At 44.9% G+C, this 72,089-nt stretch overlaps 2 protein-coding genes across 2 annotated transcripts; one reads left to right on the top strand and one right to left on the bottom strand.

The window, feature by feature from the left end:
* Positions 1 to 50,233: 50,233 nt before the first annotated feature.
* LOC140213311 (TNF receptor-associated factor 6-A-like) lies at positions 50,234 to 50,647 on the bottom strand. Its single transcript, XM_072284520.1, has one exon. The coding sequence runs from the start codon at positions 50,645 to 50,647 to the stop codon at positions 50,234 to 50,236; it is 414 nt and encodes a 137-aa protein (XP_072140621.1).
* A 12,003-nt stretch (positions 50,648 to 62,650) lies between these two features.
* On the top strand, positions 62,651 to 63,064 carry LOC140213310 (TNF receptor-associated factor 6-A-like). The gene has a single exon (XM_072284519.1). The coding sequence runs from the start codon at positions 62,651 to 62,653 to the stop codon at positions 63,062 to 63,064; it is 414 nt and encodes a 137-aa protein (XP_072140620.1).
* Positions 63,065 to 72,089: the final 9,025 nt, after the last annotated feature.

Raw genomic sequence — 72,089 nt, 5'->3', positions numbered from 1 at the left:
AGGCGACACTACGGTAGCGGTCGCACATCAAATCAACACTTCTGTGCCCGCAGCAGTAGCTTTGCGACTTTGGCATCGCTCGACAGAATCTTGCGGGTATTCGCGAGATTCTTTCACACTCGAAAATACACTTTTATATAACACGTGCTGAGCCACAGAAAGCTCTATCGGGAGTTTATGTTGCTCTACAATTTTCTCACTGACACTTTTCATCTGGTTATAGTGTTTGAGAAGTTGATTAAAGTAATAAGAAGAATGATCTATCTTGGCGTGATGTAAATGATAGTCTGAGTATCTCCAAGAGACGGAAAATAGAATTTCATTTTAGTTATCTTCAGTTTTATTTTCCAGAAAGATATGTACATTTCTTTTAGGGATACATGGGAAAAAAGCTGTACAGCTTGACTCGGCCCGGGCAGCTTGGAAACTTTTTAGCAGTGGCGACATTCAGAAGATGAAATAGATTAATTATTAAACATAGCCATTAATGAACATACTGGTGACATGCACATTCTTCCAGATATAGCCACATATATACTAACACAGTACATATCGTAAATACACAAACAAACCGATTTGACTTCAACAGCTCACAGACATACCAACAGTAAAAAATTATATCATATCCATTTCCAACAATAATATAAATTCGAAATTTATACGAGATTGAAAATAGTACCAATTGCTCAGTCTGCATTGCATCCTGATAGTTAACAGTATTATAAGACTATACATGTTTCGGAAATATTCTTTAAGCTGTTCCAAAGTAAAGCCCATGGTAAGGTTGTACCTGTTTAAGATACTAGGTAAAAAATGTTCAAGGGTTTGTAGCTTGTAGTTCGTGCGAAAACGCGGTGTAAACCACAAGTCCGTGTTTCGCGTGCATATGTTACTTAGTGCGGGTTTTTATGATGCTGTGTGTTTAAGGAAATCGTGAAAGGAGCTAGAAGAAAAATAGAACGAGAGCAGAATACGAAAGTTGTACATGTGATGAGAGGCCATAAGCTCATAGGTCTGGACCGCAACGCCAGTGTGTGCTAAGTACGGAATCTTTGCAATGCATCGAACTATTACCTTGGTTCGGTCCAGCTACATTTGCATATGTTTAATGTGTGGCTCAAGTTACGTTCAATACTATGTATCAGCGTCCGACGTGACTGGTGCCGCGTTTTAGTGGCAAAGAGAGAACATCGGCGTTTGTAGCTTGCTGTGTAAAGTCGGCTCCGCTCAGACCACTCTAGTACTGCGCTGTGTTGCGGCAAAGCGAGGCTTAGCTCTCCGCAGTGCGAATGCTTAATTGTGTGACTGCTATACGCTAAATAACGTATGCCCCAAATCGGCGATCTTTAATGTCAATGGCGTTGGTCTTTTTTGTTTTTTAATTTCTTTCGTCTTTTCTCTGGGCGTTGAATACACGGTCACAGTCACGTGCAGCTGACAGATGTTGCTTTCTGTGTCGCTCTGGGTGAACGGCCTTGGAATCTGACCTTTTCATACAGATATTTTTTTCCTTTTTTTGGGGCTGATATCGAATTCGACCGATGGCGAACAGCGACCGCACGTCTCGTTGGCAATCACTATATCAGAACACACGTCGCAGTGGTACACGTTTCTGCAGCTTTCTTTTTTTCTGCCACAACACATCCGGCCAATAAATGAGCCATTGCCCGATATTATTCTATCTTCTAGATCGAAAAAATAAAAGAAGCAGCAATATAAGGATGTCAATCTCAACCACAACGCGTGACAAAAATGGCTCAATCGTTGCATATATAATCGGTTTTTTCCTGCTTACGTGTAAGAACTTTCGTAACTAGATCCGTGGCTCACTTAGTTGCGGCAGCGCATCATAGATCCAAAACAAAGCAAAACAAGAACACGATTGTGCCCGTTTCTGAATCGTTGATCATTCTTTGCGTAACTGCATGGATCCACAACTAGCCTATGGCTAAAGATCCAGACGTTGTCGCATACCAGTCTTTGTACATTGATCTTAATAAAGTCATTATTATTATTATTATTATTATTATTATTATTATTATTATTATTATTATTATTATTATTATTATTATTATTATTATATAGCAGTATGAGTAGCCCGATGTCGCATCTCGTGCGTAGCCGAATGGCGGGTCGTGGCTGTTGTACTCCTGCTTCTGCGCACGACACGCATCGGCATAAATTAGCACGCAAATTACTCGTACGATTCTCGTACCGGCATTCTGCGCCAAGATGCGCGGATATCTCGGCGTGAAATAGGTTGTTTACAAGTCACCGTCACGTTAGGCGCGCAGCTGAAATGTGTCCTTGCTCTCGGGAAACTAACGCAGCAGGTTGGGCTAGTTGGTGTAGATGCATTTGGTGGGACATAGTTACTAGCGCTAACAAGCCTGAGGAAAAAAAAAAGTTGGGACAGGGACAGGACACAAGCGCTCTGTCCCGTCCCAACTTTTTTTTCCCCGTTAGTCTTGTTAGCACTACGAACGATGTCTCAGCTTGCGGGTGTATTTTGTTTTGTTTTTCTAACGCTTTCCTCTCTGTCCTCTTTCTAACCATTATATACCATCCCCACTTTAGGGTAGCAAACCGGAGACTGATATCTGGTTACGCTCCCTGCCTTTCCTCTTCATATCTCACTCTATATATATATATCGCAGTTGGTGACAATAAGCGCTTCGTGATCATTAGTAAAAAAACATAATAAGGAGAGAGGCACTAAGCGTCCGGTTTATCGCTGCCGTATAGTTATAGGCTCTTGCTGATATCAGGAACGAGCGAGTTAACAAATACATAGGCGCATTTACATTATCCATCTCCTGACATCATCGCAAGACAGAGAGAATGGCTACACAGACAAAAAGAAAGATTTTAAAAGTGTATCCTTGTGCGAACTATTTATTCCCACAACATAGCCTTCCAAACGAATACTGATTTGCCTTCTTTACTTTTTCTGCAGATTTAATATTGCTTTCACGAAACATGAGTGCAGAAATTCCACAGACAGATTTTCTCGCACTACCTAGTCGTGCACATCTATTGAAGCAAAAGTTATTGCGTGTACGCAATGGTCTTTTAGCGCTATTTCTGTGCAAACGACCTACATTGTGTTGTACGTTTAATAAAGAAATAATATTACTTTCGTGTACTGTATTTATTTTCTAGCAGCACCTTTGTGCATTAACGATAGTTATCTGCCAAATTCTTTTTTTATATCTTGTGCGTTGTATATTTAAACAGTAACAATGCTTAATACTCAAAATATATATCGTTACCATTGGTTAGTTGCCCGCATCGTTTTCACAACACCGCGTGACAGAAGCACCGTCCACAGGTTTTTTTTTTTTTTTTTCAAGTTCTTGAGTCCCAGAAGTGTAACATATTTATGCATTGTATTCAGCTGGTGACCAAATAAACGGTTATGTTTTCTTTTGTATTCAATATGTGGGACACCTAATTTTTCTCATTTCTACAGCACACCTATAACCGTCATAACACAGACTGCTGACAAATACTACTACTCCTACTACTACTACTACTACTACTACTACTACTACTACTACTACTACTACTACTACTACTACTACTACTACTACTACTACTACTACTACTACTAATAATAATATTAATAATAATAATAATAGAGAAAAGTATGGCGCCTTCGCTCAGGCAAGAGCTCGCCACATGGATCTGGAGGAAAACTGCAAAAACATGAACGCGATAGCGAGAAAAAAAAAATATCGCGCGGTTCACGTTGGCCGTGTGTCTTTTTGACCTTGGAGAGGCATAGTGAAAACCTTCCCGAACCAATAGCTATACCTGTCAAGCATATTTGCACGCCGACTTTAGAAACTGCTTCTTCGAGATTTCACTTCACAGCAAAGGGATGTACCTTTCTTTTACGATGCATCATGTTGTGGAACGGGCGGGAGATGTCCCGCTTATCTTTATTTTGCATATAATATGTCGTATGAAGCCGCTTCGTTGTGCTACAAGTTTACCTTCGTGCTTCCAGAATCTCATATTTTCGAGCTTGCGCCATCGTCGTAGTGGTCGTCTTATGAAAATGCTCTGTGGTGCACACCAAACAGCCAGACCAACCGGAGCAACCGTCAATACCACCTGCCCTCTTTGATGCATCGCTGTATGCCAACTAGACTCCGCCGAAGAGAGGCGACTCTGCTTTATCGCTTGTGGCTAGGGGTGGCTTTCACGCAATCTCACTCATTTCTCATTGGAATGGCCGACAACGCTCTCTGCAATGCCTGTCTTTGCGAGCAGACGGTGGAACACATTCTGTACGACTGTCCTGAATATAATGTTCAGCTACAGACCCTGGCATCCGTTCTAGCGCACCTTGACACTAGGCCATTGTCCCTCGAAACGGTTTTCACATGCCGCCGACAAAAGACATCGCAGCTGAAGGCGACGAAGGACCTACTTCGGTTTTTGAAAGAGACGGGATTGGACAAGCGGCTGTGACAGTGATATGACGTACCGCGCAAGAGTGATGGACTCTAACGGACGATGTGTGTGCTGTGCTACGTACTCTCTCTCTATCTGCCTTGCCCATCTTTCATACCCCCATCCCGCTCTCATGTGTAGGGTAGCAAACCGGTCAAGCTGAAATGGTCAACCTCCCTTCCTTTCCTTCTCCATTTTTTCCTTCCTTCCTTCCTTATGAAAATGCTTGCGCCGTGAAAGACTACAGCCGCGGAATAGGAAGCCTCTAAGCCTCTTGATAGCGCAAGAAAAATACCGTTAATGAAACTCGAACGGTAATATACGTTTCAGTAATTGGCAATCACGGCCCGACTGTAATCTGTGTTTACGGAAAATCAAATTATTTCCAGTATTATGTTCATAAATACAAACTAAAAACCTGAAGGATGCATATATGTGTGCAGCGAAAATACTCCCACGCATGCAGTTGGAGTATATACGAAGGGGAAATACCCTGCCTTAATCCCTGCGTCCCAGCCAGCAACACTATTGGTTCTGAATTGACTTTGATCCATGCATTTACCATTCACGTGCGAATTTCTTATGTAAGCAACCAAAGCCATTGCAGAGCAAAAGCTGGAAAGTAAATGAACACAACACCCAAATGAAATGAGATCGCACAAGTACTCGGTTGAAGGAGAGGGAAAGACCGATATATATGTAAGGAGGCTAGCAGAAGTCATTCCGGTTTACTACCCTACACGGAGCCCCTATAGACCTTTTCATTGGGCAAGGAGGAAAGGGTGCGTGGCGAGCCTTTCCTCCTCTCTGACTTGTGCGATCCGGCGCCGCGCTGCTTGAAAGTATTGCTGTCGCGTGCTGCGGAACGATTTGGAGATGCTTTAGATCGTACTTTGCGAAATTTACGCAATGTCCTTTCATATAAGATCGTCAGGGAAGCCTTTCGGTGCATCGGAAACTACAATACGCGGAAATCTCTCTCGGGGGCGCAAAGATGTCACCCGAATTATCAGCCGCGGTGTGTGTATGGGTTGCGAACTATTTTTCGTATATCGGTTTTAATTCAACGAAGACAACCGGTGTTTCTCAGCATTAAATGGTAAATCTGCTCACTATCTGATCGCTTGTCGTAGCCGACCGCCGGAAAGAGTGTGCCAATCTCGGTTTCAAGGAGCATGCGCGCTCCAAGCTGTAGCCGGACATCCGAACGTATTTTTTGTTTATTTCTCTTTTTGTGGATTTTAAATCGCGTGAAGTAGTTGTCTTCGTGCATCCGTCAAGCTTATCTCCGCTCACCCTTGCCACTCGCTCAGCGATATAAATATTCGGATGGCGCTTGGTCATCTGCTTCGGCTGTCGTCCCAAGTATGAAGATGGGTAAGATAAGGCAGGCAAGCTCGATCGGGCGTGCAACGAACGCAAGACGCAGCAAAGGTCAACCAAGCATTAGACGACGGCGGCTGAACGAGGCATCACATGTGTTCCGCGGTTGTGCGGTGTTCCAACACCGGGAATTGCTGTTCTGCAAAGATGTTCTGGTTTAATAACGACAGCTGGTAAGCACGAGTATTTCACTTTATTTTCTGAGCAGGTATTCATATTGCATGAGTAAACCAGTTCTGTGCAAGCCTCAGTGAACGGAGGATTGCGCTGAACGCACGCTTGAGAGCAACGCAATACCACTGTGCAAAGGCTCCGCCACGTGCTTTTTTTTTTTTTTTTTTTTCATATTTCGCTGGCTTTCTTTGCAACCCGGAAAAAAAAAGGACTACGTCAGACGTATGGTAGAGGAAACAACTCGATCGGCGGTTTCAGAAGGTGCTCTACAAATTTGCCTCTCTGCCGGCTTCGATGCGTCGTCGTGACCTCGACGTCCGAGTTGTGTTCTTGCTTTTTACGAAGTGTGTTCGCAACATATAAATCGCCATCTATATGTACGATGCGTCGCGGCTGTGCTAGGCGTTAAAAGTGTTCGTTTTACGCATAGTGCGTGTGCTCAGAAGTCTGCGTAAGTGTTGCCGATCGCGTTTTCTTATGTAGTACCCCGACAGGGAAAGCCACCATCACACCGGCCTCCTCTGCTTCGTACATGTACTGTTTGTTTCAAAAGCTGTTACTGCGCTTTTGAAGATGCTTCTGTCGGCGAGGGTAACTTAAGGAACGTCTTAAAAGTTACATACATCGAAATATGCAGCGCTGTCGTGAAATGCGGGCACGCCTGAGAGCGCTATTTTCATGAATCGAAATTTCGGGCATGTGGACATCTGAAATTAAATACACGCATTGCGGTGTACATATTCAGAAGGAGGTCCCATAGCACATCGCCGAAAGCGGACCTCCTCTTAAAAATGAAGCGCAGATAAGTACAAAAAAAAATGGCAAGAAACAGCATTGAATTAGTTCTAACAATGAAAAAACTACAAATATGCACGGATAATATACACCATCAGAATTTAAAGACAGTGAATAATGCAACTGCGCATGCAAACACGCCGCAGTAGCCAAGCAGTAGCTTTGCGACTATGGCGTCGCTCGGAGTCGCGGATTTGATAAGCATGGCTGGCAGCCGCATTTCGTCAGGAGCGAAATAGAAAACGCAGTTCCACTTAGATTCTAGAACAAGTTAAAGAATACCACGGTGTCAAAATTAATCGGCAGGCCGCCAGTAAATCGTGCCTTATAATCCGATGATCGTTTTCACACGTACAGCCGCGTAATGCAAATCAAATTTATTACTTCTGCCACGATGTGATGTGTCATGTCAGGCAATGACAATGCTGTATACCCTCTGAGGTTACGAAACATGGCGCACAACAATGCCTCAAGCAGACACCTCTCACTGTGCGTTCTGCACGCACACAAAAAGCAGTGGTACACGCAACGTAACGTTTAATATCAAATCACCCCTGTCGCGTTGTACTGAACGTTGAAGAAATTAAGCATTCCCCATCAACATCACCACTAATTATTCGCCAATCAAGGTAACCAGAACAGAAAACTTCGCTTACACCGATTCCCACAGTGCGTGGGATATACATAATTTTATTTTAGTCAGTTGAATTGTTCTTTTCTCTCAGCATTTTTTCGGCAGTGTTTGTGACACTGCCGTTCGACAGCGAGATTTAGTGGGCCCTCAACTCCTGCGTACTTTATTGGGCTGTTTCTACACGTGCTTTGTAGCGCACTTCAGAGTGGCGGAAGAAACTTAATCAAACCATGACCCGACGGACCAGCGCTTGCAGCAGTGCGTGCTACCTGCTTTCTGGCGTCTTGACTTCTCAGATGTAAGTGGCGAAAAGTACTTCGTCTCGCAAGGCAAACCATCGCACCAAGAAAGTCGGCGAAAAAAACAAAACATCCAGTAATTTCGTATGCAGCCTGGGTACCCAGCATGGCAATCAGATGTATTACCGCAGCGTTAACAAAACTGCCAACTTGCAATAGCTTCTGTGGTTGTCATAATAGGCACTGAGTGGGAACTTTTCAGATTTCTGTCGCATGATTTCTGTGGATTTCGGCGTTCCTCGAAGCAAATTCTTGTGCGCGTTACGTAAGTCGTACTCTAACCTTTATTGTAACATATTGAGCACAAACAGCCACTGCATGTTTCATTAGAAAAGCGCGTCCACACCTGGGTGCGCCACCTGAAAACCATAACAGTGAATTACCGTGCGTCTGTTCTCCATCAAGTTTGCACAGATCCCCTTCCATACAGCATAATGTATAGTTCATGTACACGATGCTTACAGCATCAATATCGCGTGTGGGTGTATTTTACTGGCGAGGGTGACAATGGTTTTAAGCGAAAAATTACCCACGTCTTAAACGACGCCGTATTTCACGCTGCCAACATTTAGGTTTAGATAGCAATTTGCCTAGGATTGTGATTAAAGCACTCTCCCGAGGAAGTGTCAATAACGAACTGCTCTGAGCGAAGATGCAAACGGTACGACTAAGGTCACTCACGCTGGTTTCCGAACGAAAGGTGCGGGTGACTTGAATAACACTGAGCGGAACATCGGAGAAGAGTTGCGCTTGTCTGCTTTGGGTCGTTCAGGATTTTGTTAATTTGTGTATTGCAGTTTCGACTTTTGACATCTTTGTAAATGTCAAATGCAGCAACGGATTCGGATTTGCGATAATCAGTTGGTTGCGATAATCACGGATTCGGTTGCGATAATCACGCGTTGTCATAGTATGGGGTCGGGGACGAAAAATGTGAATTGCGTTGTTATTATTCCTTAGCAAGTGCGCGTCAACGCCATAGAAGCACACGCGGCAGTTGTTACTGCAGTGACAAACACATCCCGTGTGAGCGGGGGCAACGAAACAGGCACGCTGCCCTACAGTATAGCCGGTGACGCGAGGGAAAACGATATTTAGCTGTTAATATTGATTATTAGCGAAGTATGTGAAGTCGAAACCTGGAAAATAGCAAAGAGAAACCTCCCACTTGCATCGATAAAGACAATGCCGAATACGTCGAACGTACCTGTGAAATGTTGGAGACAGTGTCGGACGTACCCTTAGCTACAGCTTTTCTTTAACGGAGAAAACACGTACGCTCACTGGCAGTGCTTATTAGGTCATCAAACTGGCTCGATGTAAGGCCAGTTATTGTTAGCTATACTATATGCTATTGTTCTACAATATACTGACAAGTATATACCCATCTAGGAACGCAGCCATGTGGCATAAAGCCTGCGTTCGGTAAACTCCTAGCCACTTTCTCTTGCAAATCCTAAATGCTTAAAAAGTAATGAAAGAAACACCTGGTCTATACCTAATCAACGTGATGCAGCTGTTCAGGCCGTTTCCAGCCGACCGCCGCATGGCACGCAAATAATCGAGCAATTCGGAAAATGAGAAACAAGAATATTTATTATGAATTTGAGCAGTACAGGTATATCTTCAAGGGCAGCTGCTTCGAACTTCAGTGCACATGGTCACAGGCTACGTAATTGCAGCGGTCTGTCGTGAGCGGCACTGTGCTGACTGATCCAGCGGTGATCCCAGGCCTAAGCGCCGGCGATGCTACCAACACCGAAGCACCAACACGAAGGTCTCGGTTCTGAAGAGGCATTGCCGCAGGTGACCCTGAAGTTTTCCAAGCTTTCCGACGAACGGGCAGCCCAAGCCGGCATGGAAACAGCGCACCGCAAGTTTCAGAAGATGCGGCAGTGGGAAGTCCAGAACCACGAGGTCGGTCTCCACAAAGGGTACACTGTCCAGGGGACACGAGCCGTCACGGGGCCTGTCTTCGAAACTGTCGCCCTCCCGCCGAGCCGCATTTGTCCCACAATCAGAAATGTCGTCAAGGCAGCTATCACACAAGGTGTGACCGCAGGGAAGCAGCACAGTATCGGCCGCAACCACCGTGCATCTCACGCAGACGCGCACCCAGGACAACGGCTTCAGGAAGGTGACGGGTCTCTCGTTCACGAATGCGCAGTTGAACCCTTCCAGGGTGTAAGTGGTATCCGGGCGACCCTCGGAAGACCCGGATGGCTGCAACGGAGAGCCAGGTTGCCCGTCTCCGTAGCCTGAGTGGTCGCTCTCTCGAGCTGTCGTCGGATGGCTCGTTCGGCGATGGAAAGCTTCTCTGTTCATCTCTGCTGGTTGTCGGTGTCTGGGCGCCTGCCTGGTGGTAGCGGAGTTTGAACAGCGCGCCTTTCACGATGCTGATGCTTGCAAGACGATCAGGGAATGATGGGCGTCTCACGGGCTTCGTCTTCGGCCAGGCGCAGGTCGTGAAGCTTGTTTGCGGCGAGGAAGTGCGTGACGTCACCAAGATCCGACTCAGACGCGCTGAGAGCTGAGAAGAATGTTGCCGACATGGACACTGTGCCTTTTATAGCCTGGCAGGTGCGGCTTCCATTCTTGGTCGTGATTGGTTGGAAATTGCTGGTGAGGCGGTTAAAGAATTCTCCAATCTCAGGACGTCTTTGTGGCAAGAGTGGGAGACATGCTGGCAGCAGAGAGAGAGAGAGAGCCTTCCCCTCTCAAGGTCAAACGAGGGGTGTATTTTTCCAAAGTAGGCAAACAGGAATTTATTCGTCAACTAACATCGCAAGTACACAAAGACGAAACAGAGACGCTCCCAGTTCACGAAGATATTCCAACTCGCTCAATTCTCGGTATTTGGAGAAAAAGGAATACGAGCTATAGTAAGTGGCCAGCCCGCGTCCGCATTCCTTTCTTCACACTGCTCCCGCCTGACAATAGAATAAGTCATTGACCATATGACCGTCAGCGCAACTAGACAAAGAAGAAAAAAAAAAAAGAGACGCTGACAGTTCACGGAGATATTCCAACTCGTTCAATTCTGGGTACTTGGGGAAAAAAAAGTACGAGCTATAGTAACTGGCCAACCATCGTCAGCATGCCATTATCGACGCTGCTTCTACCTGACCACACAAAAAGTCACTGGCATCCTTTCAACTACGGTGCTTTCAGCCAATGTGTTTAAAAGCATGGCTGCTCATTTTTTTATGTGGCTGCTGTTGCACTTTATAGTGTAAGGGCTAACAGGCAGCTTAAAGTCGGAAGGCAAGCAAACACAGCCCTATACAATTAATAATAATAATAAAAAAAAAACAAAGCGCGCCTCTCTGGAATTAGTCTTTATACATATGTATAATTTTAAGAGTTCAACGTGCTATCAAACATGAATATCCTATAGTAGCATGCAATAACACTGTCGTCTTTCTTTAATTCAAATGTGAAAAAGTGCAGTGCTGATTTTGTAATATGCTTTACGACAAATATTACATGCATGGGATCGATCTTATCATAACATTTGTATTCTTATCGGGTACATCAAGAAAAAACTGAAATGACGGGGTGAATTTCAGGAGTTGTAGTATCTATAGTCCTGTATTGATGCATTTATTTCGATATTGCTGCACTCAATGTTTTTCAGGGGGTGCAGGGTATGATGAGCGTAAAAGCGATGGCTGTAGAGCAGCAGCTATAATTTGTTTCGCATACCAGTTGTTCAAACGATTTGCGTTAGAAATTACATTTTTTCGCGCATGCTCACTGACATTCTCTGAAGTGCAGCAGAAAAAAAAAATTCTCCAACAGGAAAACTTTATACCCCGTTTGGTCTGCGATGCTTTCTCACGTTGATGCGCGAAAAGCTTGGTATGGCTATTGCTCACAGCAAGTAAATCCACACATAAAACTAAATAAGGACAAGTAATAAGTCAAACTGGATAACACAAAGCAATCGCTTGTAGTGGTCACCCTAGTATTACACACCTTTCTCAAGGCGCCACTCTTCGCAAGAACAATGATGTAACGTTGAGCGTCTTCCTAAAAATTCAATCTCATATTCCTTAAAAAATAAATAAAAAATATTCACTGAGGCATCTCTTTAGCACGATGTTAAATATTCACAATACGATCGTCATGTCGAGTTTGCAGGTTCTTTTCCCATCAAAAGCAACGCTCGGTCTGTTTTCACTGATATATCCCAGTGAATCTGAGGATTATCAGAAACATTCACGCTATTAACCCTATAGTAGAGAATATAATTAAATCCAGTTATTACGTCACTTCTTTTGTTACTTTAACTTTTGTTGGCTTCTATTGTTGTACACGTTGTTTTATTGGTGCACGGGGACGATTGCCTCTCCTGGTCACGTGGTAATGACTGTCGTGCAATAATAAGTATGAAATGTATATCGTGCCGCACTCATATAATCAATTTTTTATGGCAAATGCTTGTGACATCTGTTTAAGGTTGACGCGTCCTCTTTGAGAACATTTATTTCTCCCGGTTCAAATACGTACGTAATATTCGGTGTGAGACAGCGCTGTTCCTCAGTTTCTTGCATATTACTGAAGGACGTGGTAATTATTTGCGTGGTAAGTCGTAGCCTCCTGGTGGCGATGTTTAAATTGCAAAAATCTATTTTTATTTATTCACTGCTGGGTGCTCAAGTTGCTAATATTGCAAAAAATAATTTAAACCGAATGCTGGCATAACGCTGTATTGTCCCCATTCAGCAGTACCGCCTTAAACATCCCACAATGGTACACACCCAATTATTCTGAGAGCGCTTGTTACTACTAAAGGCTTTTCATTGATAACAATGCTTCGCTGGGTCAACAAGAGTAGGGCGTGGGGTACTTCATGAGCAGGAAATTGCCGGAGTAATTGAAAATACATTTGTGCGCATGCTTCCTCCTTGTTGGGAAGGGAAAGGGTAGGTGGACGGCATGCGATGCAGAAATGCCTGTAAACAGGAGGTTTTCGTTGAAAAACAGCCTTGCGTACTTTAACAAGTGAATATTGCTCGACGTGTGTCACTTTGAACAGTGAAACGGGTAGGGCTAGAATTTGCCACAGTCATGGAGGGAGGGGGGAGGGGGTCTTTTGAGTCGTGCCTACAGGATGCATTCCATAGACAACCACCTACCGCAAAAAATTTATAACAGTGGGAGCACAGTGCTGTGTTCTCCTCCGCTTCCCTGAAATGTCGAAGCATGATTTCCCGTGGCCGCCCGACTACGCGTGTAAAATTTACGGCGACAGTTTTCCACAAGTACCTTGTGTTGAAAGGCACCTACAGCATCCGATCTGGATCCAGCTAAAAGAATAATTTTCACCAATGAAACGCCGCAACAGCATAGCTAATATTGTATCGTTAAGTCAACGGCGCAGAAGAAAGCCATGAAAAAAAAAATGCTTATGTGAAGGAAATGCGCGTTTGTGACAAGCCTTACATATTAAATATCTCTAAGGCAAAGTATCTTTTCCTACAGTAATTTACCAGCTAAATAAATATTCGTTATGATGAGGTAACTTCTTTTATCCTTTTAAATGTATGAATGCGAGCTAGTTGGTACGAGAGGAAACACGACGAGATTGATAATGAAATTATTTCCATCGGTGCAGAAAATAACCGAGGACATTTCGACGAGTAACAGCCGATAACAAGATCGCCCGTGGCACCCATGTTTTGCCTGTGTCGCTGATGGCAACAGGTCATGGCGGAGCTGGTGGGCCGGTGCATTCATGAATGAGGATGTGGCGAAGGCATTTATTGCTTAGAAACATCTAGAATACTTTAGAACTTGATTCAAAGGGAAGCTTCCTTTGCCTCTTTGCTTTTTCTTCGCCACCACGTCGGGGTCGCCTCGGAGCGTTGCATACATGACATGGACGACGCCGAGAGGAAAGGCGACGCGAGAAACTTGGTTGCGACCCACCGCGTGGAATGTGCACAATGACCTCTGGAGCTGACTGGTTGTCAACGCGTCACCCTCTTGACAGCTGTAATTATCTGTGATCCCTCCACAATCATTGCAGAAAGGGAAGCGCTTACCTTATTACTAAAGTGCTAGTCGAGATAGGACTTTAACCACTTAGTGCAAACTGTTCTGATTTCTGCCGCACGATTTTTGTAGATTTTCGCGTTCCTATAAACGAATTCTTTATTGTAACCCACTGATCATAAAGAGCCACTGATTACAATCAAAGCGAGCTACTCAAGGTTTATTCTCAATCAAGTTGGCGCAGAACCCCTTCTATACAGCGTAATATACTTGATGCAGATGAATCTAGAAGCACCAATGTCGCAGTGTGTGTATTGCATTTGCGACTGCGAAAATGCTTTTTAACGTAGAGCAAAGCCACGTCTTATACGACGCCGTAACTTGGGCTACCACCATTTAAGTTTATATTAGTGATTTGCGTAAGGATGTCATTAGATCCGTCTCCCGAAGAAGTTTCAAGAACTGCTTTGAGCGAAAAAGCAAGCAGTACGACAAGGATCAGTCACGCCGGTTTGCGAACGAAAAGTGCAGGCGACTGAAAGAACAATCAGCGGCTCTTGCCATACGGTGTTGAGTAACGCTTCGATGGTTTGCTTAGTTACGGATTTTGTTAATTTGTGTATTGCAGTTGTGACTTTGACATCTTTGTAAATGTCAAGTGCTGCAAAGCGATCGCATGGCGTCCAATCACTCAGTGAATAGGTAGAGAAACGTCATTGCATCATTGTGCTCAAGTTGTAATAAGCACTCGCTGTCACAGTGCGGGATCGGGGAGGCACCATATGGATTTCGATGATAGCACTGGCGGCAGTTATTACTGTAGTGAAGATCATGCCCATTGAGGGGGCTGCCTCGAAAGAGGCACGCTGCACCAGAGAATAGAAGAAGTTGACGAGAGGGAAATCACAGTGTACCTCTTAAAATTACTTAATAACGAAGCATCTGAAATTGAATCTTGGAGAACATGAAAAAGAAACCTCGCAGTTTTATCCATAAAGGCAATGACGAATACTTGTAACGTACCTCAAAAATATTGGAAGGAGTGTAATACGTACTTTTAGCTACAGCTTTTTGTAACGCGGAAAACTCATACGCTCATTGCCACTACTTAGGACATCATCAGACTGGCTTGATATAAGGCCACTTATTGCTAGTTTTACTATATACTGACAAGTATATGCCCATCCAGGAACCCAGCCACGGGGAAGAAAGGCCATGTTCGCTACACACCTAGCCGCTTGCTTCTGTATATCCTCAATGAGAAAAAAAAAAGAATGAAAAAAAGATACCTGGTATGTAACTCATCAACGTGCTGCAGCTGTTCAGGCCGTTTCCAGCCGACCACTTCATGACACGCGAATAAAGGAGCAATTGGGAAAAGGAAAAACGATATTTATTACGCACTCGAGCGGTACAGGCATATCTTCAAAGGCCGCTGCTTCAAAGTTCAGCGCACGTGCTCACAGGCTACCTAATTGAAGTGATCTATGCAGCCCGTCGTAAGCGGCACAGGGCCAGATCTACCGGCGACACCAAGCGTAGGCGCCAGCGATGCTACAAACACCGAGTCGTCAACACGAATGCCCTGGTTCCGAATAGGCATTCCTGCACGTGATCCTGAAGATCTCCAAGCACTCCGTCGAACGTGCAGCCCAAACCGGCATGGAAACAGCGCACCGGCAGGGCCATAAGATGCTCCAGAGGGAAGTACACGTCGACGACCTCTTCGTCCACGAAGTATTCACCGTCGAGGGGACACCAGCCGGAAGGGTGCCCGTGTTCACTGCTGTGGCCATCACAAGCGTCTTTGAGGCACCGACCGCACAAGGTGTGACGGCACGGAAGCAGCGCAGCATCGGCCGCAAACACCTCGCAGTTCACGCAGACGCACACCGAGGGCAACGGCTGCTCGAAGGTGATGGGTCGCCCGTTCACGAATGGCCAGTCGTACGCTTGAAGGGTGTACGTGGTCGCTTCCATGGTGTAAGTGTTATCGCGGAGATGCTCGGAAGACCCGGATGGCTGCGACGGAGAACCAGGTTGCCGGTCTGCCCGGTCTGAGTCGTTGTCGTCGTCTGGAGCGGTAGTCCGGTCGCAGGGTCGGCGATGGACAGATTCTCCGTTCCTCTCTGGAAGTTGTGGCTCACTAGGTGGTTCGTGGCAGCCGAGTTTGAAGAGCGCGCCTTTGACGAAGCTAATGCTTGCAAGACGATGGGGCAATGATGGGTGCCTCACTGCATTCGTCTGCGGCCAGCCGCAGGTCGTCAAGGTTGTTCGCTGCGAGGATGTGCGTAACGTCACGTCGGTCTGACTCGGACGAGCTGAGAGACGAGAAGAGTGTCGCCTTTTATAGCCTGGTAGGTGGGGCCTCTCTTCGGGGTCGTGATTGGTCACAAGTTGTTGGAGGGAGGGTTTGAAAAATTATCGAATCTCCGGACGTGTTTGGGGCAACAATGGGAGAAATGCCGGCAGCAGAGAGAGAGGGTGAGAGAGATGGACGCCCACCGTCTTCGTCGAAAGAGGGGTGAACTTTTCCAGAGTAGGCAAACAGGAATTTATTCTTCATCTGTGAGCGCAACAACTAGACAAAGAAAAAAAGAGACGCTGAAAGTTCAGGAACATATTCCAACTCTTAGTTCTAGGTAATTGGGGAAAAAAAGAATGCAAGCTGTAGCATTTGGCCTACCCTGTCCGCATACCTCTCAACCAGCTGCTCTCACCTGACAATACACTAAGTTACTGACACCCTTTCAGCTATGGTGCTTTCAGCAAATGTCTTTAGAAGCATGGCTGCGCATTTGTTAGCTAGTTGCTTTTACACTATATGTTGTAAGTGCTAATAGTACAGCCTGCTTAAAGGCGCAAGGCACGTACAAACAGAAGCACCAGTCCAATATTTATAAAAAGAAGTAACCGGAACAAATAAGGTGCGCCTATATGAAGTTCGCCTATATATACATATATATATATATATACTGTCGCCGCCGACATCCTCGCTAATTTTCGTCAATCAAAACAACCGGTGCAGAAAGCATCGCTTACATCGATTCCGACAGTGCGTGGGAACTGCGTAACTTTTCATCTGAAAAAAAAAAAAAATTAACTTCCGTAGTTATTCCGATTTTTTCTATTTTTGGACGCCCTCCAGGCTCAAAATTCATCCCTTGAGATTTGAAAGGACAAACGCTGACTTCGAATGAACCTCCATTTGATGCACCTGTATGAATGTTTATATGTTTAGATCAAAGTACTGTGACCCCTTTGACTGGAGTGTTGTTCTCATTCGGTATCTTGGCCTTTATTATACCTGTGGACATCCCTCTATTCTGCAATGGTATGACATTCCTAAAAGCTGTTGAATGACATGGTACAATGCGTCTCTGTCGCCTAGTGTGGGGAACAATGAAGATAGTACATTTTGGTGTGATTCTCGGAACGGCTTAGTGCTCCCCCTTCCTTTCTGGTTGGGAAAGGGCAACGTGGGTCCGCACCTGGTGATGAGTGTGTCTCGTCGAGGAGCAGCCTTGCCTGGCAACCGTGATAAATTTTGATCGATATGCTTAACTTTCGTTGGCTTCTATTGTTGTGCGCGTGGTTATATTGGCGGGCAGGGACGCTTGCCCCTCCTGGTTACGTGGTAATGACTGTTGTGCAATAAAAAGTCTGAAATGTATATAGTGCCGCACTCATATAATCAAATTTTTATAGCAAATGCTTGTGCCAGCTTTTCAAGGTTGACGCGTCCTATTTGAAAACATTTGTTTCTGCCGGTTCAAGTACGTCTGTAATATCCGGTGTGATGCAAGGCTGTTCTTCAGTTTCTCGAATATTACTGAAGGACGTGGGAATCACTTGCGTGAGAAGTCGTAGCGTCCTGGTGGCGAATATAAAATTGCAGAAATGTATATTTATTTATTCACTGGAGGGGGCCTCACGTTGCCAATATTGCCACAAGAATTTCAACCACATGCTGGCATAACGCTGTATTGTACCCATTCAGCAGCACCGCCTTAACCATCGCACAATGGTACACACCTAATTTTTCTGAGAGGGCATGGTAATGCTAAAGTCTATTCATCGATAACAATGCTTCGCTGGGTCAACAAGAGTAGGGCGTGGGCTATTTCAAGAACGAGAAATTTGGAGTAATGCAAATACATTTGTGCTTCCTCCTTGGTGGGGAAGAGAAAGGGTAAATGGACCGCATTTGAGGCAGAAATGCCTGTAAACAGGACGTTTTTCGTTAAAAAACAGCTTTGCGTACTTTTTCAAGTTAATATTGCTCGACGTCCGTCACTGTGAAGAGTGAAACGGGACGGGGCTAGAGTGGGCCACAATAATGGAGGGGGGGAGGGGGGTCCTTTCAGTTGAGCTCAGGGGACGTATTCCATAGACAACCACCTACCGCAAAAAATTTACAACAGCGGGGGTGCAGCGCTGTGTCCTCTGTTTCGCTGAAATGTCGAAGCATGATTTGCTGTGGCCGCCAGACTACGTGTGTAAACTTTGCCGCGATAGTTTGCCACAAGTTCTTTGCGTTGGAGGGCACCTACAGCATCCGATCTGGATCAAGCTCAAAAAATAATTTGGCCATTGAGACGCCACGACAGCATAGCTACCGCGGCATCGTTAAGTCAGTGCCGCAGAAGAAAGCCATGAAAATGAAAAAAAAAAATGCTTATGCGAAGGAAATGCGCTTTTGTGTCTAGCTTTGCATTTCGTTCCAGCCTGCGGTACATATTGAATGTCCCTAAGGCAAAATATGTTTTCATACAGTAATTTATCAGCTAAATAAGTAATCGTTAGCAGGAAGAAGTTCTTTGTTCTTTTAAAGGCTATGTATGCGAGCTCGTTGGTAAGAATCCATGGAGAAAAGACCGCGCAAAATAAATACGGACAAGGGAGGAAACAGGACGAGATTGATAAGGAAATTATTTCCATTGTGGCAGAAAATAAGCGAGGGCGCGTCTACGAGTAACAGCCGATAACAAAATCGTCTGTGGCACACATGTCTTGCCTGTGTTGCTGATGGCAACTGGTCATGGCGGAGCTGTTGTGCCGACACATTCGTGATAGACATTGAGGGTGTCACGAATGCATTTATTGCTTAGAAACGTCTAGAATAAAAGGACGTCTTGTTGGGCGAGTTGGTCACAATTCTTCTTGGGTACTAGGCGCGAAGGCACACAAGAAAAAAGGAAGGAGACGGGACAGAGCGCCTGTACCGTCTCTTTCCTTGTTTCCGGTGTGTGTTCGCGCCAGCACCCAAGAAGGATCTAGAATACTTTAGAACTTGATTCAAAGGGTAGCTTTCTTTGCCTTGTCTTTCAACTTTTCCACTGGTGCTGTCTGGCCCACCACGTCGGATTATGGCCCAGAGCATTGCACATGCGACAGAGCGAGGCAGAGAGAAAAGGCGATGCGTGAAACTACTTTGGACCTCACCGCGTCGAATGTGCACAATGGCTTCTGGAACTCCATGGTCGTCAACACGCCACCCTCTTGACAGCTGTCATTATCCGTGACCCCTCTGCAATCATTCCAGAAACTGCAGCGCTTACCTTATTTCTAAAGTGCGAGTCAAGAGGGGAGGGGATTGCCAAAAATGGGACGTGAGAAGGCACGGGAACGCGGCCGCTGCAACACGAGAAAGGTTCCGGGAAAACTGGAGAAACTTCAGTTCAAGGTGCGGCCTGGTACGTTTCTGCTATTTCTCAAAAATAAGCACCGCGGAAGTATGTCAAGCGGACACTATCGCAGGGCGTGAAGAAGCAGAGCTGCCTTGTTAAAGCTCACTGTAGGGTCTAGGCGACACTACGGTAGCGGTCGCACATCAAATCAACACTTTTTTTGCCCGCTGTAGTAGCTTTGCGACTATGGCATCGCTCGAAAGAATCTCACGTGTATTCACGAGACTCTTTTACAATCGGAAAAACACTTTTATGTAGCGCGTGCTAGCGACGGAAAGCTGCATCGGGAGTTTTTTATGTTGCTCTACAATTTTCTCATTGGCACTTTTCATCTGGGTATAACGTTCGAGAAGTCGATTAAATTGATTAGAAGAATGATCTAATTTGCGCGATGTAAACGATAATCTTTTCATTTTATTTCAGTCTTATTTTCCAGAAAAACATAGACATTTCTGGTTGGGATAGCTGGGCAAAAAGCTGTTTTTTGACAGCTTGACTGGGCCCGAGAAACCTAGAAACTTTTAGCAGTGGCGACATTCAGGAGATGAAACAGATTAATAACAAAAGAGAGAGAGAGAGAGAGAGAAAGGAAAGGGGAAAGGCAGGGAGGTTAACCAGAGAAAAGGTCCGGTTGGCTACCCTACGCTGGGGAGAGAGGGGAGGGGGAGGTAAAGTGGTAGAAAAGTAGAGATAAGGAAAGGAAGGAGAATGGACACACAATCACAGTCGGTCACTGTCACTGAATACTGTCATCGCACAGCACAGTGACACTTGAAGCACTGTCAACACCTGTTCAGGCTACAGCCGCCTGTCCAATTCTGTCGCCCTCAAGAACCGCAACAGTGCACTCGTCGCCCTCTGCTGCGAAGGCTTATGATGGCGGTATTTTAAAATAAGTTCCTCTGTGAGAGGTCTTTGGTCAAAGCGCGCTATCGCGGTTGCGAGTGATTGTCTCTGTAAATTATATCGAGGACAGTCACAAAGAAGGTGTTGAAAAGTCTCCTCAATAGCAAAAGAAATTCCAATGAACATATACAGGTAACATGCACATATTCTTCTACATATATACTAACACACGCACATATTTTAAATACGCATATAAACCGATTTGACCCAAACAGCGCATAGATATACCAACCGTAAAAATTTATACCGTATCCATTTCCAACAATAATATAGATTCGAAGTTTAGTCAAGATTGAAAATAATACCACTTGCGCAGTCTGCATTGCATCCTGATAGTTAACTGTATTATAAAACTATACGTTTCAGAAATATTCTTTAAGCTGTTTCAAAGTAAATCCCATGGTATGCTTGTACCTGTTTAAGATAGTAGGTAAATTAGGTTCCAGGGTTTGTAACTTGTAGTTCGGGCGCAAACGCGGTGTGGACCACAAGTCTGTGTTTCGCGTGCATATGTTACTTAGTGCGGGTTTTACTGATGCTGTGTGTGTAAGGAAATCGTGAAAGGAGCTAGCCGAAAAATAGAACGATCGCGGAATACGAAAGTTGTACATGTGATGAGAGGCCATAACCTTATAGGTCTGGACTGCAACGTCAGTGTGTGCTAAGTACGGAATGTTTGCAATGTATCGAACTATTACCTTGGTTCGGTCCAGCTACATTTGTATATGTTTAATGTCTGGCTCAAGTTACGTGCAACACCATGTGTTAGCCTCCGACGTGGCTGTTGCCGCGTTTTAGTGGCGTTCGGGATTAGACGAAAAAGAAAGAGAGAGAGGAGAAAAAGAAAGAAAAAAGGAGGAAATGGGGTACTGAGGTTACTCCTTTAGGGGAGCAACTGATCTGCCACAACCATTCCTCCCTTGAGGGGGTAAGTGCCAGGGGATGAACTGTTACTCCCCTTGCCGTTACTCCTCCGAGGACTAACAGTAGCTCTTTTCCGATGCTCCTCAAGGGAGTAACGGTCATTATTTTTGATGCTCCGCAAAGGCGGAATTAATGAAATTAGGCATTTATACCCTAATAAAAATTATTACTGAGCTGAAAAAAAAGAAAAAAAAAGATGCCCGAAAGTAGGATTCGAACTCATGTCCTCGCGCTGCCAAGTCAGCTACTAAGCACTGCACCACGGTAGATGGGTTGACGGCGTAGGAAATTGAGACAGGTTAAGCATCACAGCGCAGGTGCGGCAATGTAAAAGCTACTCGGCATTTTGTGTATGCTGTGCGGGGAGAGTGTAACGTTGAGTGTACTTGCAACCATAAGCGAGTGCGAAAAGAAATCTGCCCGAGTATTCTTAGGGTGCTTTAAACTGAGGCAGTAGGCGATGTAAACGTGTAGCGAACTCAAACGGGGCACCTAAGACTACAGAGACGAGACGGACAATTGCTCTGTCGCTTAGTGTGTCCCGTTCGAGCTACACATCGCTTCAATTAAGTTCGTAATCTCCTGGGAATGGAAGGAACTTAGGTACTATTGACCAGCAAAATCTGGCAGTCTATCAATGACTTGCGCGTTTAATGTGTATCGCTCACTTATGGTGTGCGCACGAAGGGCATGGCTCTTCACATTCCAACTTTAAATTTCACGCAATTTTCTCACGAAGAGGCAAAGTGCTGCTTTGCATGTAGTTCAATAGACAGTTCACGAACTTCGTACTATTCACGATCTATAGACAATACAGTTTTTACCGCATCACTGCACGACACGCACGAAAACAGCGGAGCGCATGGGAGTAACTGTTGCCGTTCGTCCTCCCGATGGCGACCAGAAACCGCACTATCTAGTGGTCAATCACTATATCAGATGGTACGTCGCAGTGGTACGCGTTTCTGCAGCTTTCTTTTTTTTTCTGCCACAAATGCCACATCCGCCCAATAAATGAGTCATTCCCCGATATTAATCTATCTTCCTGGTTGAAAAAAAGAATGAAGCTCCAGTATAAGGATATCAATCTCCACCGCAACGTTCGACAAAAATGGCTCATTCGTCGCAGATATAATCGGTTGTTCCTGCTTACGTGTAAAAACTTTCGTAACTAGACCCGTGGCTCACTGAGTTCCGGTACCGTATCATAGATTGAAAACAAAACAAAACAAAAACACGATTGTGCCCGTGTCCTAATCGTGTATTCTTTCTATAACTGCGTGAAGTTTTTGTGCTCGGTTGCTGATTTTCTTTTGGTGCTGCGGGTTTTCTCTATTTATATTATTTTCGTGCATCAGTAACACGCAACGACGTTTGTGCTGAACCCCGAAGACTCCTGCTCAGCTGGGAGATCCGCCCTGCGGACTTTGCCATGGAAGATTGATCTTGGACTCATCTGGCGGTGAGCATAAACCGCCCGCGGCTCCGAAGCGGCTGAATTCGGCAGTCTCATTCCGAGCTTTCTGGCTCAAGATGGGAAGATTCGGATGCTTTCATATATGTCGCATCGCCGTCTAAGACGGACTTCTCCAGCATCGTCCTCAAGTGAAGACTATCATATGCAGCACCATCAAGACTACGACAGTAGGTTTCATGCCCGTCGATGCGATGGTAAGCTTGAATGCTATTTCTCGACAGAAACTTAATGATTTCTTCTTCAAACTTGTTCCTGTACTAATCCAAGAAGTTCGCGTGAACCCCTGGAAAAATGTCCTTGCTGTTGACACAACTGATGACAAGAAGGTGCAAACTCTACTTGGTTTGCCTGAAATCTGTGGGGTCCCACACGCATCCCTACATACCACAGGGTACAAATGTAGCAGCTGGTGTCGTATCTGATGTGGACTTAGATATCAAAGACGACGTATTTAAGAACATGATCCTTTGCACGCCACCATGCAAAATAATTAGCGTTCGAAAGCTAGGCTCGTCAAAGTGTATGAAGATACTTTTCGCCTCTGGAAAGCTGCCTAGTCATATAAAGGCTGTACTTGTCCGCTATCCTGTTCGACCTTTCGTACCACGGCCTTTTCAATGTCATAAGTGTTTTAACATTGGTCCTGCTCAGTGCTTTTGCACCAGAGATCTGGTCTGTGCCAAATGCGGTGGGAATCACCATCTAGATTCCTGTGAAAGTCAGGAATATCAGTGCCCTAACTGCAACGGTGAACATTTGGCAACGGATAAAGGATATCGCTCATTGAAGGATGAACTAAAGGCACTAAAAGAGAAAGTCAAAAAGGAGACAGCAGAAGATGAAAGCTCCCGTCGTCGTAGTCCAGCCCCAGCGACTGGAAAAACAGCGCGTTCAATAAATGACAAAGACACAAAGCATCGGAAAGTAGGGGGCGGGCATTCTGCCTCTCAGACACATCGTGGCCAGTGCTGCCATCGAAGTGGTCGGAACAAATGTGTATAAAGAATTTGACCACAGTGGAAAGCACTGTAAACACAGTACCTAAACCGGTATCGGCCAACGACGATGCGCAACTTCTCAATCTTCTGAAGATGCTTGTAGACGTCATCAGATCTCTAATCGGCGGTCGCCAGACACCAGGAGCGTCAGCAGCAGAGCAACTTTTCGAGGCCCTCGTTCCGGTCCTCGACAGCCTTCACTAGACGTTTTGCCGGAAACAATTTTACCAGTTGTCAGCAGCCTCGCCCCTTTGTGCTGCAATGGAATGTCAGGTCGATGCGACCACGGCACGCTGATCTAGTCTTTCGACTCATCGCTATGAAGACTCCACCAGACGTTATAGCGCTTCAGGAAGCCAACGTAAGGAAAGATGAATATCGATTGCCAGGCTTCGTGGGTGTTCATAGTAACACTCGATGCGCGGAACCAGTTTGTGGCTCATTCAAGTGTGTGGACGCAGCGCATACGCACAATGCTTAAAAAGCATCAGTGTACGTGCGTGCTGACTTGGGCTTCGCGGTTCTTGACGCAGACGGCAATTGTGACGATGAGTTTGAGTGTGCAGCTGTTACTGTGAGCCTCTGAGTTGTGTCTACGGCGGTGGCAAGCACATACAACAAGCCTACACGTTCTTCCGATACCTCACTACTTCAGTGCTTAGTGTCTCGGTGTCGTGCGTCGTTTGTGTTATGCGGAGATTTTAATGCCCACCATCCACGATGGTGTAGCCGTCCCCAAGACAATCGTGGGGCAGATATTAACGAGATCATTATCGAGAACGATATTCAAATACTGTATGGTGGTTCACCAACATTTATAGGTAGAGGAAGGGAACATTCCACTATAGACCTTGCGATATCAACGAGAGATGTGTGCCTAGCCTGGTCATGTGAACCTGACCCGTGGGGCTCAGATCACCTACCTATTTGGTTAACACCAACACATACTGCGGGCCGCCAGGATGTCGTTTATACAGTGGCTAGCTGGGACAAGTTCCGTCAGCTGATCTCAGAGACACGATCTCAATACAGCCTGTTTAAAGTTATGAGTGAGTGCTTACGTGATGCTACTGTACATCGACGACGGAGTATCGGTAAACCAAACAACGATCTAAAGCTTTTGCGGCTCCGCGCATGTCGACGGCGCGCTTATAGACGAGCACAGCACTCTAAACGACGCACCGACTGGACTATATTTAATCGCATGGATGCAGCCATACGGCAGCATACAAAAGAACTTCGTCGCAAGAGCTGGGAAGTTTTGTGTACTTTGTTGCATACTGGAAGTGGTTTTGGAAGTGTATGGCGCATACTGAAGGCTCTCCGCACTCCTGAAACCTTCAAGAATCCTACGGCTGCATTGAGCATACCGACTGGCCAGTCACCAAAAGTAATAGCGGAGGCATTTCCAGACATTTTCGTTTCTCCTGCATCCAGTGAAAGCACAAATTGCGACTTTCCTTCTTTGACAAGTTACCCCATCATAACCGCTTCCTATGGTCCAGCCTGCCAGATCGACGAGGCAGATTTCGCCCTTGAGGAGCTGCGACACGCGCTGAGCCTCTCCAAACGCCGCACTGCTCCAGGCGAAGATGGTGTGACGTATCAAGCATTGCGGAACGTTGACAAGAGTTTTCATGACCGTATATTGGACGAGTATGATGAAGTGTGGAGAACCGGTGTAATCCCTGCTGAATGGAAATCGTACGTGATAATACCAATTTTAAAGCCCGTGCGTCCTGCAAGGCACCCCAAGTCCTACCGGCCCAATATCTCTAATTTCAAATGTAATCAAGGTAATGGAGCGAATGGTCTTGTTTCGCTTAGATGTTTCGCTTAGAAATATTAGATCTGTACTCTCAGGCATGATGTACGCATTACCAGTCCTGAACATACCACCTAGTTTGATGGCCCAACTGGAGCGAGATCATCGCGTTGCGCTTCGACTAATGCTTGGATTACCTCGTGAGGCGCTATCAATTGCGTTGATGACTGAAGTACATCAGTTACCCCTGAGGCTGCAAGCAGACCAGACAGCTCAATATCATATTGAGCGTCTGCGCCGCGCATAGAATCGTCAATCGCTCTTTGATCATCTCATTCACCGCGCTTTATCTCGCATGGGAGAAGTGGTGGCATTATTTATGCATATTACTGACATTTCTGAACATGCTCCTTCAGAGACGCTTCCGCCTCCAAAAGATATCACGAAACACGTATTCCTCATTTACATCAGAATCCCTGATATGCACAAAAAGTCTGATATGCCTGTTTCGGCAATATTCCAATTGACTCAGTCTCACATGTTCGCAAAGTTTCCAGATTATCTTCAAGTATTCACAGATGCATCTGTACCCAGCGACGGTCAAGGCGCCTCTGCAGCTTTTTTCTGACCTTCAACTCAAGTACGACGTATCATCCAAATACCTCATCCAACTTCGCCAACAACTGCGGAGCTAGCAGTTGTTGCACTGAAATACGTGCAGTAGGAGTTAACCACATCTAAGGTTGCCATCTTTACGGACTCCCGTGCTACCCTTAGCAAGTTACAACGCAACGAGATTGATTGTCCACTTTTGCGCAGGATTACTGACTCTGTAAGCGAAATTTCATCACGTGGGGTATCTCTCTTTGCTCAATGGAAACCTTCACACGTAGGAATAACCGGAAATGAAGAGGCTGATCGGCTCGCTTCAACTTGCGCCCATAACAACTGTGACTGCCTAGAAATTTTGTGCAAGGTTGATGACGCTCATCTGCTGATTCGTCGCCACCTACTCTCAAGCAGCCTCCAGACCAGCGCGTCGCAAATAGAATGTTGCCACCCCGTGTTCGCGGCTGAGGCTTGCCTCGTCGCGCTAGAGCACAACTACACAAGCTGAGGGTTGGCTGCGTGAACGTGCACGAACGTTTATACAGACAAAGACATGGTGTGGTTCTCACTGATTTCAGGCTGCGCCCACTTTTTACGACTACTTCAGTCTTTCTCATGTTATAATTTCGAATATCACTTATTTTCGCTTTGTTGATCAGTTGTGACAGTTCTGCGAATTCTATCTTTTCCCTTGGGTTGGACACTTTCATTCTTTGTCGTTTGTTATTACGTCCTTTGTTACTTGGGACAGCTTGCCCACTGGTTGCCTTGGTACCTTGTCTCCCACTTCTGTTGCTGCATCTGAACGCAGCCTCGTTACAGTTTCATTCATTACACTTACGTCATCACCCGCCGTGGTTGGTCAGTGGCTATGGTGTTGGGTTGCTGAGCACAAGGTCACGGGATCGAATCCCGGCCACGGCGGCGGCATTTCGATGGGGGCGAAATGCGAAAACACCCGCGTACTTAGATGGAGGTGCACGTTAAGGAACCCCAGGTGGTCGAAATTTCCAGAGTCCTCCACTACGGCGTGCCTCATAATCAGAAAGTGGTTTTGGCACATAAAACCCCACAATATAAATAATTAACATTTACGTCATCATCATCATCTCGCTGTTCTAAGGCAGCATATTTGTTTGGAAGTAACAGCCTAAATTTGTCTGCTTTTACGCTTACTGCCTCTACGTTGACCTGCTTCTTTTTGACCAATTTTACTGTTTCTCTGTTCGAATTGAGGCGAATCCTAGCCCTCACAAACCTATGATCACTGGAGTTTACCCTGCCTGTCACTTCTACATCCTGCACTATGCTGTGATTGGCAGAAAGTATGAAATCAATTTCATTTCTCGTTTCACTATCATTTTAGATGTTCTCCTTCAAACTGTGTGTGTGTGTGCGTGTGCGTGTGCGCGCGCGTGTGTGTGTGTGTGTGTGTGTGTGTGTGTGTGTGTGTGTGTGTGTGTGTGTGTGTGTGTGCGTGTGTGCGTGTGTGTGTGTGTGTGTGTGAGTGTGTGTGTGTGTGTGTGTGTGTTGTAATAGTCTGTAGAATGCGTGCGTAGTGTGCTTTCCTGAAAAGGCTTCATCAATACGAATGTGGTGGTCAAGTCGCTTTGCCGCGTACGCATCGCGCATGTATATAAACAGGACACCCCGTTTCATACAATCACTGCTTCCCCGCATGGACATTGTATGTGCGGCGGAGCACGCTTGCCGGTTTCGTGTTAGAACGCTCTTTGTGTACCCCATTTCTACATGGCAAGCGGAGATGCTGAAGCTGCCTAGCTCGTAGAAGTGTTACTCCGCTTGCAGTTTCTTTCTATCTCAGACGCTCGCTATGCATTAACTACTTCATATGTTAGAACTACAACTTGTGTGGGGACTTAGAGTTGCGCAATAGCAGGGATTATTTGCGCGCCAACGTGCTTCCAGTAGGCGACGTACCATGCCTTGGTCACCAGTGAAAGTGTTGTGCTGTGGGCTCTGGTCGCATAGACGTGGCACAACCGCTTTTCCGGCGATAAACGAGTCGTTCCGCCCAAGTGTCCCAGACGTGACGTGTCGCTCGACCATCTCAGATTTTGTTTTAAAAAAGCGCGGCTATTTATACTTGATTGCGCAGAGAAAATACCCGAATTATTTTTCTTAACTAAGAACAAAAAACAGATGTTTTCTTATCACGTGATATTTCTTCAACATTTCCTCAATGCGCACGAAACATGCTTCTGGAAGAAAATAATATAAAGTATCATTTACTGCCTACCGCTTCACAACTTCGCCTACTGCGCCTACAGAGATTTGTCTTCAGTATTTAAGCGTGCTAATCAGCAACTTTGGTCACAAAAGGTCTCCTAGGAGCCCCGGATTCTGACAAAAATGTAGCGAATGGACAATTTTCTTCGTGGCGAAAAAACCACCGTTTGTTTATTGCAAATATTGTACTGGTTTGCGCAGACCTGCATATTACATTAAATTTACCCCAGCTCTTATAGGAAGTATGGATTTTCTTAAATAACATGCCAAATTAAAAAAAAATGCCTTTCTTGTGTATCCACGGTTTTCGCAATGAGGCACGACCCGTCGTGGTGGCTTAGCAGCTATGGTGTTTCGCCGCTAAGCACGAGGTCGCGGGATCGAATCCATGCCCCAGTGGCCGTGTTTCGATGGGGGCCGAAATGCAAAATCGCATGTGTGCTGCGTGTTGGAGGCACGTTAAATGTCCCCTGCTTTGTCAGTTACTGGCATCGAAAGCGACCGATCCACCCACATCTAAATTGCAATCGCGATGCACAATCTGCCGTTACGTGGAGGCAGAACGCTGTTGCGAAAAAAATATCCAACTTGATCTTTCGTTATCGACTTCGTTTGCCTATCGTTCTCCCTCACGCAACTCCTCTGACATTCGCTCATCTTCGATGATATGTGACACCGAAGACAGAAGGATCAGCTCACGTGCGAGTTTTCGCCACAGTACCGTCCCTGGGCGTTTTTTTTTTTTCTACCATGTCGCCTCCGCTTCTTTCAATCCACTTCGCCATTGCACAGAGAGGCGGGAGTTGCACTGAAAACGCACTCGTCTCCGGTGCTCACCGAGCAAGCGAAACTCGGATAAGCGAAACAACGTGCCCTCCTATATTGGCTGGTTTCCGTGGTCTTGCTAAGCGATTTTTTTTATATAAAGCGTCAACATTAGGAGTGTCAAAGTGCAAAAAAAAGTTGGTTATGTATGTTATGTGCGGCGAGTTGGTCACTTGGTAGAGAACATGTATGTGTGTGTGTATGTATGTATGTATGTATGTATGTATGTATGTATGTATGTATGTATGTATGTATGTATGTATGTATGTATGTATGTATGTATGTATGTATGTATGTATGTATGTATGTATGTATGTATGTATGTATGCATGTATGTATGTATGTATCTACGTGTGTGTATGTGTGTGTGTGTGTGTGTGTGCGTGCGTTCTTCATTGCACTACATCTGCAAGCTTGGACTGACGCCTGACACCGGCGAAAGGTGCTGGCAGCGAGTGGGGCTATACTAATCCAGGTACAACCAAATTAGCGAGGCCCACTAAGCTGAACAAAGACACTCCCTCCCCAGAACAGGAATTGGCCTCCTGGTGCAGTATTCGGCCGCAACCTCCCTGATGATATCTACAAGTAGTAAAGGCAACCACCCCCTTATTTGAATTGAAAAGTTACCTTAATTAGCCCTCTCCCCGACCCCGCAAAAAAATCCTGGGTACGTGCCTGATATATATGCTAGGTATTATAACCTGTAATATTATATTATTAGGCAGGCTCTGTTGTTCAAACTTGTCGCGATGCATGTTAATTCTGCACACAGTAAATCATTAAGGAACCCTTCTTTCCCCACAAGAGTCGCGTGCCATGTCATTATTGGGGTTGTATTAACATAGGTTTCCAGTGCGCGACGCATTATTGAGGACTGTCTCCAGTGCGGAGCGCTACACCATCGAGTCTTACTTGACCGCAACGTCTTAAACGAAATTCCAGTGTCATCGCATCGCCAAGTACAGGGTAGCAAGCCAGAAGGTTTAACTCTGGTTAACCTCCCTGCCTTTCACTCATTTGTATCATTCTCTCTCTCTCTCTCTCTCTGCGTCATCACGGCTGTGGCCGGCTTCTTCGAGCGTGAGAAAATTGAGAAGCTTTTTTCAAACCAGATGCATCTATGTTCGAGTTCAACCATCGCGAAAACATTTGAATTTCTTCGTCATCAGCGCGACGGCTGGGTTTTTCATGTTCGTTTCGTAACACTCCTCCGTATATCTGTGTCAGCAAGCACTGCGCAGTGCAGCTGCTTTAACACTACGGCACCCATGAATCGGTAGGCAGATAAAACGTAGAGATAGCGTCGGGGATGATTCCTCCGCCGCATAGACTGGGCTAACTAGCTGCCGTGTGCAACTTTTCGGAGAGAGGGTTTAAATAATGGTCGCATCTCTGCATGCGTTTGAGGCAACAATGGGAGAATCGCCTGAAGGAAGAAGAGAGAAAGATAGCCGCTCTTAGCGTCTGAGAAGTGCTAAACGTTTAGAGTAGGCAAGAAAGAATTTATTCATTATCTGTTAGCGCAATAACTAGACAAATAAGAGAAGAGACGCTGAAAGTTCACGAACATATTCCAACTCGCTCAATTCTCGGTACTTGGGAAAAAAGAACGCAAGCTATAGCGACTGCTCAACAAACGTCCGCTTTTCTTTCTGCACCCGGCTTACTCATTGACACCACTTCAACAGCGGTGCTTTAAGCTAAAATTTTTAGAAGCATGGCTGCACATTCTTTAGCGAGTTGCTTCCTATTGCAACATAGGGTTCAGTTGTTAACAGGTTATTTAAGTACGAAAGGTGCGCACACACACACAAAGAGGCAGTACCCATCAATTCCTAAAAGAAAGGACTAATTTGCGCTAATATGTAATAGTGCTTACAAATTCCAAGTAATGCTGGAATAGTTCAACTTGCAAGTAAACTTGAATATCGTGTGGCAGCTGGGAATAAGAATGTCTTGTTTCTTGAATAGTGTCAGCAGATTTCTTAACATATTTTCGATGAGTATACATGGGCCTTTCTTATCTTTTCATATATAGCATTATCATGTACAACATGAAAATATTGAGTTCACAAGTGAATACTCGGTACGTTTCTTTTTTTTTTTTTTTGCAGAAGCGTGTTCATGGCTTTATTGATAGTACGCTTTGCTTCAATCTTAATTTTGTTTCCGGCGTTGCAGGGTTCGAAGATCGCGAAGGCCGAATCATTTCAACGGCAGCAATACGTCGTTCCGCTAGTCTACTGTACAATGGAATTGGGACGGAAAAAAAAATTTTTTTTCACAAATGCGCAGTTACACTTTTGTGAGTGGACAATTAGAAAGATTTTGCTCTGTTTTTTAGTATGATGATAAACAATATAGTTCAGACTCTTAAACACAGGAGAAAAGGAAACCTCCAACGTGAGAACTTAATATTCATGTCCGCCTATTAGAAGCATTTTGCTTGGGCGGCGATGACGTCGACGTGTGAGAGAGCCGGTGTGGTTAGCGTAGTTAGTAAGTTTCTCAGCAAATAAAGCTAGAGAAGGACACGTGATAATTGGTGAGTCTGCCTGGATAATACGAATAAACTGCGCTTAGGTATCCCCCTACAATTTCACACGTTTTGCAACACAAATATGCGTCACGAAAACAGTGGTCTGCAATGTCAAATCTTACTAATAACTTTATAGCCTATCGCAAAAAGAATGGACATTCAATATAATTCACTGAATCTTCTGTTCAGCACAGGTCAAATATAGCCAAGCTACGAGGGAAGCGCGTGGAGATAGCAGGTTCTCTTTCCATCAACACATAACGCTGACTTTAATTTCACCTTTATTTCATGTTATTTAGATCAATATCAGAAACTGTAAAATTATTAGCAATAAAGTACACAAATGAACTAGGTTAGCCTATTTACCCGTCACTTCTTTCCATTGCTAAGCTTTCTGTTTTCTTCTATTGCTGTGCAGGTGGTTTTATTGGTGGGTGAAGACGCCTGCCTTTCCTTGTCACGTGCTAATGATTGTCGTAAGAATTCAGTATGGAATCTGCTACGATAGTAGAGACAGTTTTAATAATCAAATTTTAATGGCAAATGCTTGTTACGCATTTTTCAGCATGAAGCGTTCTATTTGAAAACATTCGGTTGCCGCAAGATATAAAAGAAAAACGTTTTTGATAACCTATGCCAGGCAGAACTGTTATGCAATTGCTGGCGGCTTTTTCGGGGACGAGGGAATTACTTGCAAGGCTAGTCGGAAAGTCCAGATGAAAATTCTAAAAGAATATATAATTGGCATGTTTGTTATTTACCCGAGGCGGGCCCACGTTGCCTATATTGTCAAAGACACTTTCGACCACAAAGTAGCATAACGATGTATTGTTCCTAATCAACGGCTTCGACTTTATTATTCCAAATTCGTACCCACCCGACCAACCTGCGAGGGTTTGGTAACACTAAACGCTATTGAATTGCAAGACTGCCTTGCCTGGGCGAACAGGAGTGGGCAGATTTCGACGACAGGAAATTGTCAGAGTCACTGAAAGGGCACTTGTGTTCGTGCTTTCTCCTTGGTGGGGAAGAGGGAGGGAGAGGCAGATGAATTGCATTTGAGGCAGAAATGCACATAGACGGGAAGATTTTGCTGAAAACGAGCCTTTCTTGGCATCTGACGTGTTACGTGAACGTGAACTGAAACGGGATGGGTCTAGAATGGTGCTGAATCATCGACTTTAGAAGTCGCATCGCTGCAGCAAGCGATAACAATGAAACTATATAATGTAAACGTGCCATCTGTCTCCCGGGTGCTTAGACCACGTACTGCCAGTGGCACCTGAGCTGCAAGCACCTGATCAGACTCGAGGTTCCTTGATTGTGGCGCTAGAGGCCGCTGCCAAAGTTGTGAATTGTCAATTCACAAAATTTCCTTCGTATGCAAAGTTAGCGGCTAGGCTCATGACGACAAGATACGGTATGCGGTAAGAATTTATACCGTCAGGAGATGTGCAGTGTTTGATTAAGGGGTGTAGCCGTTACATCTGTGCAATGAGAAAACAAAATGCTGCTTCGCTGGGCATGAGAGTCCAAGAAAAGTGGCCCGCCGATCTTAATAAGTAAATCAAAGTCCCAAACCTGACCTCTGCAGTGCACCGACAAGGCCTTTTATAACAACCAAGCACAATATCGCTTTCTCTTTGTTTTTTTTTACCCGGACCCTCCTTATCTTCTGCGAAGTAACTTCACTTTACCGCCGATTCTATGGCGCTGTTTTATTCTCGTTCTCCGCAAGGGTGTGGGGAAGGATGAACTAGGCGTACATAAAATCGCGACAAAGGAAACCAGTTATTGCGCTGAAGAAGACGAGTCCCCCCGTCGTAACGCTGGCTTCAGAGACATTGTTTATCTCTTTATGACTATGCATAGTATTCTGTCCCCAGAACATTCGAAAAAACAAAGAAGACTGCATTCTGTGCACGCTCCACATAATTATTTTCTAACCTATATACCCGCACCGATAGACTAGTGCAATAATGTATTGTTCCCATTCACCAGCTTCGCCTTTACAATTACAAGAATCTTGGACACCCCTCTATTGTTCAAGTGTTCGGCGGTGCTAAATCCTATCGAATGGCAAACAATAGATTCCTTTGATGAAAAGGAGTCGGGTGTGGTGGAACTGAAACGGAGCGGCTGGAAATTTTCATGGTAGATGCACTGCTCTCTTTCCCTTCCACTTTGGGAGGAGTGGAGTCACACTTGGTGGACAACACGGAGATCCTCGGGGGCCCCCACGTTTCGATGCGAGCGGAATGAAAAATTATGGCGATACCATCGACAATGGCTGCCAATGTAAGGGAACAGTCCAAACGAACGAGCCGGCGACTGTCTCCCTCCCCGTTTTGTTGTCGCGAATCTTCGCCACTCGGTTGCGAAAGAGGACGGACCCTTTCTCTTGGCACCTTAGTTGAACATGGCTTGCTGCTGGGCTAGTTGGTTCAGGCTGTAGAATAAAACTAAAGAAAAGCGCAAAAATTTACGCAGATCCGACATATTGTGGGAATCGACGCAACCCATGCTTTCTGGTCTGGTTGCTTTGATCGACGATAAAGCGCAGTGGCATTGACGGCGAAAGCTTCATGTCAATTGATGTTAAACGTTCCCTGGCGTGCACCACAGCTGTTTATCCTGCATAGCACACAGAAAGAACGGGGAGGGGTGTTTGCTTGAGGCGTTATTGTGCACTATATATCATAACTTACGTGAGGGTTGAGCATTGTCATTGCCTCACAAGGCACATCGCATCATGGCCCAAGCATTAACGTTGAATTGGATTGCTCGGCTGTGCGTCCCAAAATCATAATCGGATTATGAGATGAGGCGCGCAGTAGACGCGGACTACGGATCAATTTTTGACACCGTGCTGTTCTTTAACATGTCCTAAAATCTTATTGGAAGTGCGTTTTATATTTCGCCCCCTGTCGAAATGGAAATACCGTGGTCTGGATCGAATACGCGACGTCAAGCGATGCCATCGTCGCAAAGCTACTTCGGCGGGCAAAGAAGCGCTGATTTGTCGTGCGACCGCTTCCGTATTGCCGCCGGCACCATGGGGTGCACTTTAATAATGCGGCTCTGCTTCTGCGCGCCCTGCGTAATTTGTCCGCTTGAAATTTTTGCATGGTGTTTATTTTTCAGAAATAGCAGAAACGTACTCTGCCGCACTTTGAACATTAGCTTATCCAGTTTCCCCACCACCGCTGTCGTATAGCGGTGGGGTTTGCTTGCCTTCTCCCGTCACTACCCCCCCCCCTCCGCCCCCGCTTGTATCGAACTGCCGCTTCTCCTCCCACCTCTGTCCGTTAGCAGAAAGGGAAACGCTGCAGTTTCTGGAATGCTTTTTAAGGTGGTCACGGGTAGTTACAGCTGTCAAGAAGCTAATGTGAAGATGCCCAGGGAGCTTCGCAGAACATGTGCACAGTCGACACATAGTCTAACCTCTTCCCCTCCCCCGCTCGATGCGGTGTGCCAGACAGCAATAGCAGCAGTGGGAAAGTCGAAGGAAGAAGCAAGCTTCAATTTCAAATGATTTTTTTTATTCACCTGAGCAGGGCCTACGTTGGAAATATAGCGAAAACATTTTCAACCAAACACTGGCATAACGTTGTATTGCCCCATTAAGCATCTTCACCTTTACCATCCCACAAACGCACACACCCAACTTCCCTGCGATTGTTTGTTATTGCTAAGGGCTACTGAATGGCAAGAAGAGCTTAACTGGGTCAATAGGAATGGGCCGTGGGCTATTTCAACAACAGGAAATTATAGGAGTACATGCAAATGCATTTGTGTTCGTGCATCCTCCTTGGTGGAGAACGGAAAGGGTTGATGCTTGGCATTTGAGACAAATGCCTGTAAACAGGAGGTTTTTCGTTGAACAGTGTTACACACGCTTGAAAGTAAATATTGCTCGATGTGCGGCACTGTGAGAAGTTAAACGAGATGGGCGTAGAGTGTTCCACTATCAAGCCGTAATCATCGAGCAGCGCTTTCTGGTCCTTCATGCAGGCGTAATTGATACAAAAAACAAAGTATCGAGTAATTTTTATGCAAACTGGATACCGAGTGCAATGAGATGTATCACCGCGAAGCTAACGAATATGCCAAATTAAAAAGGCTTCTGTGCTTGTCATAACAACCACTGAGTACAAACTGTTTAGATTTCTGGCTCAAGATTTTTTTAGATTTCAGCGTTTCCAGAAACGAATAACTGTGTGCTTTACGTAACTTGAACTCTAGCCTTCATTGTAACGCGCTGAACAAACATAGCCATTGCATGTTTCATTAGAAAAGCAAGCTCTCAGCAGCATTTACAGACTGAATACCATGAGAGGTATCTAAGGCTCGTCCGTTCTCGATTACGTTTGCGCAGAACCCACTCTATACAGCATAATCTACTTGATGTAGACGAAGCTAGCAGCATCAAGGTAGCAGTGCGTGTGTTCTACTGACAAGAGGAAAATGCTATTAAACGTAAAGCAGAACCACGTCTTATACGATGGCGTAAGTCGCACTGCCAACATCTAAGTTTATATTAGTGATTTGCGAAGGGATGACATTAAAGCAGTCTCCCGAAGATACTTCAAAAATGAACTGCGGTGAGCGATAAAAGAAAAGGTACAAGGGTCACTCGCTCCTCTTTGCAAACGAGAGATGCAGGCGACTTGACGAACAGATCAACGGAACTTACCACACAGAGAAGGGTCGCGCTTGTCAGCTTTAAATCGCTAAGGTTTTTGTTAATTTGTGTATTGCAGTTTCGACTGACATCTTCGTAATTGTGAAATGCTGCAAGGCGATCGGATTTCCACAAATGAGTTAGTCGATAGGTAGGGAAACGTCATTGCATCGTTGCACTGTAGTTGGGATAAGCGCGCGTTGTCCTAGTACGGGGTCGGGGAGGGACCATATGGATGGCGTTGTTATTATACCTTGGCAAGTGCGAGTCAACGCCATGGAAGCACACTTGGCAGTGGTTACTGCAGTGACGAGCACTCCCGTGAGAGCGGGCTGAGAAGAAGCAGGTACGCTGCACCATCGAATGGACGGTGACGCGAGGTAAACCTATATTTAACTGTTAATATTGCTTATTAGCGAGGCATGTGAAATCGGAATTTGGAAGATAACAAAGAGAATCGCCGCCTGTGCATCAATAAAGACAATGGCTGATACGTCTAATGCACCTTTAACTGTTGGAGGGAGTGTCGGACGTAACTTTGGCTACAGCATTTTTTTCACGCAGGAGACTCGTACGCTCACTGCTACTAATTATCAGGTCATCAGACAGGCAAGATGTAAGGCCAGTTATTGCTAGCTTATCGCGCGCATTGAAACTCTATACTGGCAAGTATATACACATCGAGTGATTCCGCGTGGTTGCATAAAGGCCGCGTTCGCTACACTGCTACGCTTTCTTTTGTAAATCCTAAGTGTGAAAAACAATAATGAAAAAATAAACACCTCCTATGTACCCAATCAACGTGATGCAGCAGTTCAGGCCGTTTCCAGCCGACCACCACATGGCACGCAAATAATGGAGCAATTCGGAAAATGAGAAGCAATAATGTTTATTACGCACTTTAGCAGTACAGGCATATATTCAAAGTAGCTGCTTCGACGTTTAGCGCACATGGTCATAAGCTGGATAATCCTTGCGCACTATTGAGCGTATCGTAATATGCACAGGGTCGACTGATCCACCGGTGACCCCAGGCCTATGCGCCACTGATGTTACCACCCCCGAGGCGCCAACATGGAGGTCTCGGTTCCGAAGAAGCATTCCTGCAGGTGATCCTGAAGTTCTCCAAGCTCACCTTCGAAGGGGCAGCCCCAGCCGGCATTATAGCAGTACACCGGCAGTGCCATAAGATACTCCAGAGGGAAGTACAGCTCGACGAAGTCTTCCTCGGCGAAGGGTTTACCGTCGAGGGGACACGAGCCGAAACGGTGCGTGTCTTCGAAGCTGGCGCTCTCGCTCCGATGTGGATTACTGCCGCTATCCCAAGCGTCTTGGAGGCACAAACCACACAACGTGTGACAGCAGGGAAGCAGCACAGCATCGGCCGCAACCACCGCGCAGTTCACGCAGACGCGCACCCACGGGAACGGCTGCTCGAAGGTGATGGGTCGTTCGTTCACGAATGGGCAGTTGAACCCTTGCAGGGTGTACGTGGTCGCTTGCATGCTGTAAGCGTTATCGCGAAGATCCTCGGAAGACCCGGATGACTGCGACGGAGAACCAGGTTGCCGGTCTGCCTGGTCTGAGTCGTCGTCGTCTCGAGCGGTAGTCAGGTCGCAGGGTCGGCGATGGACAGATTATCCGTTCCTCTCTGGTAGTTGAGGCTCACTAGGTGATTCGTGGCAGCCGAGTTTGAAGAACGCGCCTTTCTCGAAGCTATTGCTTGCAAGACGATGGGGCAATGATGGGCGCCTCACTGTATTCGTCTACGGCCAGCCGCAGGTCGTCAAGGTTGTTTGCTGCGAGGGTGTGCGTGACGTCACGTCGGTCTCACTTGGACGAGCTGAGAGACGAGAAGAATGTCGCCGAGATGCACACTGTCTTTTATAGCCTGGTAGGTCGGGCCTCCCTTCGGGGTCGTGATTGGTCACAAGTTGTTGGAGAGTGGGTTCGAAGAATTATCGAATCACTGGACGTTCTTGGGGCAACAATGGGAGAAAGGCCGGCAGCAGAGAGAGAGGGGGTCGTAGATGGACGCCCACCGTCTTCGCCGAAAGAGGGGTGAACTTGTCCACTGTAGGGAAAGAGGAATTTATTCTTCGTCTGTGAGCGCAACAACTAGACAAAGAAGAAAAGAGACATTGACAGTTCACGAACATATTCCAACACTTGATTCTCGGTACTTGGAGAAAAAATGAATGTGAGCTATAGCATTTGGCCTTACCCTGTCCGCATAGCTCTCAACCAGCTGCTCCCACCTGACAATAGACGAAGTTATTGACACCCTTACAGCTACAGTGCTTTCAGCAGATGTCGTTAGAATAATGGTTGTGCATTTTTTAACTAGTTGCTATTACACTGTATGTTGTAAGTGCTAATTGGCCAGGCTGTTTAAAGGCGGAAGTTTCTTGTAAACAGAAGCACTAGTCAAATATTTATAAAAATAAACGAAATGAATAAGGTTCGCCTAATTCAAGTTCGCCTACATATATATAGTCATGTCAAAAGAAGCCAAAACTGGCACCAAGGACAACATACAGGAAATTACTTGTGCTTAATAAATGAAATAAAGAAACGATAAATATTAAAAATAAAAGCGGAGGAAAAAACAACTTGCCGCACATGGGAACGATCCTTTCCCCATCCACTTTCATGGGGAGTTATGTTTCCTGTTAGAACCCTGGAAGGGTTGGCCAACGCCACCACCTATATATATATATATATATATATATATATATATATATATATATATATATATATATATATATATATATATATATATATATAAAGAACAACAGCGGTGCACGCAAGGCAACGTTTATTATCAACGCACTAAGCGTTGAAGAAGTTAGGCTTTCGTTGCCGACATCCTCGCTAATTATCGTCAATCAAGACAACCATTGCAGAAAGCTTCGCTTACATCGATTCCGACAGTGCGTAGGAATTCCTTAACTTTTCATGTGAAACAAATTTTGCTTCCGTATTTATTCCCATTTCCTTGTATTCTTTTGGACGCCCCCAGGCTGAAAATTCATACCTTGAGATTTGCAAGGACAAACGCGGACTTCGATTGGACCTCCTTTGATGCACCTGTATGACAGTTTAGATGTTTAGATCAAATTACTGTGACCCCGGTAACTGGCGTCTGGATCTCATGCAGCATCTTGGCATTTAGCATACCTGTTATGTGCACACCCATCTACTATGCAATGGTTTGATATTCCTAAAAGCTGATGAATGGCACTGTACAATGCATCTCGGTCGCCTAGTGTGGGGAACTTTGAGGAAAGTACATTTGGGTGTGATTCCCGGAACGGCTTCCTGCTCGCCCTTCCTTTCTGGTTGGGAAAGGGGAACGTAGGTCCCCACGTGGTGCCGAGAGTATTTTGTCGAAGAGCAGCCTTGCCTGGGAACCGTGATACATTTCGCTCGATATGTGACACTGTTAATGTCAAACGGGACGGGCACATCGTCATTCATCGACGACTCAAGACGCGTAACTGCACCAACGAGGCGCGGTCAAACGAAATTAAAGTGCACCTGTTTGATTGGTGTTGCTTATTGCAAGTACTGCCGGAAATACTCGTTTTACAGCCACGCGACGAGGCACGTGGTTTCTAGGTTTGGTACAAGAGGTCCACTAAAAATTTACAGGTTGTCAATTTCTGGATCGGGTCTTCACACAAAAGAACAAACTAATATTGCGGCTGAAAATATAGCACTGGGAGAAAAAAACGCAAAATGACGGCACAATGACATCCAAGGACATTCATCACGGGCTATAAAACATAGGTTTTGTGCATTCGTTGAAAGAAATTCGTCAAAATAAGAATTTCTTGTGCGCCTTCTTTTTTAGTTCATCGGAAATTCGAGAGAAGCTACAGCAGTTCTTACACATGCAACTTGATGTTCTCCGGGCGAGTGAACATTGAATTACTTGTTGTCTGGTTGAACACTAGCTGTGGGTGCCTCAAGAAATGGTACTGCACCTCCCTTGATCAATACTGCGTGAAAAAATATGAAGGAACATATTCCAGGCAATTTCGCATATATTTGGGAGCTGTGACTGTCCACGTTACAATGTGCCAAGAAAAGTGCTCGTAACCGTGCTCGAAAAACTGGAGAATCGCCCCTTCAGAGAAGAAAAAATATTAGGACACTGGTCCAGACGGATTTCGGCGCTCAAGGTCTTAAGGACATGTGAATTGACTAACCGCCTTTGACTATTGTTGCGCGTAACATCGCGCTACTGTGTGCATTTTCTTGTTTTTTTTTTCTCTCTCTTCCTTCTCCTTTTATTTCCCTTACCCCTTTCCCTAGCACAGGGTTGCCTGCCGGAATTTACACTGGCTTTTTCCTTCCCTTTTGTCTCTCTCTCTTCTGCATCGCTTCCGTTTCCTCGTACGCCGTCGCTATCACGGCGCGTCCATCGGGACGTAGATTTCAGTTTATTAGCGTGGCAAATTGACGTGACTGCATAATAGGACATTCCTCGTTGACGACAAAAAGCGGCTGAACACGTGCTGAACAGTTCAACTCAGGCTAATGAAAGGAAACATGAAGTGATATTACAGCGGGTCCCGTGCCATGCAGGTATAGCAGGCAACGAACTAGCGAACTCATTGGCAAATCGGCCCATAAGGATGCAAAAATTCAACTCTTTCCTTTATCGCCAATGGACACAAGACGGATATTGAGAGTGCAAAAGAAAGAGTGGTGTATCTCAACATGGTTTATTGAAAACACTAAGGAATCAATTCTTTACGAAGTGGACCCACAGCACAAATATCAGCTGGATGTACATCTTTCTAAACGTACCGAGACACTAATTCATCGACTGCGCCTAGGGACAGCTTACACCAAACATTTCGTACATCGAATCAAACGGGCTCCTTCCCCAGCTTGCTCCTGAGGCCATGACGGTGAGGATGTTCGCCATCTACGCCTCGAATGCCCCATATACGAGATGGAAAGACGGCATCTAGAACAATAGCTACACTGCATCGATCCTCGCCCGCCTTTCTCACTCGCAAAATTGCTGGGCCCATGGCCATCGAAAACAGCACAGCGAAAAGCATTGAACACACTTGAACATTTTTATGAAGAAACAGGCATCCTTAACAAGTATTAGGTATTGTACTGAATAATCACACGATGTTTCTATAACGTCATTCTATTATTTGTAATTTTTAGTGCTTGTATATTTCGTGTTATACAATTTTGCTGTGTGCGTGAAATATTTTAACAGTGTAATTCCTCATCTGTTTCTATGCTCATCGATGTATGCATCACGGCCGTTTGTGTATGTTTGTGACTTTGTTTACGAAATCGTTGTGCTGCAACTTGCATTTAACTTCTATACTGTTACGTTCAGGGCCGTATAGGACTGTGCAGTGGATTTCTGACCGCATGAAGTGATTTCGTTTCATTTTCCTACACATGTCTTTATATTGCTGTTTCCTCAATGAGAAAAGGAGTAGCCGTCACCATTATAAGGTGACTACGTCTTTTTCTTTCATTTTCAGTTCAATGAATTAAAAGAATGAACACGAGGCAGCGCTCTGCATATTATGCAAACCATGGGCTTGCGAGCAGAATTCATCTAACACACGAGTTCCTAACACACGTTTTCCATCAAATAGTGTGATACAATAACAGTTGTCACACGAATGGGATACCTTAGTGTTGCATAAATATTTGGAGAATAGTGCCATGTAGGAACACAAATACTTTGTGTCCCGCATTGTTTTTTGTCGTTTTGGGTAACCATCGACTCGATAATTACCGCTCAGAGCGGCAATTCTTTGAGAGCTCCACAGGCTCCACATAGACCTCAGGCTTTGACACTAAGGCTTCTACAGACGGGGTCATGCCCAAACCCCTGCTTCTTCACAAGATGTACCCCGAAATTCAGTCAAGTGCATGTGCAATATGCAATGACTTAGCGAAGTTAACTCACATGCTCTGGCGATGCCCCGCGTTACGCGGCGATGAAAGCAACACTTCTTCACGCTGGATGCGGTCCTACAGAGCTCCAACCTCAAAGAACAATTATGGGCTGTTCAACGGGCCCGCGACGCGGCGTAGAGGCTCGGCCTCTCTGTCCCGACGTGGTAGCGGCCGGCGGCGCGCTAGTGCGCGCCCTAAAGGACCCTAATAAGGTTTTTCATCCATCCATCCATCCACAAAGAATGGTTGCAGCCTTTTATTGGGCGAAGTGTTCTAAATGCGCGCCAAGTTCAGCATGCCTTCGGACTTCAGAAAGGGGGGTTGTCACGTGACAGGAATCGGAGGTGGCGTTCGCTAGTTACCAAAAACAACTGAATAGATCCCGAACGAGAAGAAATGGGGCTAACCGAGGGGCGCAGTTTTTATTAGTGATATCATAAGAAGCCAACAAACAAAGACATCAAGGAAAACACAGGGGAAATTACTTGTACTTACTAAGTGAGCTAAATAAATGATAAATCAACGGCAATGAAAGTGGTTGAAAAAACAACTTGCCACAGGTGGGAAACGATCCCACGTCTTCGCTTTACGCGTGCGATGCTCTAACCAATTGCGTTACCCCGGCGCGGTCCCCCCGTCCACTTTTGTGGGAGTTTATGTGTTACTACTAGAAGTAACTTTGGGAGTGTTAGCCAGTGCCACCACTCGCAAACCTTGGCGGCGGACGTGGAACATCCTTTCTTCCGCAGGCGTCACGAGTACGTGACGTCTGAATATTCTTCATAATCTGAATATCACCTCATGATGCTCAAGAACAAAGAAACAGGCGGCTTTGAACTTCTTCCTTAAATATATAAAGTTCCCGTCGCAGAAATATTCACAGCAGAAATACCAGGTGGGCCTATTGTGTCAAATAAGACACCTTCCGAGATATAATCTAAATTCCTAAACCACCTGTCAAACATACCCATCACCCTCCCATCTTTTGTTCAAGACACGCTGCGCTTTCTCCGAAATATTGACTGCACCAACTTCAACCAAATCCTTTCTGACTGCATTATTCCAGTCACTTTGGATGTTTCTACCCTTTACGCTAACATACCCATGAGTGGAGGAATCGAAGCCGCATCGAAATCCCTCGCAATCTATCCTCAAGAGCACGCTCCTGAAGTTTTTTCGAATTCAATTCTATTCGCAACCTGCAATCTTGTGCGCACTAGCATCAGAACACCATTTGCTGCCAAGTATGCGAACGTTTTCACGAGACAGCTTCAAGCAGAGCTGTTGAAATCCGTCCTTTAATACTCCAACCAATTCTTTGTTACATTGACCACATAACAATGAGGTCTGTTCAGTCGCTCTTTCACCCAAGTATTAAATTGACTGCTCACTACTCTTCTAGTCAAATTAACTTTCTCGACGCGACTGTCTACATCGAAAACGGAAAACTGAGGACGCCACTTTACCGGAAGCCTACGTATAGCCAGCAATACTTAGACTGCAACAGTCATCACCCACGACACTGCAAGCAAGGAATTTTTGTCGGACAAACAAAATGATGAAGACTCTGCAGCGAAGGCAACGAATATAGCCACCACCTAAATGAACTTTAAACAACGCTAGAAGAACGAAACTGTCGACAAGTTGCTCTCGATAAAGCTTATGATGTCGCGTAAAAATTGGAGAGACAGTCGGAATTATCTAGAAAACACCCTGCACCAGAATCTGACAGACCGCCGGCCTTCGTAACAAAATATTCTAATGCGGTTCCATACATAAGCAACAACCTACGAAAATACCACCCAAGATTATTCAGTAACGAGCGTCTGAGAAAAGCGTTCCGGTGTGTACCAAGGGTTTCCTGTCACCGCAGCAGAGACATTAAAGACATGTTACTGAGCTCAAATGTCGGCCAACATCATTCCCGCATAATAAAAGCATGTTGTCGCCCAAGGTTCAAAACCTGCAGGCACCTTCAAAGTGAAAATAAAATTAAAAGCGCCACAAATAGTTATACATACCAAGTATAGCTTTACTTGTACAAGTTCGGATGTGATTTATATGCTTGAATGTTCCTTCTGTAAGAAACAATCAATGAACGTCAGACTAAACAGGCATCGCGCGGACAAAGCTAAAAAGCTTTTCAAAGCGGTTGCGGAGCATTTCAACCAACATTGAAGAACCTAAACTCTACATCTTACAGTCAAATTTCTCTTCTGAACGAGAAAGAGAATAGAGAGAATCATACCTTATTCATAGGTTCACGACATTGCGGCCAATAGACATAAATGTTTCAAAGGGAGCTTTAGAATCTGTACGCTTTGCTAAATTTCAAGACATAGGCAACGACAAGTGGTTTGGCTGCTTAGTGTTCATCTTTTCCTTTTCATTTTTCCTTTTATTTATTTATTCCATATCAGTATTTTTTTTTCATATGATTTTTTTTTCACGTTCACCGGTTTCTGCCGCGCCATCTATTATGTATTTCCGAGACATGGTAGCCCACGACCACCAACGAAACAGGCTATAGAGGGCTGCTGCGCACGCCGTTGGCACTTCGGCTTACAAACGGCCGTTGACACGCGGCTGACAGATGGCCGTGTTACCAGTCTTGTGCACAGCACTCCTTCTTTCTCAATTGTACACCACTGCCGCTAACACACCATCATTCGTTGCCACACCCACCCACATCACCCCCTCACCCCTTTAGAAGAACCCTACCTATGTGTGCTGTGACCAGGAAAGCATACGTCGCCTTGAAAAATACAAGTCCGCTTGTCGAAACGTTTGCTTTGACCTTGTTCTCGTTTTGACCATCGTCTTTAATATCCATCTCCCGCATTCCCCTGTTTTTCCTGGACATCAACGGGGCATTTGACACTGTTAGTCACGTTCATGTGCTGCTAATTATGTTTGAACTCGGAATGTGTGGCAGGTCCTTGCGATGGATTTCTGAATTTTTACTAGGTCGTAAAGTACTTGTTCAGACGGGTGAAGGAAAGAGGGCTTAATATCTTTCGTCAAACAGGGACTACCACAGGGAAGCGTACTCAATCCTGTTCTCTTTAAATGGGTCATGGCTGATTTACTAAGAAAACTGCAATCACAGTTAGCATTTTCAGGCTTTGCAAATGATGTCTGTGTTTGGAGACCTGGGTGGAGTCAAACAAAGCATAAAGGCCACCCATTGGCCCTGGACACAATGAAACGAGATATAAGTTTAGTTTATAAAGAAATTCGAGAACATCTTCATATATTGCGAAAAAATAATTTTATAACTCAGACGTCCAACATCCTCCATGGCTGCTTATACTTCCGAAAATCGATTTGTCAGTAGACAGAACATTCTGGAAAAGAGACATCTTCATTCAAGCTGCTCAACAACTATCACTTTACCAGATATATATGCGGTATTCAGGATACAGACAGGTCTACACAGATGGCTCCAGTACAGCAACCTCTTCAACTTCGATCAGCATTCAATATAGCGCACCTCAATAAACAAGAATGGTTTAAGTTACCTTTTGTGACTTTGTCCACAACGGCTAAACTATTCGGAATTCTATGTGGGATAAAATTTATAGCTTCTGCAAGAGATGCGCAGAAATGTGTAATCTTCAGCGATTCATAGGCGGCTCTAGCATCACTCTGCAGCACACACGCACAAAAAAAAAAAAACAATCTCTGATAGCATAATTTACGAAACTTGCACTTAAAGACCTCACACAGACAAGCAATGCGAACCATGAAATTGAATTCCAGTGGTAGCCAAGGCATTGTAACATTCCTGGCAACACAGCCGCCGATGAAGTAGCACGACAAGCGCACCTCATATTTGATGTTGTTCCGCTACCATTGTCGAAGAATGAATTACGCTGCTTTATAAGGGAAACGTCTTTCAATATGTTTACAAATACGTGATTTGACCAGAATTCTAAGAGCTCGGATTCATATCATATTGATCCGTTTATTGAATAAAAATTTTCATTGTCCTTAGACAGAAATATGGAAACCCTTATTAATTGCTTAAGGGTAGGCACTGCTTAAACAAAACATTTCTCCCATAGAATTGGCCATGCGGAAATTCCCGAATGTGGTTTTGCATTTGTAGATGAAGATGTGCACCACTTCCTTCTAGACTGCACACATCACAGCACACGAAGACACAGGCTTGAATCAACCCTAATTACGTTAGGTCGCATACCTTTTAGTTTAAAGAAGCTTTTGGCTTCTTGGCCAACAACGGCCTTTGTGCCTGTGAATGTGTCGTTAGCTAAGGTGAAGAAGGCTATTCCTTTATGTAAAGAGCTCGAACTAGAAAAAATTAGGAAAGAGCATGAACGCGGCTGACGTAGGGTCTTTGAGTGTTTTCTTTACTGTAAAGACCCACAAGGAATCTGTTCCGTTCAGGGCTATTGTCACTGAGAAGCGCTCCTGGCCGGGCATCTTGTCAAGGTATCTGCAGAAGCACCTTAGTACCAACCCGTTAGAAGACCCTTTTCTGGTTAAAAATTCTGCCGAGGTTATCGAGTATTTATCTGGCTGTGATGCCTCGTGTCAAACGAGGTTCGCTTTTTCTATTGATGTAGAAAAAGCTTCATTGTCTCATCGTGAGCTTTTCTGCGCGGTTAGAAGTCACATTGAAGACACGGGACCAGTGGCCTTCCAAAAGATGACTGGGTTATCAACCGACAATTTTTTAGAGCTAATATCCTTTTATCTCTCATTCACTATTATCACTTGTGATGATAGCTGTTTTATCCAAAAAGAAGGAGTGTGCATCGGCTCTTCCGTAGCACGACTTTCAAGCGATATGTTATTATCCAGTGTTGACAAGCGCATTCAAGCCTCCCTTTACAACACAGGCATGCTGAAAGATTTTAGATATGTCGACGATTACGTCATAGTAATGAATGCGACTGATTCTCACGATAGAGGTAATAGTATGATCACCATTCTCAATATTTTTGCTAGCAACGCCTTTGGAATGAAGTTCACGCACGAACCGCCGCAGAATGGTCGCATCCAGTACTTCGATGTGTGTCTTGTCTTTCACGGAGCGCGCGTGTGCTGGCAGTACAAGCCACTGTCGAAAAAACAAGTTCTTGATTATCAATAGGCCCACTCCAAGCTCGTAACAAGAGCTACAGCAATAAACTGCATCCGCTTTGCTCTAAAGAAGGCCTGCGAAGATCAAGTTCGTGAGAGCTTCGACGTCCAGCTAAGGTGTATGGAGAAGGCTGAGCTCCACGGTCATATCGCGGCCTCGGTGCTGGAGAGCCGGATTCGCGAGGTAAAAGTTGGTGGGAGGTGTAGGAAAATTTTTCGAAGTCTTTTGTATCTCTAATGAAAACGATTACTGCGTCAGCCCTCCTTCTGTTGTGCTCGGGGAAAAAGAACTTATCTCTCGGCAAACGTATGTATCGAAACAGCTAGGCAGGGCGGGATATGAGCAAGATTGTACCTGATTGATGTGGAAAAATGTGTGGGCATGAAGCCCTGTTTTCCGTGAATAAAGTTTAGTTGAAGTCTGGCGTTCGGTTTCGTCCTTCTGTTCTCGTCCGTGTTCACTTGTGAGCTGGAACGATGTTTCATAATGCCAATCACAACCAATGTTGCCAAAAAACGTGCACTCGCCAAGAATGAAATAAAAAATAAAAAATAAAGAACCGACGTTTCGGGCCCCATACGGGTCCCTTGATCACAATGAAGATGTAAGCATGGGCGCGCGGCTATTTATGGGTGAGGTGGCGCAGTGTTCGGGTGTATATCTCGGGAAGATTACCCCGCGTCCTGTTTATCGTGTGTCTAGTTGATTGGATGTGAAATGATTCTAAAAGCAAACGGGCAGATATGTGTTTTTCTTTTGCGATGATGGCTGCCGAGTTCCAGTCAATGATGTGTCCGGTTAGTTCGTGATGTTCCGCCAGGACGTTCGCGGCTGTGTGACCCTTGGCGGCGTAATTCATGTGATGTCTCAAGTGCCGTTTAAAATTTCCGCTGTCGCCGATGTACGACACGTCACACTCCTTGCAGGGTATTTTGTATATCACTCCCGGGTAGTCCGCGTGTTGCAAAGGGTCTTTTGCGCGTACCAGCTGTTGGCCAAGTTTTCGAGTAGGCACGTGGGCGATCTGAACACCGTAGCCCTTAAAAATTCGTGCCAGGGCTTCGCTTGTTCCCACTGTGTAGGGTACCGCCGCGCGCTTCACTGTTTTTTTCGCCGTTTCACGGCGGGGCTTCGCTGCTTTGCGCTCCTGCGTTCTGAGCAGTTGTCGAGGGTAGCAGTTGTTCAACAGGTCCCTTTTTACAACCTGTAGCTCTTGCCTAAGTTTCGTGGGGCTAGAGCAGACGCGGAATGCCCGGGAGAAGAGCGCTGCTGCAACGGATCGTTTTTGCCCAATTGGGTGCGCCGACTCGAAGCTCAGGTACTTTCCGGTGTGCGCTGGCTTTCTGTAGACACTAGTCCTCAAGCCGCTTGAAGTCCTCTCTACGAGGACATCCAGGAAGGGAATTCGTCCATTGTTTTCCTCTTCAGCCGTGAACTGTATACTCGGCTTAAAGGAATTTAGGTGCTCGAGGAAATGTGCTGCGTGCCGGCGAGGGATAATGCAGAAGCAGTCGTCCACGTATCTTAGAAATAGCTTTGGCCGCGTTCCGAATGAAGATAAGGCGGCACTTTCCAGATCCTCTAGAGCAATGTTCGCGCAAAGGACGGAAATCTTACGACAGAAATGCATCGCCCCTGCTGAACATCACATCGTGTTTCGTACTCGGATTGTGCTTTTGGCAGGTACAGCCAAGTAATCCAATTCAAGTTTAATGCTTCTGCCATGATGTTATGTTCCATGTGAGGCAATGACAATACTGAATACCCCCTGAGGTGATGAAATGTAGCGCACAACAATGCCTCAAGCAAACACCTCTTACTCTGCGTTCTGTACGCAAACAAACTGCAATGGTGCACGCAACGTAAGGTTTAACATCAACTCGCCACTCTGGTGTTGAACTAAACGTTGAAGAAACTAAGCCTTCGCCGCCAACATCACCGCTAATTATGGTCAATCAAAGAAACCACCACTGAAAACTTCGCTTACATCGCTTCCCACAGCACGTGGGATCTACATAATTTGATTTTCCTCAGTTGAATTGTTTCTCTTTTCCCTCCGCATACTTTGCGGAAGTGTTTCTGATACATCCTCACTTCCGGTTGATAGCCTGTGTTTAGCGTTTATTATGCCTCATTAGCGAAGTATGTGAAGTCGAAACATGGAAAAGACTAAGGAGAAACGTCGCACCTGCATCGATAAATACAATGGCGAATACGTGTAACGTGCCTCTAAAATGTTGGAGACAGTGTCGGACGAACCTATCGCGACAGCATTCTTTAACGCGGAAAACGCGTATACGCTCACTGCCACTGCTTATGGTGTCAGACGGGGACGATATAAAAAGCCAGTTTCTGCTAGTTTTTGCACGCATTGAATCTATATACCGGCAAGTATATACCTATCGTGTAGCCAGCCTCGTGGCATGAAGGCCACGTTCGCTGCACTCCGAGCCGCTTTCTATTGTAAATGCTAAATGAGAAAAACAAATAATGAAAGAAAGAACACCTGGTATATACCTAATCAACGTGATGCAGCAGTTCAGACCATTTCCAGCCGACCACCGTATGGCACGCCAATAATCGGGCAATTCGGTAAATCAAAAACAATATTTATTATGCACTCGAGCGGTACAGGCATATCTTCAAAGGCAGCTGCTTCGAAGTTCAGCGCACGTGGTCACAGGCTACCTAATTGAAGTGGTCTATGCGGACAGTCGTAAGCGGCACAGGGCTGACTGATCCACTGTTGACTCCAGGCCTAGGCGCCGGCGATGCCACTAACTCCGAAGATGCATTCCAGCAGGTGATGCTGAAGTTCTCCAAGTACTCCGTTGAACGGGCAGCCCAAACCGGCATGGAAACAGCGCACCGGCAGGGCCATAAGATACTCCAGAGGGAAGTACACGTCGATGACGTCTTCCTCCACGAAGATGTCACCGTCGCGGGGACACCGGCCGAAACGGTGCCTGTGTTCGCAGCTGTGGCCACCACAAGCGCCTTCGAGGCACCGACCGCACAGCGTGTGCCAGCAGGGAAGCAGCACCGCATCGGCCGCAACCACCGTGCAGTTCGCGCAGACGCGCACCCAGGGCAACCGCTGCTCGAAGGTGATGGGTTGCTCGTTCACGAATGGCCAGTCGTATCCTTGAAGGGTGTACGTGGTCGCTTCCATTGTGTAAGTGTTATCGTGGAGATCCTCGGAAGACCCGGATGGCTGCGACGGAGAACCAGGTTGCCTGTCTGCCCGGTCTGAGTCGTTGTCGTCGTCTGGAGCCGTAGTCCGGTCGCAGGGTCGGCGATGGACAGATTCTCCGTTCCTCTCTGGAAGTTGTAGCTCACTAGGTGGTTGGTGGTAACCGAGTTTGAAGAGCGCGCCTTTGATGAAGCTAATGCTTGCAAGACGATGGGGCAATGATGGGCGCCTCGCTGGCTTCGTCTAAGGCCAGCCGCAGGTCGTCAAGGCTTTTCGTGGCGATGATGTGCGTGACGTCACGTCGGTCTGACTAGGACGAGCTGAGAGACGACAAGAGTGTCGCCGAGGTGCACACTGTGCCTTTTACAGCCTGGTAAGCGGTGCCTCCCTTCGGGGTCGTGATTGGTCACAAGTTGTTGGAGAGTGAGTTTGAAAAATTAACCAATCTCTGGACGAGTTTGGAGCAACAATGGAAGAAATGCCGGCAGCAGAGAGAGAGAGTGGGACACAGGCTCATCGTCCAAGGAGGGGTGAACTTTTTCAAGGTAGGCAAACAGCATTTCATTCGTCCTCTGCCAGTGCAACAACTACACAAAGAAGAAAGAAAAGAGAGGCTGACAGTCACGAAGCTATTCCAACTCTCTCAATTCTCGGTACTTGAGGGAAAAAAATGCAAGCTGTAGTAATAGGCCTAACCATGGTAGCATACCTCTCAACCAGCTGCTCCCACCTGACAATAGACTAAGTTATTGACACCATTTCAGCTAGGGTGCTTTCAGCAAATGTCTGTAGAAGCATGGCTGCGCATATTTGAATTTCTCCCATATATATATATATATATATATATATATATATATGTATATATATATATATATATATATATATTATATATATATATATATATATGTATATATATATATATATATATATATATATATATATATATATATATATATATATATATATATATATATATTAGTCATATAAGAAGCCAACAAACACTGGCACCAAGGAAAAGATAGGGGAAACTACTTGTGCTAAATAAATGAAATAACGAAACGATAAATAAAGGGAATTAACGCTCCACACAATTTCATGGGTAGTTATGTTTCCTAGGTGAATCCTGTGAGTGTTAGCCAGCGCCACCACTTACAAACCTTGGCTGCGGTAATATATATATATATATATATATATATATATATATATATATATATAAACAGCCGTGGTGCACACAAGGGCACGTTTAATATCAACGCACTAAGCGTTGCAAAGAAGTTAAGCTTTCGCTGCCGACACCCTCGCTATCTTATCGTCAATCAAAACAACCAGTCCAGAAAGCTTCGCTTACATCCATTCCTACAGTGCGTCGGAACTGCGTAACTTTTCATCTGGAAGAAAGAGAACTTACGTATTGATTACGATTTTTTTTGTTCTTTTGGACGCCCTCCAGTCTCCAAATTCCTCCTTTGAAATTTGAACGGACAAACGCGGACTTCGAATGGACCTTCTTTGATGCACCTGTATGACGGTTTAGATGTTTCGATCTAATTACTGTGACCCCTGTTACTGGGGTGTCCTTCTCATTCAGTATGTTGGCCTTTATTATACCTGTACCGTGTACACCCCTCTAATCTGCAAGGGTTTGACATTCCTAAAATCTGATGAATGGCACTGTACAATGCGCCTGGTTCGCCTAGTTTGGGGAACTACGAGGAAAGTACATTATAATGTGATTCCGGGAACTGATTCGCTCTCGCCCTTCCTTTCTGGTTGAGAAAGGGGAACGTGGGTCCCCACGTGGTGCCGAGAGTGTTTTGTCGAAGACCAGCCTTGCCTGGCAACCGTGATAAATTTCGCTTGATCTGCGGCACTGGTAAAAGTCAAACGGAACGCGCACATCGTCAATCGACGACGACTGAAGACGCGTAACTGAACCAACGATGTGCGGTCAAACAAAATTAAGTGCACCTGCTTGATTGGTGTTGCTTATTGCTCGTACTGCATGAAATACTTGTTTTACAGCCATGCGACCAGGCAAGTAGTTTCTAGTTTGGTAACAGAGGCGCCTTGAAAATTTACAGGTTGTCAATTACTTGATCGACTATTCACCCAATAGAAGCAACTAATTTTGCGACTGAAGCTATAGCACTGGAAAACAAAAACGCCAAATGACGGGACAGTGACAACCAATGACGTTCAGCGCGGGCTATATAATATAGGTTTTCGACAGTCATCGAAATACATACGACAAAATCAGAATTTTTTGTGCACCTTCTTTTTTCGTTCATCAGAAATTCAAGAGAAGCTACAGCAGTCCTGACACATGCAACTTGATGTTCTCCGTTCGAGTGAAAACTGCATTACTTGTTGCCTGGTTGAGCACCAGTTGTGGATATGTCCACAAAAGGCACTGCACCTACCTAGATCAGCAATACGTGAAAATATATGAAGGAACAGATTCCAGGCAATTTCGCATATATTATAATTGGGAGCTTCTGCATCGCTTCCGTTTCCTCGTACGCCGTCACTGTCAAGGCACATATCGATCGGGACGTAGGTTTCAGTTTATTAGCGTGGCAAATATACGTGAATGCATAATAGGACATTCCTCGGTGACGTCACAAAGAAGCGGAGCATGTGCATGAAAAACCAGCTTTAACAAGGCTGAGCACATGGCAGCGGTCTGCATGTTATGCAAACCATGTCCTTGCGTTCAGAGTTCATAAACCACACCAGCTCATAATACACGTATTATACAGTGATCGCGCGAATGCGATAGCTTGGTGTTGCATAAATATATTGACAATAGTGCCATGTAGGAACAAAAATACTTTGTGTCGCGCATTTGTCTTTTGTCCTTTTGAGTAACTGTCGACTCGATAATTGCAGTTCAGAGCGGCAATTCTTTGAGAGCTCCACAAACAATGGTATTTTTATTGTGCCAAGAGTTCCAACATGCGCGCCAAATTCAACGTTCCTTCCGACGTCAAAAAGAAGGGTTTTCACGTGACAGGAATTGGAGGTGGCATTCGCTCAGTACCAAAAACAACTGAATAGAGTTCTAACGAGTAGAAATGGGGTTAACCAAGGGGCGCGGTTTTTATTAGTGATATCATGAGAACCAACGAAAAAGACACCAAGGAAAACATAGGAGAAATTACTTGTACTTGCTAATTGAGGTAAATAAATGATAAATTAACGGCAGCGAAAGTCGATGAAAAAATAACTTATAACAACGACACCACGTCTTCGCATTACGCGTGCGATGGTCTAACCAATTGCGCTACCGCGGCGCGGTTTCCCCATCCACTTTCATGGGAGTTTATGTTACTACTAGAACTTTGGGAGTGTTAGCAAGCGCCACCATTTGCAAACCTTGGCGGCGGACGTGGAACGTCCTTCCTGCCGCAGGTGTCACTAGAGTGGGACATCTGATTATTCTTCAAAAGCTGAATATCACCTCATCATGCCCAAGGAGAAAGAAGTAGGCCGTTTTGAACTTCTTCAAAATACACGATGTTCCCGTCGAAGAAATATTCCTAGCAGAAAGTCGAGGTTGGCCTGTTGTGTCTAATAACGACACAACTATCGAGTGTCTATATAAATTCTTAAATAACCACCTGCCAACATGTCCACCACCCTCCCATTACTTGTTCAAGACACGCTGCACCTCCTTGGAATTATCGACTGCATCAACTTTAACCAAATCCTTTAGGACCTCGCTACTCTAGTCACTTTGGATGTTTCTACTCTTTTCACTACATCATACCCATTAGTGAAGGAATCGAAGCCGTATCAAAATCCCTCGCAATCAATCCCCAAGCACACGCTCCTGAAGTTTACCTATCGCTCCTTAGGTTAGTTCTCACGTTCAACTATTTCGAATTCCATTCTATTCGCTACTTGCAAACTTTCGGCACTAGCAAAGAAACAGCATTTGCTCCCACGTATGCGAACATATTCATATTAAAGCTTGAAGCAAACCTGTTGAAATCCTGCCCTTGTAAATCACACACCTATCTTCTTGAGATTGAGGACATATTTATAATATGGGAACACAGCACGAGCGCATTAACGGACTTAATTAACCTTTTCAATCGCTTTCACCCGAGAATTAAATTTACTGCTCACCAGTCTACTAGTCAAATTAACTTCCTCGAGACGACGGTCTACATAGAATACGGAAAACTGAGAACGACACTTTTCTGGAAGCTTACGGATAGCCAGCAATATTTAGACTACAACAGTGATCACCCGTTACACTGCAAGCAATGAATTTTTCTCGGACTAACGAAATGAATTAGAAGAATCTGCAGTAAAGATAACTATTAAATCCACCACCTAAACGACCCTAACAACGCTATAGCTGAAAGAAACTGTCAACAAGGTATTCTCGACACAGCTTATGATGTCGCGTCAAAATTCGAGAGACAGTCGGAATTATCTAAGGAACACCCTGCACCAGAATCTGACAGCCCGCCAGCCTTAATAACAAAATATTCTAATGCCCTCTCAAACATAAACAACATCGTACGAAAATACCAACCAATATTATCAAGTAAGGAGCGTCTGAGAAACGCCTTCCCGGATGTACTAAGGGTTACCTATCGCCGCAACAGAAACCTTATAGACATGTCACCGCGCTCAAAAGTCAACCAACATCCTTTCCTGGTCATAAAAAATCTGTCGCCTCAAGTGCAAAAACTTGCAGGCAACTTCAAAGTGACATTAAAATTAATATAACAGCAGATATTTATACACTCGAAGTGAAAACTAGCTTTGCTTGTAGTAGTTCGGATGTGATTTACAAGCTTGAATGTTCCATCTGTAAGCAACAATATATCGGTGAAACGGGACAATCAATGAACGCCAGACTAAACGGACACCACGCGGACACAGTTAAAAAGCTTCCAAAAGCCGTCGCGGAGCTTTTTAACCAACCAGGTTATAACTTTGGTGAACATATACTCTACATCTCACAGTCAAATCTCAGTTATGAATGTGAAATAAAATACAGTGAATGAAACCGCATCCGTAAGTTAAAAGCATAGCTGCACATTTTTTAGCTAGTTGCTATTGCGCCATTAGTGGAAGTGCTGACAGGCATTTAAAGGCGGAAGGCATGTACGAGCTCAAGCACTAGCCAATTATTGATGTATAAAAAGAAACGAATAAGGCGCACCTTCTTGAATGTTACCCTTATGTATCTATATATATATATATATATATATATATATATAAACGAGAAGAGAGGGGGTTAACCGAGGGTCCCGATTTTTATTAGTCATATCATAAGAAGCCAACAAACACTGACACCAAGGACAACATAGAGGAAATTACTTGTGCTTAATAAATGAAATAAAGAAACGATAGGTGAATGGAAATTAAAGTGGATGAAAAAACGACTTGCCGCAGGTGGGAACCGAACCCACATCCTTCGCATTTCGCGTGCGATGCTCTACCGAAGGTTGTGGGTTCGGTCCCACCTGCGGCAAGTTGTTTTTTCACGAGGGTCTCGAATCCGGCAACATTGATGCCTTCAGGTAGCATGTGTGGGTTTATTGACCAGTTGCCTTCACCCAAAAAGAACACGTTCTCGTGACGCCTGCGGCAAAAAAGACGTTCCACGTCCGCCGCCAAGGTCTGTGAGTGGTGGCGCTGGCTAACACTCCCAGGGTTCTACAAGTACACATAAATACCCAAGAAAGTGGATGGGGAAACAGCGCCGCGGTAGCTCAACTGGTAGAGCATCGCACGCGAAATGCGAAGGTTGTGGGTTCGGTTCCCACCTGCGGCAAGTTGTTTTTTCGTCCACTTTAATTTCCATTCATCTATCGTTTCTTTATTTCATTTATTAAGCACAAGTAATTTCCCCTATGTTGTCCTTGGTGTCAGTGTTTGCTGGCTTCTTATGATATGACTATATATATATATATATATATATATATATCTATATATATATATATAAAATTAGCAAGCTAATTACAGATAGTCACACTCTTTTTTATATAAATGATTAGTTTGTCCTTCTTTTCGTATATGCCTCCCGCCTTTAAATAGCCGGTGCAATAGCAACCAGCTAAATATGTGCAGCCGCGCTTCTAAACACAAGAGGTGCAGTGCAGATTTGGTAATATACTTCACGACATTTACTGCATGGGTGCTTCATTCTATTAAATTAATATTCTTTTTGGGCACAACATGAAAACAATGGATTGGCGAGGTGGATTTCGAGACTTCTTATGTTTATAGTCGTGTATTCATGCATTAATTTAGTTATTGCTGCGCTCTGTTATTATTTTCCGGAGGTGCATTGTATGATGATCGTAAAAGCGATGGCTGTAGAGTGGCAGGAGTACTTTGTTCTGCATACCAATTGTCTAAAGGATTTTCAGTGTAAATTAATTTTTTTCGCGCATACGCAGTGGCATTCTATGAAGCACAGCAGAAAAAAAAGACAGGTAACCTCCAACCAGGAGACTCTTCATGTCCACTTTTAGTCGTATTCTGTTTGGCCTACGATAGTTTCTCACGTTGACGCGCGACAAACTGGGCTTTGGTATCACTGTGAGCAAGTAAATCCAGAATTAAAACTAGACAAGGACAAGTAATAAGTCATACTGAATTACACGAAGCAATGGCTTCTGGCTGTCACCCTAGTATTACGCACCTTTCCCCACCCGCAACTCTTCGCAAGAACAATGATGTATAGTTTCATAACTGACTAAAGATTCCATCGGGTATCAGTTAAAAAAAAATAATTCACTGAGAGAACATTTCAGCAGGATATAAAATATTGACAATACGATTGTCGTGCCGAGTTTGTATATCGTGCGGAACTCATATAATCAGTTGTTTATGGCAAATGCTTGTGACAACTGTTCGAGGTTGACGCGTCCTATTTGAGGACATTTATTTCTGCCGGTTCAAATACGTCTTTAATATCCGGTGTGAGTCAGCGCCGTTCTTCAATTTCTCACATATTACCGAAGGACGTGGGACGTATTTGCGTGGCAAGTCGAGGTGTCCGGGTGGCGATTTTAAAACTGCAAAAATGTATTTTTATTTATTCACGGGATGGGGCCTCACGTTGCTAATGTTGCATAAAGGAGTTCAACCACACACTAGAATAACGATGTATTGTCTCCATTCACCAGCTCAGCCTTTCCTATCACACAATGATTCGCACCCAATTACTCAGAGGGGGTTTGGTACTGCAAAATACACTTCATTGATAACAATGCTTCGCTGGGTCAACAAGAGTAAGGTGTGGGTTATTTCAAGAACAATAAACTCGGAGTAATTGCAAATGCATTTGTGTTCGTGCTTGCTTTTCGAGTGGGAAAGGAAAGGGTAGACGGATCCCATTTGAGGCAGAAATGCCTGTAAGGAGGACGTTTTTCTTTGAAAAACAGCTTTGCGTACTTTTTCAAGTTAAAATTGCTCGACGAGCGTCACGGTAAAGCATGAAACGGGATGGGGCTAGAGTGTGCCACAATCATGATGGAGGGGGGGGGGGGGGGGGGGGTTCTTCTCAGTCGCGCCTAAAGGACGCCCTCGATAAATAACCAGAGACAACCACATACGGCGAAAATTTACCACAGCGGGCGTACAGCACTGTGTCCTCCGATTCGCTGAACTGTCGAAGCACGATTTTCTGTGGTCGCCGGACTACGAGTGTAAACTTTACCGCGATAGTTTGCCGCAAGTCCTTTGTGTTGAAGGATGCATGCACCATCCGACCTGGATCAAGCTCAAACAATTATTTTCTCCGTGGAAACGACGCGACAGCATAGCTAACGCTTCATCGTTAAGTCAACGGCACAGAAGAAAGCCATGACAATAAAAAAAATGCTTATGCGAAGGGAATGAGCTTTTGTGCCTAGCTTTGCAATTATTTCCTGCCTGCAGCACATATTAAATGACCCGCCGTGGTTGACCAGTGGCTACGGTGCTGGACTGCTGAGCACGAGGTCGCGGGGTCATATACCGGCCACGGCGGCCGCATTTCCATGGGGGCGAAAACACCCGTGTACATAGATTTAGGTGCACATTAATGAAACCCAGGTGGTCACAATTTCGGAGTCCTCCACTACGGCGTGCCTCATAATCAGAAAATGGTTTTGATACGTAAAACCCAAGAATTTATTTTTTCACATAATAAATGTCTCTAAGACATAACGTGTTTTCATACGGTAATTTATCAACTAAAGAAATAATCGTTAGCAGGGCGCAACTTCTTTTTTCTTTTAAAGGGTATGAATGCGAGCTATTCAGTACGAATTCATGGAGAAAAGACCGCGCAAAATAAATACGGAGAAGGTAGGAAACAGGACGAGATTGATAATGAAATCATTTCCATCGTGCGAAAATACGCTTCGACGAGTAACGGCCGATAACAAAATCACCCGTGGCACACATGTCTTGCCGTTGTTGCTGATGGCAACAGGTCATGGCGGAGCTTCTGGGCCGAGGCATTCATGATTGAGATTGGGGGTGTCGCGACGGCATTTATTGCTTAGAAACATCTAGAATACTTTAGAACGCGATTCAAAGGGAAGCTCTCTTTGACTCTTCTTTCAAATTTCCCACTGGTGCCGTCTGGCCCACCACATCGGGTTGGGGCTCAGAGAATTCTATGCATGACAGTGGCGTGGCAGAGTAGAAAGGCGATGCGTGAAAGTACTTCGGACCTTACCACGTCGAATGTGTACAATGGCCTGTGTAGCTCCCTGGTCATCAACACCATTACCACTTGGCAGCTTTAATTATGCGTGACCCCCTCCACAATCGTTCCAGAAACTGAGAGAGAAAAGAGAGCAAGCTATGGGGAACTGCCCAACAAACGTCCGCATTCCTTTCTGCACCCTGCTCCCTCCTGACAAATGAATCAGTCATTGACACCCTTACAGCTATGGTACTTTCAGCTAAATTTTTTAGAAGCATCACTGCATATTCTTTAGCGAGTTGCTATGGCAACGTGTGGTTCCGTTGCTGACAGGGTATTTAAAGACGAAAGGCACGCACAACACACAAAGCAGTACCCAGCACTTCCTAAAAAAAGTAAAAAAAAAAAGGACTAATTTGCGCTAATGCGTAATGGTGCTAATAAATTCCAAGTAATGCTCGAATAGTTCGAGTTGCAAGTAGACTTGAATATGCTTTGGCAGCTGGGAATAAGCTTGTCGTGTTTCTTCGATACAACATTGATATAGTGCATAGTACATTTATTAACATATTTTAGATGGGTAATCAGGGGTCTTTCTTATCATTACATTTATATCATTATTATGTACAACATAAAGATGTTGGCAATTAAAACTCGGTACGGTTTATTGTTCCAGAAGTGTATTCATGGCTTTATCGATTGTGCGTTTTTGGGTAGCAACTTTTTTTTTTTCGGGGGTTGCAGGATTCGAAGGTCGTAAAGGCCGAATCATTTCAACGGCAGCAATATGTCGTCCCGATAGTATGTTGTACAATGGCTTTGGGCCCGAATATGTCTTTCTCACGAATGCAGTGTTAGGCTTTTTGAATGGTCATAAGAAAGCTTGTGCTCTGTTTTTGAGCATGGTGATAAACAATTTATCTCAGACTTTTAAGCACGAAAGAAAACACAACCTCAAACGTGAGAACTTTGTATTCATGTCCACCTGTAAGGTGCATTTTGCTTGGGCTACGATGGATTCTAACGTGAACGTGTGAAAGAGTCGGTATAGCTATCTCAGTGAGCGAATTTCCCAGCAAATAAGACTAGATAAGGACATGCGATAATTAGTAAGTCACCCTGCACTATTTCACACGTTTTCCAACACAAATATGCGTCACAAAAACACTGCTCTGCAATTTCATGTCTTACTGATATTTTTATTGCCAATTACCTTAAAATAGCAATTCAAAATAATTCACTGAATCTTCTGTTCAGTATAAGTTAAAAATAGCCAAGCTGGGAGGGAAGGCCTGGGAGATTCTACGTTGTGTTTCCATCAACAGCAACTCTTTCATTTCAGCTTTTTTCCATGTTATTTCGAGGAATATCAGAAACTGTAACCTTATTAGCATAAAATTACGCAAATGTACTACGCTAACTTATTTACCTGTCACTTCTTTTCATTGCTAAGCTTTCTGTTGGCTTCTATTGTTGTGCACGTAGTTTAATTGCTGGCTTAAGACGCCTGCATTTCCTTGTCACGTGCTAATGACTGTCGTAAAAATTAAGTAGGGAATCCGCTGCATTAGCAGCGACAGTTATATTAATCAAATTATTTTCAGAAGAAATGTTAAGCAGTTCCCACGCACTGTGAGAATCGATGTAAGCGAAGGTTTCTGAGCTTGTTGTTTTGATTTACGATAATTTGCGATCGAGAATTTCGGCATCGCAACCTCCATTTCCATATATATATATATATATATACATGTAAGCACTTCCGCAGCCAATGTCTATGAATGGTGGCGCTGGTTAACACTCACTGTGTTCTACTAGGCAACCCAAGAAAGTGTATGGGCAAAGGCTGCCGTAGTAGCTCAACGCTGGAATGCGAAGGCTGTGGGTTCGTACCCCACCTGCGGCAAGCTGTTTTTTTTTAATCCAAATTTATTTCCATTAATTTATCGTTACTTTAGTTTACTTATTAAGCGCAAGTAATTTCCCCGACGTTGTCCTTGGTCTCAGTGTTTGTTGGATTCTATGATATGACCATACTATATATACATATACATATATATATATATATATATATATATATATATATATATATATATATATATATGCATTTTCAGTTGTCTTTGAAATTCCGATAACGAACTTGCGTTTTTCATTATGAAACGAAGAGTGTTCCATATTGGTATGGAAGTGAATTCACCAGTCTGTTCACCATAGGTAGTGCGGATTGCAAATGCAAATGAAATTCATTCATTCATTTTTTCACCCACCTATGCAGTGGACCTAAGGAACTTTCCTTTGAATTATATACATATATATATATATATATATATATATATATATATATATATATATATATATATATATATATATATATATATATATATATATAAGCTAACTTAAAGAAGGCGCGCCTTATTATTTCCTTGACTTTTTATAAATATTTCACTGGTGCCTCGGTTTGTACGTGCCTTCCGCATTTAAATAGCCTGGCCTATTAGCACTTACAACACATCGTGTAAAAGAAACTAGCTAAAAAATGCGCAGCCATGTTTCTAACGACATTTGCTGAACGCACCATAGGTGAAAGGGTGTCAATGATTTGGCCTATTGTCAGGTGGGAGCAGCTGGTGGGTGGAACTACCTGGAATTGAGCGAGTTGGAATATGTTCGTGGAACTGTCAGCCCCTCTTTACTTTCTTCATGTCTAGTTGTTGGGCTGACAGATAATGAATAAAATGCTGTCGGCCTAGCTTGAAAAAGTTCACCCCTCCTTCGACGGTGAGCGTGTATGTCTCCCCTTCTCTCTCTGCTGCCGGACTTTCTCCCACTGTTGCCCCAAACACGTCCAGAGATTCCATAATTTTCAAACCCACTCTACAACAACTTGTGACCAATCACGACCCCGAAGGGAGGCCCCACCTACCAGGCTATAAAAGGCGCAGTGTGCACCTCGGCGACACCATTCTCGTCTCTCAGCTCGTCCGAGTCAGACCGACGTGACGTCACGCACATCCTCGCCACGAACAACCTTGACGACCTGCGGCTGGCCGTACACGAATGCAGTGAGGCACCCATCATTGCCCCATCGTCTTGCAAGCACTAGCTTCGTCAAAGGCGCGCTCTTCAAACTCGGTTACCGCCAACCACCTAGGGAGCCACAACTACCAGAGAGGAACGGAGAATCTGTCCATCGCCGACCCTGCGACCGGACTACCGCTCCAGACGACGACAACGACTCAGACCGGGCAGACAGGCAACCTGGTTCTCCGTGGCAGCCATCCGGGTCTTCCGAGGATCTCCACGATAACATTTACACCATGGAAGCGACCACGTACACCCTTCAAGCGTACGACTGGCCATTCGTGAACGAGCAACCCATCACCTTCGAGCAGCCGTTGCCCTCAGAGTGCGTCTGCGCGAACTGCGACGTGGTGGCGGCCGATGCTGTGCTGCTTCCCTGCTGGCACACCTTGTGTGGTCGGTGCCACAAAGACGCTTGTGATGGCCCCAGCTGCGAACACACGCCCCGTTTCGGCTTGTGTCCCCTCGACGGTGAATCCTTCCTGGCGGAAGACGTCTTCGACGTGTACTTCTCTCTGGAGTATCTTATGACACTGCCGGTGCGCTGTTTCCATGCCGGTCTGGGCTGCCCGTTCAACGGAGTACTTGGAGAACTTCAGCATCACCTGCTGGAATGCATCTTCGGAGTCGGTGGCATCGCTGCCGCCTAGGCCTGGAGTCACCGGTGGATCTAGCCCTGTGCCGCTTACGACGGGCCGTATAGACCACTTCAGTTAGGTAGCCTGTGACCACGTGCGCTGAAATTTGAAGCAGCGGCCTTTGAAGATATGCCTGTACCGCTCGAGTGCGTAATAAATATTGTTTTTCCTTTTCCCAATTGCTCCATTATTCGCGTGCCATGCGGTGGTCGGCTGGAAATGGTCTGAACAGCTGCAGCACGTTGATGAGTTACATACCAGGTGTTCTTTTTTTTCATTCTTTTTTTTTCTCATTTAGGATATACAGAAGAAAGCGGCTAGATGTGTAGCGAACGTGGCCTTTTTTCCCCGTGGCTGGGTTCCTGGATGGGCATGTACTTGTCAGGATATAGTAAAATATTATTATAAAGTACAACTAGCAATAAGTGGCCTAATATCGAGCCAGTCTGATGAAGTACTAAGCAGTGGCAATAAGCCTATGAGTTCTCCGCGTTAAAAAAAGCTGTAGCTAGAAGTACGTATTACACTCCTTCCAATATTTTTGAGGTACGTTACAAGTATTCGTCATTGCCTTTATGGATGCAACTGCGAGGTTTCTCTTTTGCATTCTCCAAGATTCAATTTCAGATGCTTCGCTAAAAAGTCATTTTAAGAGGTACACTGTGATTTCCCTCGCGTCAACTATTCTATTCTCTGGTGCAGCGTGCCTCTTTCGACGCAGCCCCCTCAGATGGGCATGATCTTCACTGCAGTAATAACTGCCGCCAGTGCTATCATCGAAATCCATATAGTGCCTCCCCGATCCCGCACTATGACAGCGAGTGCTTAATCGCAACATGAGCACAATGATGCAATGACGCTTCTCTACCTATTCACAGAGCGATTGGTGGCCATGCGATCGCTTTGCAGCACTTGACATTTACAAAGATGTCAAAGTCGCAACTGCAATACAGAAATTAACAAAATCCGTAATTAAGCAAACCATAGAAGCGCAACTCGACACCGTATGGCAAGTGCCTCTGATTGTTCTTTTCGTCGCCCGCACTTTTCGTTCGCAAACCGGCGTGACTGATCCTTGTCGTACTGCTTGCTTTTTCGCTCAAAGCAGTTCTTGAAACTTCTTCGGGAGACGGCTTTAATGAGAGCCCTACGCAAATCACTAATATAAACCTTAACGTTGGTAGCCCAAGTTACGGCGTCGTATAAGACCTGGTATTGTTTTACGTTTAAAAACATTTTCGCACTTTCCAGTCGAATACACACACTGCGACATTGGTACTGCTAGATTCGTCTACATCAAGTAGATTATGTTGTATAGACGGGGTTCTGCGCCAGCTTGATTGAGAATAAACCTAGAGTAGCTCGCTTTGATCGTAATCAGTGGCTCTTTATGCTCACTGGGTTACAATAAAGAATTCGTTTCTAGGTACGCGGAAATCTAAAAAATCGTGCGGCAGACATCAGAAGAGTTTGAACTCAGCGGTTAAAGTCCTATCTCGACTCGCACATTAGTAATAAGGTAAGCGCTTCACTTTCTGCAATGATTTAGGAGGGGTCACGGATAATTACAGCTGTCAAGAGGGTGACGCGTTGACGACCGGTTATCTCCAGAGGTCATTGTGCACATTCCACATGGTGGGTCACAAGCAAGTTTCTCGCGTCGCCTTTCCTCTCGGCGTCGTCCAAGTCATGTATGCAACGCTCCTAACGATTATGTAACGATGTATGCAATCCTAACGATTATTTATTTAGCTGGTAAATTACTGTATGAAAAGATATTTGCCTTAGAGATATTTAATATGTAAAGCTTGACAGAAACGCGCATTTCCTTTGCATAAGCACTTTTTTTCATGGCTTTCTTCTGCGCCGTTGACTTAACGATACAACGTTAGCTATGCTGTTGCTGCGTTTCAATGGTGAAAATAATGCTTTTAGATGGATCCAGCTCGGATGTTGTAGGTGCCCTTCAACACAAAGTACTTGTGGAAAGCTGTCGCCGTAAATTTTACACACGTAGTCGGAGGGTCACAGAAAATCATGCTTCGACAGTTCAGGGAAGCGGAGGAGGACACAGCGCTGTGCCCCCGCTCTTATAAATTTTTTTGCGGTAGGTGGTTGTCTGTGGTTGTCTATTGATTGCGTCCTGTAGGCACGACTCAAAAGACCCCCCCCCCCTCAACACAATGTAGCTCGTTTGCATACAAATAGCGACAGAAGACCATTACAGTACACACAATAAAATATTGCTTCAATGAATGTGGAAGTCTAGGTAGTGCTAGAAATGCGGTCTTTCGAATTTCTGCACTCATGTGTCGTGAAAGCATTAATAAATCAGAAGAAAGAGTAAAGAACGTAAATGATCATTCGTTTGGAAGGATATGTTATAGTAATATACAGTTGGTACAAGGATACTCTTTCAAAATCATTCTTTTTTTTTTGTCTGTGTAGCCATTATCTCTGATGATGTCAGGAGATGGATAATGTAAACGCATGTATGCATTTATTATTTCGCTCGTTCCCGATATCAGCAAGAGCCTATAACAAAGGCAGCGATGAACCGGACGCTTAATGCCTCTTTCCTTATTATTATTTTGGTTTTTCCTTTTTATATTCACCAAGCGTTTATTGTCACCAAATTCAGCGAAAAAAAATATCTGCAAGCTGAGGCAAAGTTACCTAGCGCTAACAAGACTAATGGAAAAAAGAAAGTTGGGACAGGACAGAGCGCTAGTGCTCTGTCCTGTCTCAACTTTTTGTTTCCGTTAGCCTTGTTAGCGCTAATAACTATGTCTGAGCAAGTGCATCAACACCAACTAGCCCTACTTTTTGCGTTAGTTTCCCGCAAGCAAGGACACGTTTCGCGTGCGCGCCTAACCTGATGTGACTTGTAAACAACCTATATTCGCGTATGTTGGTGCAGGATGCCGGTACGACAAACGTACGAGAAATCTGCATGGTATTTTATGCTGATCTGTGTTGTCCGCGCGCCGTTCTTTCCCACAGAAGCAAGTGTACAATGTCGACGACCCGCAAACCGACTATGCATGAGATGCGACATCGGGCTACTGTCTCGTCTCCGAGACACTAGGGCACCAAGCTATATAATAACACTATAATAATAATAACAACTTTATTCAGATTAATGTGCAAGACTGGTATGCGACAACGTCTGTATCCTTAGCCATAGGCTAGCTGTGGATCCGCGCTGTTATACTAAGAAATATGCATGATTCAGACACGAACATCATCCTTTTTTTTCTTTTTTTTTGTTTTGGATGTATGATACGCTATACCGCAACACAGTGAGCCACGGGTCTCGTTACGAAAGTATTTACACGTAAGCAGGAGCAACCGATTATACATGCAATTGATGAGACATTTTTGTCACACGTTACTGTTGAGATCGACAACCTTATACTCGTGTTTTCTTTTTTTTTCGACCAGGAAGATCGATTAATATCGGGCAATGACTCTTTAATGCCCGAATGTGGCATTTGTGGCAGAAAAAAGAAGTGTAGAAACGTGTACCACGGCGCCGTGCGTTCTGATACAGTGATTGGAGACGAGATGTGCGGTTGCTGTTCGCCATCGGTCGAATTCGGTACAAAAAAAAAAAAAAAAAAAAAGAACCCTGTAACAAAAGATCAGATTCCAAAGCAGTTCGCCCAGAGCGACACAGAAAGCAACATCGGTCACTTCCACGAGCCTGCGGCCCAGAGAAACGAAGCACAAGCTTTTTTAGGAAAACAACGTGTTCGATATTAAAGATCGCAAATTTGTCGCATATACGTGATTTCCCGTAGTGGTCACACAGTAAAGCATTCGCACTGCGGAGAGCTAAGCCTAGCTTTGCCGCACCACAGCGTTGTACGTAGAGTGGTCTGAGCGTAACGGATTTTAAAGTGCAAGCTACAAACGCCGATGTTCTCTTTTTTTTTTTTCGTCTGATATCGAACGCCACTGAAGCGCGGCACCAGAGACGTCGGAGACTAACACGTGGTGTTTCACGTGACCTGAGCCAGGCATTAAACATATGCAAATGTAGCTAGACCGAACGAAGGTAACAGTTCGATACCCATTGCATACATTCCGTACTCACCACATACTGGCCTTGCATTCCAGACCTATAAGAAAACGGCCTCTCCTCACATGTACAACTTTCGTATTCTGCGCTCGTTTTATTTTTCGGCGAGCTCCTTTCACGATTTTCTTACACACACACACACAGCGTCATTAAAACCCGCACTAAGTAACATATGCATGCGAAACACGGACTTGTGGTTTACGCCGCGTTTCTGCACGAACTACAAGTTACAAACCCTTGAAAATAATTTACCTAGTATCTTAAACAGGTACAAGCCCCCACCATGGGCTTTACTTTGAAACAGCTTAAAGAATATCTCCGAAACATGTAGCCTTATAATACTGTCAACTATCAGGATGCAATGCAGACTTCACTAGTGGTTTTATTTTCAATCTCGACTAAACTTCGAACCTATATGATTGTTGGAAATGGATATGTTATATATTTTCACAGTTGGTATATCTATGAGCTGTTGAAGTCAAATCGGTATATACGTGTGTGTTAGTATGTATGTGGGTATCTGTGAAAGAATATGTCGGTGTCACCTGTATGTGTTCATTAATGGCTATGTTTTATCATTGAGCTGTTTCATCTCCTGAATAGCGCCACTGCTAAAGGTTTCCAGATTGCCCGGGCCCAGTAAACCTTTCAAAAAATTGCTTTTTGCCCAGGTATCAGTACCAGAAATGTCTGTTTCTTCTGCAACATAAAACTGAAATGAAATGCTATTTTCCCTCTCTTGGAGATACCCGGAGGATCGTTTACATCACGCGAAATTAGACCATCCTACTTAATTAATTTAATTAACTTCTAGAACATTATAACTAGATGAAAAGTGTCAATGAGAAAATTGTAGAGCTACATGAAAAACTCCCGGTACAGCTTTCTGTTGTTCAGCACGTGCTACGTGAAAGTGTTCTTCCGTGTGTGAAAGAATCTTGCGTGTGTGAAATAATCCTTGCTACCGAAGGATATTGATGTTTGTTAGCACATTGAACTACTGCAGCTATATCATATATATATATATATATATATATAACTATATATATTTGCGTGCCATGCGGCGGTCGGCTGTAAACGGCCTGAACAGCTGCATTACGTTGATTAGGTGTAGACCAGGTGTTTCTTTCATTATTTTTTTTCTCATTTAGGATTTACGAGAGAAAGTGGCTAGGAGGTAAGCGAACGTAGGCTTTATACCACGTGGCTGGGTTCCTAGATGCTTATATACTTGTGAGTATAGAGTAAAACTATAGTATATAGTAAAACTAGCAATAACTGGCCTTACATCGAGCCAGTCTGATCACTTAGTAAGTAGTGCCAGTGAACGTACGCGTTTTCGGCGTTGAAGAAAAGCTGTCGCTGAAGGTACGTCCGACACTGTCTCCAACATTTTAGAGGTACGTTATACGTATTCGGCATTGTCTTTATCGATGCGAGTGCGAGGTTTCTCTTTGCTATTTTCCAGGTTTCGACGTCACATACTTCACTAATAATCAATCAATATTTAAAAAACATCAATCAATTAACAGCTAAATATCCGTTTCCCTCACGCCGCCGACTATGCTGTGGGGCAGCGTGCCTGTTTCGTTGCAGCCCGCTCACACGGGAGTGTTTGTCACTGCAGTAACAACTGCCGCGTGTGCTTCCATGGCGGTGACGCACACTTGCTAAGGAATAATAACAACGCAATTCATATTTTTCGTCCCCGACCCCATACTATGACCATGCGTGATTATCGCAAGAAGAGCGGAATTACGCAATGAAGCTCCGCTACCTATCGACTAAGTGATTGGTGGAAATCCGAATCCGTTGCAGCATTTGGCATTTACAAAGATGTCAAAAGTCGAAACTGCAATAGACCAATTAACAAAATCCTTAACTACCCAAAGCAGACAAGCGCAACTCTTCTCCGTACCGTAAGTTCCGCTCAGTGTTATTCAAGTCCCCCGCACTTTTCGTTCGGAAACGAGCGTGAGTGACCTTCGGCGTACCGTATGCTTTTTCGCTCAGAGCAGTTCGTTCTTGACGCTTCTTCGGGAGACTGCTTTATTCAAACCCCTATGCAAATTACTCATCTAAACTTAAACGTTGGCAGCGTGAAATAAGGCGTCGTATAAGACATGGCTAATTCTTACGTTTAAAACCATTTTCAGCCTCGCCAGTAAAATGCACCCACACGCGACATTGATGCTGCAAGCGTCGTCTACATGAAGTACATTCTGCTGTATGGGAGGGGTTCTGCGCAAACTGGATCGAGAAGAGACGTACCGTAGCTCACACTGATGGTATTCAGTGGGTGCACCCAGGGCAAGGCTCGCTTTTCTAATGAAACACGCAGTGGCTGTTTGTGCTCAATGCGTTACGACTTACGCAACGCGAACAAGATTTTGCTTCTAGGAACGCCGAAATCCACAGAAATAATGTGACAGAAATCTGAAAAGTTTCCACTCAGTGCCTATTATGACAACCACAGAAGCTATTGCAAGTTGGCAGTTTTGTTAACGTTGCGGTAATACATCTGATTGCCACGCTGGGTACCCGGCTGCATACGAAATTACCGGATGCTTTGTTTTTTTGTACGACTTCATGGTGTGGCGGTTTGCCTTGCGACACGAAGTACTTTTCGCCACTTCCATCTGAGCAGCCAAGACGCCACAAAGCAGGTAGCACGCACTGCTACAAGCGCTGGTCCGCGGGGTGATGGTTTGATTAGGTTTCTTCCGCCACTATGAAGTGCGCTACAAAGCACGTGTAGAAACATCCCCGTAAAGTACGTATGAGCCGAGGGCGCATTAGGCTTGGCTGTCGAGCTGCAGTGAAGACGCTTCGGAAGCACTTCCGAAAAAAATGCTGAGAGAAAGAAAGAATTCAACTGACGAAAATAAAGTTATGTATAGATCCCACACACTGCAGGAATCGATATAAGCGAAGCTTTCCGGGCTGGCTGCTTTGGTTGACGATAGTTAGCGGTGATGTTGACGGGGAATCCTGAATTTCCTCAACTTTCAGTCGAACCCGACATCGGTGAGTTGATGTTAAACGTTACCTTGCGAGCACCACTGCTTTTTGTGTGCGTACAGAACGCACAATGACAGGTGTTTGCTTGAGGCATTGTTGTGCGCCATGTTTCATAACCTCAGAGGATATTCAGCATCGTCATTGCCTCACATGGCATCGTCGCAGAAGCATGAAACTTGAAATGGATCACGCGGCTGTACGTACCAAAACCATAATCGGATTATGAGGCACGATGTAGTGGCGGACCCCAGATTAATTTTGACACGGTGGTGTTCTTTAACGTGTTCTAACATCTAAGTGGACGTGCGTGTTCTATTTCGCCCCGGTCAAAAAGCAACTGTCGCCGACTTCATCAAATCCGCGACCTCAAGCGATGCCATAGCCACAAAGACACCGCGGCGGGCCCAGAAGTGTTGACCTGATGGGCGATCGCTACCGTATATATATATATATATATATATATATGTATATATATATATATATATATATATATATATATATATATATATATATATATATATATATATATATATATATATATATGTATATATATATATATAATGTGTGTGTAGACTCGCCTGAACCCGGCAGTGCGCTAGAATAATGCGGTTCTGCTTCTTCACGCCCTGAGCAAGTTGTCCGCTTGACATACCACCGTGGTGTTTGTTTTTGAGAAATAACAGAAACGTACAGTGCGGCACCTTGAACTTAAGTTTATCCAGTTTTCCTGGAACCCCTCTCGTGTTCTCACGTCTTCTTTTCGCTATCCCCCCTCCCACCCCTTTTGAATGGGAACGGCCTCCTCTCCCCCCTCCTCTCTAAAGTTCTACCTACGTCCCCTCTGGTCTCGCACCTTAGTAATAAGGTAAGCGCGGCAGTTTCTGGAATGATTGTTGCGGGGTCACGGATAATTCAGCAGTCAAGAGGGAATGGGATTGCGACCAGGGAGCTCCAGAGGGCATTGTGCACATTCGATGCGCTGAACTCCGAACAAGTTTCTGGCGTCGCCTTCTTTTTTCTGCCTCGCCCTTGTCATGCATGCAATGCTCGAGCCCAAACCCGACGTGGTGGGCCAGACTGCACCAGTGGGAAATTTGAAAGAAGAGGCAAATAAAGCTTCTCTTTGAATAAAGTTCTAATGTATTCTAGACGTTTCTAAGCAGTAACTGCCTTCGTGACAATCTCAATCACGAATGCCATGGCACTGCAGCTCCGCGATGACCTGAGAAAAAAATAATGAAAGAAACACCTGGTCTATACCTAATCAACGTGATGCAGCTGTTCAGGCCGTTTCCAGCCGACCGCCGCATGGCACGCAAATAATCGAGCAATTCGGAAAATGAGAAACAAGAATATTTATTATGAATTTGAGCAGTACGGGTATATCTTCAAGGGCAGCTGCTTCGAACTTCAGTGCACATGGTCACAGGCTACGTAATTGCAGCAGTCTGTCGTGAGCGGCACAGTGCTGACTGATCCAGCGGTGATCCCAGGCCTAGGCGCCGGCGATGCTACCAACACCGAGGCATCAACACGAAGGTCTCGGTTCTGAAGAGGCATTCCCGCAGGTGACCCTGAAGTTGTGCAAGCTTTCCGACGAACGGGCAGCCTAAGCCGGCATGCAAACAGCCCACCGGAAGTATATATATATATATATACATATATAGCTGCAGTTGTTCAATGCGCTCACAAACATCAATATCCTTCGGTAGCAAGTAATAACACTGTCGTGTTTCTTGAACGCAAATGTGAAAAAGTGCAGTGCAGAAATTGTAGTATGCTTCACGAAAAATACTGCATGGTTGGTTCATTCTATTACATTTATATTATTATTGGGTACCACATGGAAGCCCTGAATTGACGTGCGGGATTTGGGGACTTCTAATTTTTATAGTCGTGTATTTATGTATTTATTTAGTTATTGTTGCGCTG

This window comes from Dermacentor andersoni, chromosome 9, assembly GCF_023375885.2.
Source record: "Dermacentor andersoni chromosome 9, qqDerAnde1_hic_scaffold, whole genome shotgun sequence".
Classification (NCBI taxonomy): Eukaryota; Metazoa; Arthropoda; class Arachnida; order Ixodida; family Ixodidae; genus Dermacentor; species Dermacentor andersoni.
Note: the sequence above shows the minus strand (reverse complement) of the source record. Positions and strands in the feature narration are given on the sequence as shown.

Bases quoted from the DNA above. Each gene is read 5' to 3' on its own strand.
- LOC140213311 (XM_072284520.1), bottom strand. From the start codon at position 50,647: ATGGAAGCGACCACGTACACCCTTCAAGGATACGACTGGCCATTCGTG.
- LOC140213310 (XM_072284519.1), top strand. From the start codon at position 62,651: ATGGAAGCGACCACGTACACCCTTCAAGCGTACGACTGGCCATTCGTG.